General features: G+C 54.7%; 3 protein-coding genes and 1 long non-coding RNA gene across 5 annotated transcripts; 3 read left to right on the top strand and 1 right to left on the bottom strand.

The window, feature by feature from the left end:
- Window positions 1-1,653: 1,653 nt before the first annotated feature.
- LOC116420865 lies at window positions 1,654-14,712 on the bottom strand. The gene is made up of 3 exons (XM_031948965.1): window positions 14,088-14,712; window positions 12,294-13,237; window positions 1,654-2,446 (listed from the first exon to the last, which is right to left on the bottom strand). Exons 1-3 carry the CDS (start codon window positions 14,528-14,530, stop codon window positions 2,217-2,219), a joined length of 1,617 nt encoding a protein of 538 aa, XP_031804825.1. The 5' UTR covers window positions 14,531-14,712; the 3' UTR covers window positions 1,654-2,216.
- On the top strand, window positions 3,995-12,004 carry LOC111719645. Of its 2 annotated transcripts, none has more exons than XR_004231313.1 (5): window positions 3,995-4,349; window positions 4,616-4,945; window positions 6,640-6,731; window positions 7,036-7,204; window positions 10,292-12,004. It is a non-coding gene; the product is annotated as an uncharacterized LOC111719645 (long non-coding RNA). The 2 variants fall into 2 exon arrangements; XR_004231314.1 differs by having other exon boundaries at window positions 3,995-4,362.
- Window positions 14,713-17,361: 2,649 nt separating the features above from the next.
- On the top strand, window positions 17,362-33,881 carry LOC105749791. The gene is given in 18 exon segments (XM_031948977.1): window positions 17,362-17,664; window positions 17,749-17,776; window positions 18,020-18,168; window positions 18,378-18,500; window positions 18,607-18,727; window positions 19,006-19,148; window positions 19,380-19,467; window positions 19,903-20,030; window positions 20,518-20,542; window positions 20,545-20,698; window positions 21,149-21,597; window positions 25,893-25,986; window positions 26,614-26,938; window positions 27,298-27,530; window positions 28,985-29,182; window positions 30,741-31,007; window positions 31,766-31,971; window positions 32,583-33,881. Coding segments are annotated over 18 exon segments (3,381 nt in total). The 5' UTR covers window positions 17,362-17,433; the 3' UTR covers window positions 33,002-33,881.
- A 17,654-nt stretch (window positions 33,882-51,535) lies between these two features.
- On the top strand, window positions 51,536-55,160 carry GSC2 (goosecoid homeobox 2). Its single transcript, XM_031948966.1, has 3 exons — window positions 51,536-51,821; window positions 54,239-54,489; window positions 55,042-55,160. Exons 1-3 carry the CDS (start codon window positions 51,536-51,538, stop codon window positions 55,144-55,146), a joined length of 642 nt encoding a protein of 213 aa, XP_031804826.1. The 3' UTR covers window positions 55,147-55,160.
- Window positions 55,161-60,948: the final 5,788 nt, after the last annotated feature.

Below are 60,948 nucleotides of genomic sequence, written 5' to 3'. Positions count from 1 at the left end.
CCCTGCCTGGCTGCCTCCACTTGGCCTCCATAACCTCCCCCCACTCGGCCTCAGCCTCTCCGTGGCTGCCTCCAGGCCCACTGCAGCCGGGTGCGAGCCCCTCCCCCTCCGGCAGGGGAATGACATGGACACAAGGACAGGAGAGTCCTAGAACCAGGTCTCCCCCCCCCCCCCCCCCCCCCCAGCTGTGCTCCAAGATGGGCTCCTCTGGATGGAGGGACTTTCCCCACTCGGGGAGCTCAATCACAGGCTGCAGGACACTTCCCCCCCCCCCCCCCCCAGGGCGGCAGCTGCTTCCGGAGCCCAGGGCCGCACACAGTAGGTGCCTACTAAACATTCTCATCTCTTAGATGAGAACTCTCCTGGCTTGGGCTTGAGGCCCCTTTTCTAGTTCACCCGGAGACCCAAAAGCACAGCACTCTCCCATCATTCATGGTGGGATTCCTGGAGAGAACAATTTACTGCAGGAGGCCCCTGGGGGGGGGGGCAGGCTAGGGAACACCCCCCCCCCCCAGACCGTTTTCCTTCTTCCCTCCTGGAAGGGAGGGGGTCTTATACGGCAGAAGCAGGAGAGTCTGGGGGCAGGCAGGAGGCAGATGTCAAAGCCCTCCATTTATAGAGGGTTTGAGGGCGAAGGAAAACAGTCAATTTTTTAAAACTTGGTGGATGGCAGACTTGGGGAGGGGCCTTAGAACAGGGGATGTCAGGGCTGGGAGCGGGCTTAGAACAGGGGGGTCAGGGCTGGGAGGGGGCTTAGAACAGGGGGGTCAGGGCTGGGAGGGGGCTTAGAACAGGGGGGTCAGGGCTGGGAGGGGGCTTAGAACAGGGGGGTCAGGGCTGGGAGGGGTTCTAGAACAAGTCAGATCTCATGGCCTTCACCCCGTTTTCCACTGGAGGCGCCCAGGAACAAAGGGAAGGCGATCCCCAGGAGCCAGTCCCGGGCAATGGCCTCTGGGAGGTATTTCTGGAGCCGTTATCAGCAACTAGCACTTAAGCTGAATTTTCTCTGCCATTAATCAAGGGCCCCCCATGGGCTATGAAAGAACTTGTTGGGGGAGGATGGAGCCGGGCAGGGAGGGCAATTTTAACAGCTGATGCACTTTAAGCTTTGCAATTATTATTTGAGCCTGAGACCGCCTGGGAGGGAGATGCTATCACAAACAGGAAACTGAGGCAGACAGAAGGTGTCACGGTTGGTGTCTGTGGCAGGACCCCGGCTGTGGGGTGGGGGGTGAAATGGGGACCTTTTTCTTAGTGGCCAGTTGGGGTCTTCAGCCACAGGAGAGCGCGAGTCCCAGGCGAAGTGGGGCAGAGGCAGGGGCCCCACTGAGTCTCGGCCCGGTCCTGGGGGCCCTGATGCCGATGGGCTTTCCCCTCCCGGGGGGCTCAAGTCTCCTGGGCAGTTTTGTATGGGACAGACCAATCTCCTGGATGGCAGACAAGCTGAGCGTGCTGGGCCCCTTCTCCTCCCTGGCTCCCTTTCTCCGTCCCACGGGGGCTTGGGCTCCCAGGGTTCTCTGAGCCCTTTAGCCCTGCCAAGCTACCTTTCCTGTGTGCACACGAGGCACCCCGCAGAGGACCTGCCAAGGCTGCCCACCCACTGGTCCTCCCATGAAAACAGAGGCTGAATCAGAAGAGACGGGGAGGCAGGCGCAACGAGAAGGAAACCTGGGTGCTTTTACTCCTCTGACAGCAGAGAACAGAGAGGGCCCACAGGCAAAGGTTTCTGGCACAGGGATCCCGGACGGTCCCCTTGGATGGGGCCTGAGAAATAGATCCTTGTTGAATTGACCTTTGACCAGTGGAGGGGGTCTGTCCCGAAATTGGGGGGCAGAGTACTGGCTGGAAGCCTGGGTCTCCACCCTCCTCCCCACCCCCAGGACCTCTCGCTTCAGGTCCCTGATCCCACCCTGCCCAGGCAGAGCCCCAAGAGGCAAAGTCTGGGCTGGGAGCCTCTGACCCCCTTCCCGGCCCAACTCAAACGGGATCCTCAGGGCTTCTTTCCAGGGACAGGCCACAGGGAACCCAGCCCCCAGCCCCCCGCCCCCCCCCGAGTCAGGGCAAAACTGCTCAGTGACATCAGAGGAGCAAGAGGAGGTGGCTTGGCCTGGGGTGGGCCCAGCCAGGCACTGTGGAGGAAAAGACCCCTGGGCTTGGGCAGCCGGGAAGCTCTGGGATCTCCCCCCCAGCAGTTCAGGCTGTGGGCAGTGGGCAGCTCAGGTGCCCAGCTCCCGCCGCAGCTTGACGATCTCCAGGACCAGTTTCTCCTTTTCCAGGAGAATCTTCTCTTTCTGCAGTTGCAGCGTTTCCTTTTGCAGCTCCAGTATCTCCGTCTGGAGGCGACTCTGCTTGGCCACTTCCCCAGAATCCTTCTCTGGCAGCCCCTCCTCGCTGGGCCGGGGGCCGGGCAGCAAGTCCTCCTCCGCGGTCACCACCGAGGCGCTCACTGAGGGAGAACAATGGAAAAGGGGGAGGAGAGACAAGGAAGTCAAAGAGGAGGGGAGCCTGGCCGGCCTAACTGGGAGAGGAGAGCATGGGATATAAGGGGACATGGGAGAAGCAGCAGATCGGACCAGAGGATGCTGGGACCCTGGACTGCAAGATGGTGGGACCCTGGATGGGAAGACCACTTGGACCCTGGCCACATTTGCAGCCCAGCAGCAAGCACTAGAGCTGGAAGCAGAGGATCTGGGGTCAAGCGCCAGGTCCAGCACTTTCCTCTTGTCACTGGCAGGATGGTACAGTGGGAAAACCCCCTCTCCTTGGAGTCACAACATCTGGATTCAGATTCCCCGCCTCTCCCCCACACTGTGGAATGCTGGGGCTCGGTTCCCTTCTTCACAAAAGGGCAGCCCCGGACTCCACTGGCTCTCAGATGCTTTCCAGTGCTAAATCCGGGATCCCAGTGAGTCAGTGAGTCCCGGCAGGTGACAGGCTCAAGGTCACCAGTTCCCAGGCAGGCAAAAGGGACCAAACAAATGGCCCCAGAAGGGATGAGGCTGGAGGCTGTGGCTTGGGACACGCCCACCCTGGGCTCCATCTGTGGGCGGGGTCTGCTCTAAGTGCTTGTTCAATCAGGGAAAGCCACAGGCTGGGGGTGGCAGACAAAGGAGCTCTGTGGCTCCAGGGTGCCGCCGCCATCCCCTCCCTCCTCTCTTCAGACACTCAGAGATGGCTCCTAATTGGCATCGGGCCCAGGTCTCCCTCCCCTGCAAAGGGACCAGAGTTATCTGTCACTGCTCCGCGGAGGGCCGGCCCATGCCCGGGCCCTGTGGTTTCTGCCAGCCCTGCTTGGTGGGAGCCTTGCCCAGCTCTGCCCAGGCCCCCAACACAGTTTCTATGGCCCCAAGTGTCTGTGATCCCCCTGGGCTCCCTGGGAACGCTGGGAGTCAGAGAACCTCATTAGGCCTCAGAAGAGGCCTCTGAGGTCCCAATGTTCCATCTTTGGTGCCTCCGCCATGTTCACGGGCAAGTCCTCTAGAGGGGAAAGTCAGTCCTTTTGGAAGGAGAGCAGACCAACATCACTCAGAGGAGGAGGGGGGATGTCCCGGCTGGCTTGGCTCCCGGCCTCCCCGTCTCCATTCTGCTCACACTCGAGTCCATCCCCCACAGAGTGGGCAGGTAACTATCACCTCCCTGCTCAACAACCTCCCAGGCCCCACAGCTCCCCAAATTACTGGTCTTGCCCTTTAAGGTCCCTGGGATCAGCCTTCCCGTGGTGGCTTCTCCCCACCTGGGCCCTCTCCCTGGCACCCCCAGCACCTCGGACAGAGCCAGCCAGCACAGGGCACTCCGGGCTCCGCTTCCCGCTTCCACGCGATGTTCCACATAAATCGCATGGGCGTGGGGCGCTGGGCACAGGGTGCGGGGCACGGGGTGCGGGCAGGGACGGCTGATGCTTGTGGAGAGCGTGAACCAGAGTGGGCAGTCATGGGCTCTCCCTCAGCCTGTCCTTGGGGATCCACCAGGGTGACTCCTTCTAATGGCCCCAAATCATCCCTGCCCGGAGTCCAGCCCAGGCCACTATGTCGGCCCTGGCTTGTCCGGGATCTGCCCAGCACCCCCCTCCTCTGTGTTGTACCGTTCCTTCCCCCCTCCCCCTTGCCCCAGGCTGGGAGTGACTCCAAGTGGAGCAGGAATGCTGGGATCTCTGGGCAGGAAGCATCCACCGCCCTTCACAACTGCACGCGAATCTCCTTCCCGACAGGCGGCAAGGGGGCACCCGCCGCCTGGTGGAGGGAAACCAGCACCCGTGGGGAGGGGGCGCCTTCCCCTGGGGACGCGCTCATCGGTGGGGAAGGCTTCCCTGCACTTCCTACCCAACGCTACAAAATCTTCCAACTGACTGCGTGAGGTTTTCAGGTTTATCTCCCGATTCTGATCCTCCCTATACTCAGGCCCCTCCCAGCTCTGACACCCCTTGTTCTAAGCTCCCTCCCAGCCCTGACCTCCCCTGTTCTAAGGACTCTCAAACTGACAGCCTCTGTCCTGGGGGTCTCCCAACTTAGACAAGCTAAATTCTGCAGTAGCTGGAACGTTCTAGATCTTAAGATGCCTTTGAACTCTGACCTTTCAAGCTCTGCCGATCTCTGATTCTAATTCTTTTTTTTTAAAGGGCTCTCCCAAACCTGCCTCTGCTGGAAGTGCACAGCCACGCACTGGCCAGATTTCAGCGCGTCTGGAGGGGAGACGCCCCGTTTCTGGCCCCCCACCCCCGGCCCGCTCCACTGCACTTCAGCACCCCCCAAGTGATGAGCTCGCCGGCTTCACGTGCGCACACCCAAGGTTCCCGGCATGCACTGCGCCTGATTCTGCGGGGAAGAGGAGTCCTGATCTGTCTCCCCTCTCTTCTTCCTCCACCCCCCCCCACTTTCTGGTATCCATGTTGACACATCCTGCAACGGGCCTCTCTGTGGAATGGGGGCGAGGTTGGCGACCTGCAGAAGTAAGCAGCGAAGGCTGTGGGGTTCAGCCCCAGCCTCCTGACTCCCTGCCCCCTGCCTGCCAGCTGAGTGATCCTGAAGCTGCCCCGCCTCCCCCCGCCCCAGGACAGCTGCTAATTTGGCCTGGTACCTGGGGACCAGCCAGGCTAATCCCCCATCTTCCTAAACCGGGGCCCAGTGGGGGATGCTCGTTCCCTGGGCCACATTGGGCCGTGAGCAGCAGCAGCAGCAGGACTCCAGCCCAGGCCCGGGGCCTCTGCACACCCAGTACTCTCCCTCCCAGGTCCCTCGGCGGCTCCCCGCTCACTCGAGGCCTGTGTGTCCCCGGACTGTGCCCACCCTTCCTCTCCCTGCCTCCTCTGCAGGGGCCTCTTCCTCCCTGTTCTGGGGGAGGCCTGAGCCTGGCCTCCCTCACCTGCCTCCCCCTTTCTGCTGCTGATTCTGAATCTTTCTCCCAATCCCTCCCTCCTCACCACAGGTGCCTCAAGAGTCTCCCGGCCTTCAAACCTCGCACCCTGGAGCGGGGGCTGCCGGCCCGGCCCAGCAAGTGGAGGAGGGGCAAGGCTTTTCACAGTCCTCCTCGGCCACTCTGGCAACCTCTCCCAAGTCTGGGCGGGGCTGTGGGGGCCACCATAGCTGGCACAGCGGGGAGCGGGGCCAGAAGACCAGAGGCATGATGGGGTGGAGGGAGGATACCCAGACCCGATCCCAGCAAGCTGGCAGGGCAGCCGGGTGGGGGATGGAGTTGTTTCGGCTGGCTGGACGCCGGGTGGGAGACCTGAGGACCTCTCAGGAGAGCCTGACCTTTGGGGGACCTGCAATGGCACCCTGGGGAGGGAGGGGACAGGAGGAGGCCCCAGAACAGAACTCTGGGAAATACACTTGCCCTTGGGGGAAGGAAACACAAGAGGCAGGCAAAGGCAGAGGAGGAAAATCGGAACGTCTGTTATCAGGCAAGTAAGGGGCGACAGAGTTGGAGGCGGCTCACTGGGGATGGGCGTGGGGGGCCCTGCCAGCTCTGCCTCCCGGTACTTCTGCCCAGTTCCAGAGGCTGCCCCAGCTCTGCTTTTGGCCTGAGGTTAAAGGTTAATCCCAAACTACCTGGTGCTGAGTTCCCCAAAGGATGAATCTAGTTTTCCCTGACGGGGCGGCTGCTGTGCAAAGCAGGGAAGGCAAGAACAGGGTCTGAAACTGAACTCTGGTCTCTCTCACTGATTCCTCCCGCCCCATCCTCAAGTCCAAGCCCAGAGGTCAAGGTGCACCTCGCTGGGGGTGCCAGAGGCACTCACTGGCTTGTTGGGGTGGGAGGAAATCAAGCCCATGAGCCCGGGGCCTCCCTGCTGGGCCCCATGGGAGAGGAGCTGCAGCTGTGGGCGGTACCAGGCTGGGGTCACGGGCCAGCAGGAGGGTAGGGGAAGGAGCAGGGATTGGGCAAGATCTGTGGAGTCCTCCTCTGCCCCCTGGCCCGAGGCTCTCCGCCCTCCCAGGCAGAACCTCAGATTTCTTAACTTGGTGTTTGAAGGCAACTTTCTGCTTGTGGCTTTATGGCTCTGGCTAAGCCTTCCCCACAGGCCTGCGTTTTTCACCCACCAACGAGAAGCAGGGGCCCGAGGTCATGCAATCCTCCTCCTGCCTCCAAGCTTCTGCTCAGGCTTCCTTCCCCTTAATCCCCTTTCTCTTCCTTGGTGACCCCCAGCTCCCTCCCAGGCAAGGAAGAGCTGTCCGCAGTGCCGAGACCCAGGCCCTCCTGTGGACTTCCCAACACTTTTCTCAGTGACTTGGATGAAGGTACAGACGGCACGGCCACAGCCATAGGGAGGGAGACCGAGTCAGACCCCTAAGGTGCCTTCCTTGCCCGGGGGGGGGGGGGGGGGGAAGCTGAAATTCGGCAGAGGAATATCCAGCCTTGGTTGGGGACTGAACACTCGACTTCTTGAGAACAAAGTGGGAGTGGCCTGGTCACGGAGCAGATGGGAAAAAGGGAAAAAGGGACAGAGCACCCATACTGCACCTGCAGTGTGCCGGGCTTTGAGCTAAGCACTTGGAAAACTTTTGCGGATTTTATCTCATTTAAAACGTTCTGTCCTTCCAGCTGCACCACACCCTTATGTCTCTGGAGCCAAACTCCTGGAAAAGGCCTCTGGATCCTCTCACACTCAGGGACAGTTCCAGCTTCCGACATCACCGTTCCCCAAAGGGATCCCTTAGGTGCTACAGCCAGTAGCCTTTTCTCCACCCTCCTGCTCCCTGCCTCTGTGCAGGTAATGATGCGTCCCTCGCTCTCTCCTCCCTGAGCCTCTCTTCTGTCCGGGCGCTCGGGACGCTGGCTCTCCTGTTCTCCTCCATCTCTGACCGTTCCTCCTCTGCCCCTTTTGCTGTCCAGATGGTGCCTCTCAGCAGAAGGGTCCTTTAGGGCTCTGTCCATTTCCTTTCTCCCTCTGCTTTGGTGTCTCACCAGCTCCCACCGATTTAAATCTGCCTTTCGAGCCCTAATCTCTCTGCTGCCCTCCAATCTCACCTGCCTTTCACCCATCTCCCAGTGTATGTTTAGGAGACATCTTAACCCTTGCTCTCCGAGGACAAAATGAAGACGGGTGGAAGGCAATAGAGTTGGAGCAAGATAACTCTCTGGTCATGGCAAACACCCTTTTTTGACCACTAGGAGGTGACTCCCCACAAGGACACCACCAGATGGCCCATATTAAAATCAGAAAGATTATGCATATTCTTTACAGGCCAAGGCGGAGTCAGCTAAAACAAGACCTGGAGCTGGCCCTCCTCTGAGCATGAGCTTCTTATTGACAAATCCTGACTTAAAATGAAGAAAGTAGGAGAAACTATCAGATAACATTTCACCTGAATATGAAATGGAAACGATGACTGCATTATGAATACGTTTAAGGGAACAGATCCGGTAGCTAGAGGGCCCGAAGAACTATGAACAGGGGTTTGCAATATCATGCAGGCCACAGCAACAAAAAATATTCCAAGGAAAAAAGCAAGAAAGCAATCCGGACTTCTGTGAGGCTTTGCAAATGCCTAGGAAAGAGGGAAAGGGAAAGATAAATACAAGGGGATGTAGAATTCCAGAGAATACTAAGGAGAGATAAGGTTTCTTAAATAAACAATGCAAAGAAACAGGAAAAAAAAAAAAAAAAAAAACGATAGGAAAGCCAAGAGATCCTGCTCAGATACAAAAATATCTTATGCAAAAATGAGCGAGATAACAAGAGGAATTTAACAAAAGCAGAAGAGATTAAGTGGCAAGAAAAGAGAGAACCCTGATACCAGAAAGATCTTAACTTTCTTGATAACCAGATAACCAGGAAGGTGCGGTTCCTGATCTAGAAAGAGCCAGACACCCGGGAGAGAGAAGTCAAGTGCGCCTCAGGAAGCCCAGCACACAATCAAGCCGGTGGAGGCCATGGAATTCCAGCTGAGCCTTTTAAGGCTCTCAGAGACAAACAATGCTCTTAAAATGCTGCACTTCATACCCAGCAAATTTGGAAAACTCCATAGCAGCAGCTGGATTGGAAATGATCAGTTTAGGTCATGTCCTTAAAGAAGGTCAACGCCCAGAAGCCTTCAAATTACCCATCAATCGTGCTTATTTCCCACACTGGCAAAATCGTACTCAAGGTTCCGCAAGCTGGGTTCTGTGCGAATTTAGGGTTAGGGTTAGGGTCAGCAATCTGTGAACCAAGAATTACCAGCGCATTTAGGGTTTTAAAGAGGCAAAGGAACTAGAGACCAAACTGCCGACACTTGCTGGATAACTGAGGAAGCGAGGGAGTTTCCGAAATGCCTTTGATTGTGTGGATCACAATAAAATGGGGCAAGTCCTCCAACAGGGAGTACTAGACCATTACATTTGTCTCCAGAGGAGCCTGTACCCGGGCCAAAAAGCAGCAGTGAGAACTGAACATGGAACAACTGACTGGTTTAATACCGGAAAGGCGTACAACATGGCCACACGTCGTTACCTTATTTAACTTCTATGAAGCGAATGTCAGGTGACAGGCCTGGCTGTGTGAATCAAAAGCAGCAACGAAGGTTACTGGAGGAAAAAATCGCCAATCTCAGATGCACGGAGGATACTCTGATGATAGAAAATGAAGGTGTGGGTGAAAGACAGGGTGCAAAAGCTGCTTGAAGCTTAATCTCAAAAAACCCAAGATCTTGGCAACTGTCCCATCACTTCCTGGCAAACAGGAGCAGAGGAAATGGAAGCAGGGTCAGGTTTTGTGCTCTTGGGCTCGAGGATCACTGAAGACAGTGACTGTAGCCATGAAATCAAAGGCCGCTTCTCCTTGGGAAGAAAGCTCTGGATGGCGTGCTAAAAAGCAGGTACATCACTTGTCTGCAGAATCTGGGAAGTCAAAACTAGAATTTTTCCAGCAGCAACGTATGGCTGTGAGCATTGGGCTAGGAGACGGCAACGCTGAGCGCTGCAGAACCGAGGCTTTCAAACTGGTGCTGGAGGAAATGTCTGAGTCCCCTAGACAGCAAGGAGAGCAAATCGGTCCGTCCTCAAAGAAATCAATTCAGACTGTTCACTGGAAGGCCAAATGCCGGAGCCGAAACCCTTCGGCCACATGGTGAGAAGATGGGACTCACTGGAAAGGACCCTGATGTTGGGAAAGACTGAAGGCAAAAGGAGAAGGGGCGGCAGAGAATGAGGTGACAGGATCAGAGAAGAACACACAGGAGCTTGGCTGTCCAGGCCAAGACTCTGGAAGATGAGGGAGGACAGAAAGGCCTGGTGGGTTATGGTCCAGGAGGGTCAGACAGGATGGAGCAATAAGACGTCTGAACACAATTCGTCATCGTGCCCTTCCCTTTCACAGTTGAGGGCACCACTCCTCTCGGGTGAGGTCATCCTGAACTCCTCCCCCTTTCTGCCTGTCCAAGTCACCTCCATTCTATCTCCTAATCCTGTCCCCTTTTCTTCTCTGCCAGAGCCCATTCCCTCCACCAGGCCTCCTGGGGTGGCTGCTGGGGGCTCGGCTGCCTTAGTTCTCCCCCCATCCAGACCATCCTTTGGGCCCAGGTCTGATCACGTCACCCCATTGGCTCTGGGAGCAAAAACGAGATGCTCTGGTTGGTACTCGAAGGCCTCCTAAGCTAGTTCCTGTCTTCTTCTGCCTTGTTCCCCTACGTGTCCGCCTCCCAGCTGGTGCACACACAGGACCCTCCATCTGTGGGCTCTGAGCATTTCCTCTGGCCATCCCCCAAGCTGAAATGCTGATCTCTCTGGCTTCCTTTATGTCCCAACTGTAGTCCCACACACTTAAGTCCCCCCTTAATTCTGGCACCCTCCCTCAGCTAATGATCTCCTCTTTCTCCAGTCTGCAGCATGCCCGGTATACAGCAGCCTCCTCCATCAGATCACAAGCTCCCCGAGGCAGGAACTGGGCTCTTTTCGTATCCTTGGGAGCCAGGACAGCGCCTGACCTTAGTGGTGCTTAATAAATGCTGGCCAATGGACTGATCGTTCCATCTCGGAATGGAGCCCGGGCTGCAGGAAGAGGAGGTGATTGTCCTGCTGGGATCCTCAGCCTTCATCAAGTGCCCCTCAGTTTAAGAGAGGCACCGAGAAGCTGAGAGTCCAGAGGGGACGGCCAGGATGGTGGAGGGCCTGGGCTCTGTGTCATGGAAGGATCAGCTGAAGGAACTGGGCAGGTTTCCCCCAACAAAGACTCGGGGCAGGGCATGCACATGGAGCTCCAGTACCTGAAGGGACATGCTTTGGCTGTGGTAAAGCTCAAGGAAGCTGGCTGGAGAGAAACGCCCCCTCACAATCACAGCTGTGCCATATCGGGGCCTGACGTGCCAGGGAGGTGGTGGGTGCCACCGATTAATGTTACATGTAATGGCGGGGCCTCCTCCCTCTCACCAACAGTCCCCTCTGTCCAGGTCCCTTCCCTGATTCTGCAACACCGGCCCCTCAGGGGCCGCTAGGGATGGCCCGAGCCTGTCACGGGAGCAGCAGAGAGTGGACGGTGATTCCCGAGGGCACATGAACCAGGGTCGCCGATTTGGAGGCAGCAGAGAAGCTGAAGGAAGCCGGGGGCATCGCAGTGCCAGACTGAAGACTCCTCTTCCCAAGTTCAAATCCTGCCTTAGACACTCACCAGCTATGTGATGCTGGGCTAATCCCCAAACCCATTAGCAATTTCTGCCAAGAGAACCCCAAATGGGATCGTGAAGAGTCGGATGCAACTGAAAAATGACTGTCGGGAGAGAATAATCCAACCTTGAATCTGATCCTTTCCCAAACATCCTGACCTAAGACCTCCGGGAAGCTCCCGCCTGCCTGGGACAGCTCTGATCCTCAGGGAACTTTTCCTCTCGTCCCCTCCGCGTTCTGTCCCCCGGGGCCAAGGAGCACAAGGCCCGAGCTATCTGTAAAGTGCTGAGCACGGAGCCTGGTACACAGTGGTGCTATAAAAGCTTATTCCCTCCCCTTCCAATCCTTAGCCCATGGAGATCCCTTTTTTCTCTCTCCCGGCTTTGACACGTGAAGGGAGGGGAAGTAAGCATGGCTGACCTGCCTCCATCCAAGTCATTAACAAATGTGCGGGTCAGATGCCCAGCGCACCCCCTCCAAGAAAGGGCTCACTCTAGAGCACGGCCAAAGCTTTCACCGATGGCATCAGAATTAGAGCACATTCTTTTTGGTGAGAAAACTGAGGGTCAGAGTGGTCCCAGAGCCTGCTCTGGCTGGGTCACTGAGCTACACAGTGTCAACGCCAGGATTTTCTCAGACAGGGCCAGGATCACCGACAGGGAGACTGGCGAGAGCCATGGGGCCGGGGGGAGCTCACAGCACTTAGCAATGTGTCTGAACGTCACAGCTTCCCCCCAAATGTGGCCTGGGTCAAACCTGAGCCTGGACTCTATGAAGACTGGTTCTCTTGAGCAACGACCACCAAGAAGGGCAGGGTACGGACAAAAAGAATCTCTTTATTTGAAATGAGAGAGTTTCCTCAAGGAAATTTCTTTAGCCTCTCCTTTTCCCATCATCGCCACCCCCGACAGCCCATTTTTCAGACTGCTGATGGACAACTGGTAAGAAACGGGGAATTATTGTTTCCTGTCTAACTCTATGTTTCTTTCTATCAAACCAGTTTGGTGAGAAGTGGAAATGGCAACGATCCCAGAGGGAGAAGACCTGGGCTCTGACACCTTGTGGTGGGACCTCGGGCAATCACAGCCTCGGTTTCCTCATCTGTCAGACCAAGGGATAACCCTAAAGGACCCAAGAGCCGAGGGCCCTCCTCTCGGGGCCCCATTTCTAAGGGACCTCACTAGGCTTAAATAAGGCCAGAGAGGGCGCGGGATGCTCACCGTTGTCGGTCATGGCGGTGTGGATTCCTTCCGTGCTCAGAGGGTCCAAGCGGCCACTGGGCGTGACGGGGCTGGCGCTCACTGCCAAGCAGGGCCAGTCTAGCAAGGGGCTGACGGGGCATTTAATCTTATATGTCAGAGCCGGGTCCGGGGACGGGCTCGCGGGGACCGGCATCGTGCAGAGGTGGGGCAGGTCCCCGGGAGGGCCCTCGGGCGAGACGGCCCCGCCGGCCGCGGCGGGATGCACCTGGGCCACGGGCTCGCAGTGCAGGGGCAAGTCCTTCAGCGGGTCAAGCAGCCTCTTCTCACCGTAGTCGGAGGCATCTTCGGTCAGGGCGTCCTCCTTGAATCGGGCCTGGACGTCCACGGGGGACGGGAGGAGGCTCTTCCCCGAGACCTCGGGCCAAGAGTCCAGCTTCCTGCTGACCTCAATCTGACAGAGACCCTCCCTCTCCTGGCCGGGCTCCATGGCGGCGCCCTGGGGCCGGAGCACCAGGCCGGGGTCCAGAAAGCCTTCCACCTTGCAGGCGGGCTCGGAGGGGCTGGGGGGACCTTTAGTCCGAAAGCCGGGGCCCGCCGCGTACAGCGGCTCGGGGAGCTCGGAGCCCGTCTTGTTGAACAGGGCAAAGATGTTGTGGAAGAGGCGCTCCTGGGGGCGCCGCCGCAGCAGGGGGTGCTTGGCGGTGGCCAGCTCCTTGCGGGCGTCCAGGATCATGTTCTTCCACTTCTTGCGGACCTCTTCGGGCGTGCGCTGGACGAGGGGGTTCAGCGAGTTCACGGCCATCGTGATCTCCTCCCAGGCCCGCTGCCGGTCCGTCGTGTTGCGGTAGCGGCCAGTCTTGGGGATGAGGATGTCCTTGCGCAGGCTGAACTCTTCCAGGATCACAATCTTCTCTTCCTCGGAAAACTTAATTCTCTTTGGCTTGGCTGTCATCATGGTGACCCTGAAAAAAACCCAGCCCGTCATGCCCAAGCCCGCGCCGCCCCACGGATGGCCGCCCGGGGACCTCCCCTGGGGAACCTCGCAGCCCCAAGGCCCAGGACCGGCCCCCTCCCGGCCCGGCCCCCCCAGCTGGCCTGGCCATGTCCCGGCGGCTCCCACCCCCGTGCGCTCCCTGCCTCCCGGGCATCCTGGGGGGGGCCCTGCCCCCTCGGAGGGGTTGGGGTCCCCCGGGACCCGCAGACCGGGGCGGGGGGGGGGGCTCCCTGGAGGTCACACTCCCTGCCCCCTCGGAGGGGTTGGGGCCCGCAGACCGGGGGGCGGGGGGCTCCCTGGAGGTCACACTCCCTGCCCCCTCGGAGGGGTTGGAGTCCCCCGGGACCCGCAGACCGGGGGGTGGGGGGGGGTCCCTGGAGGTCACACTCCTGCCCCTCGGGAGGTTGGGCCCGGAACCGGGGGGGGGCCCTGGAGGTCACACTCCTGCCCCTCGGAGGGGTTGGGCCCTGCAGACCGGGGCAGGGGGCCCCTGGAGGTCACCCTCCCTGCTCTGAGACCTCCCTGACCGCCTCCCCCACCTCCCCCGGGACCTGTTCCTGGCCACGCCCCCGGGCGGGCGCCCCGATGTTCCAGCCTCTGGGAGGGGACCCCTCGCGGGGCACACGGGTCTCCCTTTGGGGTCGTGCGCCGGGCGGCGCTTCCTCTCCTCCCAGGCTGGGGAAGGGGGGGGCGGGGCGCCGGGCCCCAGACCCGAGTTCCAATCCGACCTCCGACCCGGGCGCGCTGCGGGACCCTGGGCAAGCCTGTTCGCGCCTCAGTTTCCCCATCTGTACAATGGGGGCCACAGCCGCACCTACCTCCCAGGGTGGCTGCGAGGGTCGCATAGACCAGGACGAGGCCGGCCGAGCCCTCCCTCGGGGTGCGGCGCCGGGCCTCCGTCGGTGGCCGGGCCGGGGCCCGCCGCGCACACGCGCGCGCCCTCCCAACCCGCCCGAGGCCGGGGCACCCGCCCCCACCAGTGGCCGCGGAGGCGGCTCCCAGCCGGTGTCCGGGCTGCGCGCGGCGATGACGTCACGGCGACGCCATCGCTCTGCGCCGACGACCTCCGGACACCGGGCGGGGCGGGCGCGGTTGCCCGGGGAACGGGGAGGCGTGACCGGAGGTCACGTGCTCCCGAGCGGCGACGGCGGCTCCCCGGAGCCAATCCTCTCATTCCCGCGGGCGCAGGAGGCGCCCCCGGCCTGTGGGCCACGCCTCCCCCTCCCCGTGACGCGCTCCCGGTCTGTCCGGTCCCCCGCATTTATTAAACCCTGACCGTGGGACACAAACTGTGTGAAGCCCCGGGGAAACCGAGGCGAAGGCGGGCCCCGCCCCCGGGGAGCCCCGTGTAACTGGGGGGGGGAGAGGGGGAGGGGGAGCGCCTGCCAATCAGCCCCGTCCGGAGCAGCCGTCAGGGAAGGGCCGGAGCCGAGAGATGGGGGAGGAGGCGGGGAGGGCTCAGCACCAGCCAGAGCCTTCGCGTCTGACCCCGGAGGCGACAGGGCCACGTCTGTGCTTCGGGAAGATCAGTTTGACGTGGCCGGGGGTGGGGGGGGGGGCTTGGATCGGACCGGGGACGGAGCCAGGGGCAGGGAGGACCGAGCACAAAGCTATCGCCCAGAGTCAGGAGTGAACAGAGCTTTATGTCACAGCCACAGACACATGCAAATGTGTGCCCAGCGCAAACCCACACCCGCCCGGATGGGGAATGTTTCGAGTTCGCGGGACTCGGAGATAGGCCGACCCCGCGCTGTGAGCTCGGAGACGAAGGAAAAGTTAGGGCGGGCTCCGGTTTGGCCCTTTGGGATGTCTGCGGGACATCCGAGCCGGGGCAGGCAATCAGGGCTCCCCGACTGGAAAAATCAGCCCGGGAGTATCCAGTTTGGAGATCCCGCCGGACAGGGAGGTCGCCAGTCTGAGGAGTCTACGGTAGCGTCGGGCGGAAGGGAGAAGCGGCGGAACGGCCGGGAGCACTGTGTATTTCCTTCTCTGTGTATACACCGTCCCCCGTCCCGGTAGAAGGGAAGCTTTCTTTTCGAGCTGAATCCCCAGCCCCTTGCAGCGTGTCTTCCAGAGCAAGGGCTTCGTACATGGGGGGTGGACCGAATCCTATGCGCTAGCCAAAAATAAAACGGGCCGTGCCCCTGCCCCTTCTCCGTTTGCCTCCCGTTCTCCCGGGCTCTTTCTGCTGCCGTCAGCATTTATTAAGTGCCTGGGGTATGCCAGGGAGTGTGAGTAAGTGCACTAAACACCACGAAAGAGGAAACGGTCTCCAGGCACGGAGCACCGTCCAACGGCAAACAACTACGTGCAAACAAGGTGTAGCCGGTCGGCAGGAGGAGGAGCCCTCCCGGAGCCTCGGCCTCCTCCCGGGGTCCCTGTCCCTCCTTCCCCGGCACCGGGACCCGCTGGGCGCAGGCTTCTTCGAAGCCCGGTGACTCTTTCTGGGGCCCTCGGTCTCATCCCGGTGTCTCCACTAGTGGGCGGTTCGGATCCGGTCCCAGGCGGCCTCGGGCAGCCCGCCCTCCCCCTCCCGGCGGTCCAGCTCCTCCCTCTCCCTCCTCCCTTCCAGCAGCCTCGGCTCCCCGCCCCTCCCCGGGTCGCAGCCCTCCGAGCCGCTGGGGGCGCTGTCCGGGATCGCGGACACGTCCAGGCGCCGGCGGGGGGGGAAGGCCGCGCTCGGTGGCCCGGAAGCCGGCGCGGAGCCGGGAGTGCGTGCCGGAGGCTCGCTCCCCGCCGATCACGGACCCGCCGGAGACCTCTCCACAGCCAGGGGCCGCCGCCGCCGCCGCCTCCATGGGCGCCGAACACCAGACCCGCCTCTGCCTGGCCAGCTGCGGCCCCGCCACGCCGCCCGCCCTGCTAGAACTGCTGCGCATGCTCCAACGATTCTCCGGGTGAGCCGGGCCCCGCCCCCGAGCCGTGGCTTCTCTCCCTCTGGAATAGATCCCTCCCTCAACCTGCCCGCCCTTCGGCGAGGCCCCGCCCACCTCCTTCCCTGCCCCCTGCCGGAGCCAGCCTGCCCCAGGGGCGCCGGACTCCTAGGGGATGGAGCCAACTTCCAGCTCTGACTTCTGGGCTCGTCTGGCTTTGGGGTTCGGGCCCTGGCTCTGGCTGCCTGTTTCCGCAAACCTGTCGCTGTCTCTCCTGAGTCCTCGGGCCCATATCCCTGCTATCGAAACAATTTTCACCGACTGGGAAAGCGCCCTCCCTCCCTTGTCGCTTTCTCTGTGGCCCGCCCAGGCGCCTTGTCCTCCCCCCCGTGCGCCCCACCTCAACCCCCCAGGGAGGGAGAGCCCGGGTCCCCGCCCCCAGGTCACCAGCTTGGGGGCGCAGGGATTGGGGGCGGGCTGGACCCGGGGGGGGGCCCTCCCCCCCCCGCGGGAGTCACTGACCGGCCCTTCCCACCCGGGCCTGGGCCGCCGGGCCCAGGAGCAGAGCCTGGCCCCGGCCGCGAGACTCTTGCCCGCCCTGAGCCGCGCCTGGGCCCAGCTGGCGGCCCCCGAGGCCCTGCCCTTCCTGCGCTGCCTCCTGAGCTGCCAGCTTGAGGCCACGGGCAGCCTGGGGGCCTTCCGCAAGCTGGAGGGGGTGCCCGCCCCCGCCCCTTCCCCCTGCCCCTGGCTGGGGAGCCCTTCCCCTTCCTTCCCACCCCCTCCTGCCTGGCCCCTTGCCCCGCCGGCACCTGAGGGGAGGGAGGGGCCCGCCCCCGGGACCTCAGTGTCATATCGGGGGGACTACCCAGTTTCCCAAGGGGTTTGGGGGGAGGGAAGGGGCGAGGAGGCCCAGTGAACCCTTTTTCCCTGGGGGAGAGCCAGATGGGGAGACCTGAGACAGGAGGAGGGGAAGGAAGGGGGGAGGGAGGAAAAAAAGGGAGGCAGAGAAGCGAGGGAAGGAAGAAGGAAGGAAAGAAAGGAGGGAAGAAGGAAGGAGGAGAGGGAAGGAAAGAAAGGAGGGAGGAAGAAAAGGATGAAGGAAGGGAAGGGGAAGAGAATAAGGAAGGGAAAGAGGGATGGAGGAGGGAAGGAGGGAGGGAAGGAGAAGGAAGGAAAGAAGAAAGGAGGGAGGAAGAGAGGGAGGGACAGAGGAAGGGGCGAAAGAAGGGAGGAAGGAAGGAAAGAAGGAAGAAGGGTTGGCCCCGGTTGGAAAGCTGCTCACAGGGAGCCCATGTCATGGCAGCGACACGGGGGCCTCCAGCATTGGGGCTTTCGGGGTCTGGAGGCCAGTCGAGGACCCACAGATTGTGGAGCCCCCCAGCTCGAGGCCTCGCCCCCTTTGGTTGCATCTCGCCCCCTTTGCCCTTTCCTGCAGATTTTGGCCACGTTGGCTGCGGGCAGGGAGAGCCTGGTGTCCCAGGAAGTGGCCAGGATGCTGGGCCATCTGACCCACGGCCAGCAGGTGAGGGGGGCTGGGAGTGGGGGGGGGCAGTGACGGGCTGGGCCCTCTGTGGGCACTGACGCCTGCCCCGCCCTTCCCTTCTAGGCCTTAACTCTGGGAGAGCTTCGCACAGGTCAGTCTCCCCCCCCACCCCCGGGGCCTCTCAGGGCCCGCACCATTCTGAGATTGGTCCCATCCCCAGGGATGGGGCCAGAGAATGGGCAGAGGCCAGGCCTTTGTCCTGGGAACCGGGGCCACAGACACCTTCCGAGCCTGGAGCTGGGAGGCCTGGGCGGGAGGTCTGGCGGCCATACTTGGAGGGGCTCCTTGGGGCCGGGGGTCATTCCCGCCTGACCCCGGGGGCCCCTCTGCCCAGTGTGTCTGTTCCTGGAGGAGAGCGGCCTGGCGCGAGAACACTGGAGACACGCCCTGGGCAGCCTGCTGGGCAGCGCGGCCTCCACCCTGGCCTCCGTGCTGCAGGACCCCGCCACCGGGGCCGGGGAACGGGCCTGCCACGCAGTGAAGGTGCGCCCCCCTTTCTCCCTGGAAGCCCCCCCAGGGAAGCTGGGCCCTAGCGGTCACAGCCAAGAGCCCCAAGAGTCCGCTGCCTGATGGTGGCCCCCAGTGGGCTCCCCCCAGAGCCCCAAAGCCCTCCCAGCTCCCGGAGGCCCAGGGGAGGGGGGTGGGGCCGACTGGCAGTCACACGGGGGGATGGGCCCGATCTCTGCCCACAGCTGGTCCTCCAGCTTTTCCAAAGCATGCCCGAGGAGGTGGGGGCCCTGACCTGGAGGCCGGCAGGTGAAGTGGAGCCCCTGGCGAGCATCCTTCAGTCCCTGGTGCAAGTGATCCTGGGAAAGGTGAGGAGGCTTTTCAGAGGCTGAGAGCCAGCCTGTGGCCCAGGGAGCGGGGCCTGCTGACCACCCCCAGGGAGCCCGCTCCTACCTCAGCTCCTTCCTTCTGCAGGTGGCCCACAAGGACGCCCGGCTTCTGGCTGGCACAGCCCTGGGCATGCTGGCGAATGCGGCCCCCACGCCAGAGGCAGGGGCTGAGGCCGTGTCTGAGCTGCTGCGGCTGCTCAGCCCAGGTGAGGCTGCAAGAGACAAGCCGGAGGCCGGCCCTTCCCAGGCCCGAGCCGGGCAGTGTCCCTGCGTTCGTGCGGCCCCTCGGCCGGACTCCTGGGGCAGCCCTCGGGGCTCTCACTCAGGGCATGGGAGCCTCCTCAGGAAGTTGAGGGCGTCGCTAGCGAGTGGGCCCGGACCCGAACCTCAGGGAGCCGCGTTCTGGTCGGGACCTCAGCCCAGAGGAGCAGGGAGCGGTCAGAGAAGGGAGGAGGCTCCTCTGAGCAGATTGGTTTGTCCTTAGACCCTGGGGAGCAGAGGCTTGGGGGGCTCCGGGTGGCTGTGCCCCCCATGAACCCCGATGGGCTGGAGGACCTGGTGCTGAGCCGAGGCCTTCTGACCTCCTGCAGGAAGGACATCCTGACCTTCAGGCCCCCTGGGGGGAAGGTGAGTCCCGGCCTGGACTTGGGGGGCCTGGAGGAGGCCCTGGTGGCAAGGGTGCCCTGGACCGAGGAACAGGAGGCAGAGGGGCCGAGGGGCCCCACTCGGCCCATCACGTCCTCACATCAGCTCAGGGACTTGCCAGGCGCCTGCCCTGCCAAAGGGCCCCTTCCTCTGCTCCTGAGCCTTGGGGCCATGCTGGCCACTTTCTTCATGGCGTCCCCCCCAAATCCCCAGGCCTGTCTGCTGCTGGGGGCCCTGATACCCCCCGTTGGCCCAGGCTGGAGTGAGAAGAACATGGACTACCGTGCCTTCCTCCTGCAGGGTGAGGACTCTTGGGGCCAGTGGGAATGGATGATAGGGGCAGGGCCTGCTGGGGCTGGGGGCCTGCTGGGGCTGGGGCCGGGGGCCGGGGGCCTGCTGTTGTGGAGGCCCAGGACCTGTTGGAGCCGGAGGCCTGAGGCAGGAGGAGAATTTCTGGGCCTGGGTTGGGGTTGGGGAGCGGAGGTTCTGGGGCTAGGTTTGCTCTGGGGAGAAACCAGAGTCCCCACACAGCAACAGTCTTGGCCTTGGGTGGGAGGGGAGGAGCCACAGGCGGCCCTGATACTGGACAGTGGTCCTGGCCGGGTGAGGGCCGGGCCCTGGGAAGTGGAATGAAGCTTCTGCCCTGGGGGCCTCACCGGAAGGCCTTGGGCACACAGGGGGTCTCAGACAGACCCCCAGGGCCAGGGGCCTGACAATGTCCACTGCCCCTTCCCAGCTTTTCTGCTGTGGCTGCGACGGCTGCACGAAAGCACCCCCGGCGTCTGGACGGGGCGACTCCTGAGTGGGACCTCCCAGGGGGCCCTGCGGCTGACTCAGTTCATCTGGAGCAACACCGAGAGCCCGGTAGGAGACTCCCCCAGGCCAGGCTGGGCCGCCCCTCTCCTCCCTGTGTCGGAGGCCCTTGTCCAGAGCGGGCAGCGAGGCCTCGGAGAGGGGCCCGGGAGATGGAGCCGGGGACATGGCCCTGGGCACCCTGCGGGGGCTGGTCTGACACCGGGATGGCGGAAACACTGCGGCTTGGGCCCCCAAACTCCTGCTCATATCTCTGGCTGGGAGCTCGGGGACAGCCCCGGGTCTGTAAGGGGGTGGGGGGAGTGATGAGAACTCAGCAGTCCCAGGCGCAAGCCCCGAGTCCCAGAGCAGTCAGAGGTGTCTCCAGTGGCAGCAGCGCGGCTGAGTAGAGGGAGGTAGAGAGAGGAGAAGAAGCCCGCATGGGGGCAGGGCAGAGCTCATGGGGAGGGGCAGGAAGGAGGCACCCCTCTCCCTGGTGCCTTGTGGGGAGGAGGAGGAGGCAGCCCTTTCCCTGGCACACGGGGCTTGTGCCCCCCAGCTGGAAGGTTTGTCCAGGCACCTGCGCCCCGCCTCTTCCTGAGCCATGGGAAGGGAGGTGAGCACCTCGGGGACGGAGCAGAGCGGCCCCTCTACGAGGAGCTCCTGGAGAGGGTCCGGGCCCTGCCCTGGCAGACCAAGGCCCGCTACCCCGCCCTCTGCGCCTTGCTTCCCTTCCTGGGCTGGAAGGGTGAGGCCCCCGGGCCTGTGAACAGTGGGGGGAGAGGGGAGGAAGGGCCCCCGAGCCAGGTTTTGACTGCTGCTACGGGCAGCGGAGGGCGGGGGTGGGGAGCCCTAGTCCTGGTGGGCAACATTTCAGCACCATGGCCAGGGCCGAGCAGGGGCCTTGTGACCTTCCTGGGCCAGATTGAAGGCGGAGGATGCTGGAGCTCACTGCTAGTGCTTGGGAGACGGGGCCAAGGCCACTGACCCAGGGCACACTGGGGCTTCAGGAAGGGGGAGCAGGGCTTTCCCAGCCCTGGGTGGTTCTCAACCACAGCTCACATGGCCCATGGCCAGCGGGGCCCCGACGACCAGGCAGAGGGCACGGTGCCCCTTTCCTGGGCTTCCGGGGTGGGCCTGTGGTGGGAGGGGGTAGCCTGGCATGCGGGCGCCGTGGCCGACGTGGCCTTGTCCCTCCAGGTCCTGGCTGCGCTCCCTGAGCTCCCGCGGCAGCTCCTGCTCTGTCTCTCCACCAATCCCCTCAGCCCCCCGGCGGTGGACGCCTACCGCTGCTTCCTGCAAGCCCAGCGGGGGGAGTGGGCGGTCCCAGGGGCCGGGGCCGGCGAGGAGGCCCTGGCTGAGCGGTGGGCCCGGCACTGGCTGCTCCCCGTGGCGGAGGCCCTGCAGTCCCCCGTGGCAGCCCTGCAGGGCCGGGCAGCCAGCTCCCTGCTCCCCCACACCCTGCAGCTCTTCCCGGCCTCCGCCGGCCTCCTGGAGGAGGCTTTCGGGCCCGGGGGGCCGGGGGGGGGGCCTGCAAAGCTCCGGGAAACTGGGCCAGGCCCCTGGGTGGAGCTCCCCGCTAAAGTGGCCACGTGCCTGGCGGGGGACGGCCGGGGCGGGCGGCGGGGGGAGCCTCCTGGTGGGGGGCCGGCCGCCCGGGCCCCGGCCCCAAGGCCCGGGCCCCCCCAGGCTCCCTGGCTCCCAACACCCTGGCCTCCTTCCCGGCCTCTGAGGGGCTGAGCGGCCCCCGGCCGGGCTCCCGGGACAGGCCCTGGGCGGCCCCAGTGGGGAAAGCAGCCTCGGCCCGCCCCGGGGCCCCCTGCCATGGGGAGCCCGGGGGCCCACCCCTGGGGCTGGGCCTTCCGGGCGGGGAGGACGGCTTAGGCCCTGGGACTTTAGGGTGGGGCCCTTTGAGGGGTGGGGGTGGAGGTTGGGTGGGGCGGGCCGGTGTGGGTCCGGGGTGGGGGTTGGGGCCTTAAGGGGAGGGGGTTTGGGGAGTTTGGGTGGGGGGTTTGCTTGGGCCCAGTTTTGACCGAGGGGTGGTTGGGTTCCCAGTGGGCCCGGTTTGGTTTTGGGAGAAGGATTTGGGCGGGCTTGGGAGAGAAGTGGGGGGAAGAAGGGGGTTTCCCCGTGGTTTTATTTGGAGGCCCCCTGTGTGTTTCCCGCTGGCCCCGGGTTTAGAAGGATGGGGTGGGGTGGGCCCGGAGGGGGGGAAAAGGGGTTCTGGGGTTTTCGGAGTTTTGGGTGATGCCCTTTTGGAGGGGGGGGTGCGGAGGGGGGTTGGGAATGGGGTTTTGGCTTTGGGGTGGAAGAATTTGAAGTTTGGGGTTGAGGAGGTTTTGTGGGGGGGCTGGGAGGGGATTTGGCCCACCCCTGGTTGGGGTGGGACCCACCCCAGGTAGGATTATGAGTTAGGGGGGGGGGGGTTTCAGATTTGTAGGTTGGCAAAATTTCCCGGTAGATTTTGCCAAATTTGGATGGGGTGGGGAAGGGGGGAGTGGAATGAAGTTTGGCTTGGGGCTTTCCACAACGAGAAACTTGGGGAGGTTCCCGGATTGGATGGGGGGTTTGAGACGGGAGGAGTGATGTTGGGGAGGGGGGTTTACCCCCACAAAAAGGAATGGGGTTGAGGGGGTTTAAGGGGGTAGATGGAGTTGAGGGGGGGACCTGTTTTAGATTGGGAGCCAGGCCCCCCATTTTGGGGGAGGCGAGGGGGGGGTGTTGTTTTTGGGGAAAGGGGGGGGGTAATGTTTTTGAGGGAGGCCCTTTTTGTTTGCTAAGGGGGGTGGGGGGTTTGACGGGTTTCCTTTCTTTCTTTCCCCTTTGGGCGGAGGTTTTGGGTTTTTCATTACGTTTTTGTGTTTTTGGGGAGGGGTGGGGTGGGTTTTGAAAAGGGATTTTTTTTTTTCTGTTTCTGTTGGGGTTTTGGTTTTTTTAGGGGAAGGACTTTTAAAAAAGTCTTGGTTTAAAAGGGAGGGGGGCCCGTTTTTCTTTTGTTTTATTTTCTGGGTTTGGGGAAGAGGTTTTTCTTGTGATGAAATTGTTGGGTTTTGGTTTGGTTAATTTATTTTAAATTGGGTTTTTGTTTTTGTTTTTCTTTTGGGTTTTTTTTTTTGGTGTTTTTTGCTTCCATTTTTGTTTTGTTTTCTTTAGGGATTTTTTTTGTTTTTTTTTATGAGTTTTTTTTGGTTTTTATGTTTTGTTTTTCTTTCTTTTCTTTTTTTGTTGGTGTTTTTCCCTTTTGTTTCTTTACTTTCTTTGGATTGTGGTTTTTCTTTGTTTTTCCCGGGTTTTTCGTTTTTCTTTTTTCTTTGTTGTTTTGCGTTTGTTCTTTGATGATTGATGAGTTGTTTTTCGGACGTGTTTTTGCTGTTTGGAGGTTTTGAAGGTGTTTGGGGGGATTTGGGGTTTTGGGGGGTGTTTTGGCTGGTTGGTTTTTCTTGGGTTTGGGTTTTTGAGGGAATTGGAGGGGTTTTCTTTTGCTTTAGGTTTTCCCTGGGAGGTTTTGATGGGGTTTAGGGAGCTTGTGGTTCTTTACCCCGCTTGCTTTGGGCTTTCCTGGCGGAGGGGTCGGCTAAATGGAGGGTAAAGTGCCGGGCCTGGGAGAGGAGGGGGGAGGTAGAGGCCCCTTGTTCGAGGAGTAGGGAGATCTCACCGGGGATTTCAAAGGGGTGAGTATGGCTGGGGGGGGGGACACTTTGGAAGGGGGAGATTTCGGTTTGGGGGGGGGGACTGGAGGGAGGGTTTGGGGGAGGGGTTGGAGGGGGTGGTGGGACGGGAAAGGAATTGGGAGTATGTGGGGGGGAGGGGCTGATTCTTTGGTTTGGCAGGAAAAGGAGAAGTGAGGGGGGTTGGTTTGGTTGGGTGGGAGCGGAAGGGGAGGGGTTGGGGTGCAGGGGTAGAGGTGGGGGTTTGGCGTTTTTGTGGGGTGTGGGGGTGGGGGTTGGGGTTTTTCAGGAAGAGGTTTTGGGTTTTTTATTTTTCTGTGGGGTTTTGTTTGTTTGGCTTGGGCCGGGAGGGAGGGGAATTGCTTGGGGTTTCTGGACTTTTTTTGACGGGGGGGATTTTTTTGCTTGGGGTTTTGGGGCGGGTTGCTGGGCCCCCGGGGGTGGGCGGGGGGTTTTGGAGAAGATTTTTCGTGGGGCGTTGCCTGTGTTTTGGAGGGTTTGGAATTGTTGGGAGGGGTGTTTTAGGGCGATTGGGTGAGGGACGGTTGGGGGGTTTTGGAAGGGAGGGGGTTGGGGGAGGCTTTTGTGGCTTGTGTTTTGGTTTTTCTGTGTGGGGGGGTTTTTTTAGTTTTGCTTTTTTGGTTTTGTTTTGTTTTTTTCTTGTTTTCCTTTTTCAAAGGGAGTTTTGGAGGTGTGGGGTTTTCAGGGTTTTTGGGGTTTTGTTGGGGGGGTTTTGGGAGTGGGCGGGGGTAGGTTTGGGGGGGGGAGGAGGGTAGGGAGGGGCTTGGGGTTTAGTTTTGGGGGGGGGGGGGGGCAGCAGTTTGCTGTTTTGGGGTTTGGAGTGTTGAGGGGTTCTGAAAGCCTGGAGCGGGCGGGGGGATTTCATCAGTGAAAGGGGGGCGGGACTTTTGGGAGTGTGTGGGAGGTTAAGGGAGAGGTTTTGCTTTGGTTTGGGGATGGGACTGGTGGGGGGACTTGGGAGTTTTTCTGTTGGGGAGGGTTTTGCAGAGGTTTGGGTGAGTTGGGTTGTTTTGGGAGATTTTTCTTTGTTTGGGGGGTTTGAAGGGTTTTTAGGAGTTTAGGTTTTTTTCTTGGTTTGTTTTAAGGGAGTTTTCTGTTGGGGTTGGAGGTTTGATTTTGGTTTTAGGGTTTTTTGTGAGGGGGATTTTGGGGTTTTCACCCCCCTTTTTTTTATGGAAGTTTTTGTTTGATGTGGAGGGGTTGGGTTTTTGTGGGTTTGATTTTTGTTTTCGCAGGGGTTTTTGGGGGAGGGGTGGAGGGTTGGGAGGGGTTGGGGGGGGATGGCTTTTCCCGTAGGTTTTGTTTGGGGTGTTTTGGTGTGGGGCGTTTGGGGGGTTTTGGGGGGGGTGGTGTTTGGGGGCTGGGTTGGGGTTATGAGGAAGAAAGGGTGGTGGGGTTTGGTTTTGGGCGGGGGGGGGGCTGGGGCGAGTGGGTTTGGGGGAGGGTTTTAGGGCCCTTTTTAGAGTTGAGGAGAGGGAAAGGGGCAAAGGGTGGAGGCCAAACTTTTTCCCTTGAGGGTTTTTTCTGTTTTTATCCCCGGGATGGGGGGGAGGCCCCCCGCCTACGCCCCTTTGAGTGGTGGGTTGCAGGCAGGAGGCCTGAGAGGGCGTGGGGTTGGGAGCCGGGGCTTGGCGGGGAGGGACTTGCCAGGAAGGGAGGGAGGCCAGGGAGGGCGAGAGAGGCCGGGGCCTGTTGGGGGAGGGGGGGCCCATGGGGATACAAAAAGTCCAGTTTTGGGGGAGGTTAACCCGCCCTGGCATGCTGCAGTTGCCACTTCCCTGCTTTCCTGGTTCGTTTTTACCTGGGCCCAGAGTTGTCCCAACTGGACTGGTTTCCTGAAAATTTTTACTTGCATTAGTTTTGTGGAAAAAAGGTCCCAATCTCTCAGAGAAGGAGGGAGAAAGCAGTTGCCACCGGGGGGGAGAACCTGGGACCCCTCTGGTCCCTTGCTCTTTGGAGGCCCCGCCCGCCCCCCGGGCTGATTTTGTGCCGGGGACTAGAGATGGGGAGGGGCGAGGTGCCCAGGCCAGGGGAGCCAGGGAGGCCCAAGCTCACCGCCTGGTGTGTCTGAGGGGGCCCCAATCTAGGGAGCCCGGCCGGTTTGGGGGTGGCCCTGCCCAGGCCTTTGGGAACTACGGTTGGGGGTTGTTTGTGTTGTGGCGGGTTCCGGAGTGTTTTTTGCCTCCGGGCGGTTTACGACGCTGGTGATGGTTGCCCGGCCCTGGTGCTTTGTGCCTTCTGGCAGAATGGGGACGCCCGTCGCCTGCTGAGGGACTGTGGAGCCGCCTCAAACCGGGGGGCGGGGTGTGCAGGCCCATGTTGGCCCAGGACGGGCGCCCGTGAGCTTCCTTGTGCCGCCCTTTCCCCGGTAGCTGGACAGGGCCTGGACTTTGGGGGGGTTGGGAAGAGGTGTTGGGTGGGGGGAGGAGGCCATGTGGTGAGCCTGTGTGTTTTGCGGAGCCGGGCCCCTTGGTTGAGGTATTGAAAGGGGAGGTATGTTTTGGTTGAGTCCCAGGCTGCCTGTATCCCCGCCATTGCTTTTCTCCCTGCTGGCCAGTGGGGGCCTTCCTGGAGCGGGTCGAGGCCGCCGGGTCAGGAGTGGCCCCTGGGCCGGGACACAGGGGGGGCCGGGCGTGGGCCCGGGCCGGGGAGGGGGGGGGCTGGTCCGGCTCCCTTTGTGCTTTGGCCAGTCAGAGGATGTCTGGGAGGGGCACCCCCTCCCCCCCCCCCAGCCTCCGTCTTCAGAAGCTTTGACTCAGATTCACATCCTGGTGCCATGAGGCCGGGGGAAGGGGCACCACCCGGAGCCGGGGCCCAGGGCAGGTCCACCACCAAGTGCCCACCACCAGGAGGCAGCAGCACGGGGGCAGGGGAGCAGGGAAGCCCTGGTTCAGAACAAGGGGAGCGCCGTTAATGCCCCCCCTTTACAGAGAGGGAGACTGAGGCTGGGAGGGGCGGGCCCCCAGAGGCAGCTCCTTGGGACCCTACGGGCTTTCCCGCCTTTCCGGCCGCCCCAGGGACGGCTCCCTGCCCGCGGGGCCGGCGGGTGCTCTGGCCATGCCGCTGACAGCTGGGCTTGGTTCTCAGGTGGGCGCCAGCACGCTGCGCCAGGAGTGCGCCCGCTTCCTCTGCAGGGAGGCGGGGAGGCTGGCCGATCCCGCCCGGGCCCGGGCCCTGGGCTCCCTGCTGCGAGGCACGGACACGGAAGTGCATCGGGCCACCCTGGCCTGGGTGCTGGAAGAGGGGGGGCTCCGCGAGCCCGTGGCCGGCGTCCTCCGGGCCCTGCTGCTGGTAAGCCCCTGCCCCGGCCTCCGCCCTCCCTGGCCTCTGCCCCCCCCCCAGCCTCCCCCAGCCAATGCTCATCCCCCAGCCTCTGCCCTCCCCGGCCTCTGCCCCCCCCCCCCCCGGCCTTCCCCAGCCGACGCTCATCCCCCAGCCTTTGCCCTCCCTGGCCTCTATGCCCCTGTTGGCCAAATACGTTTCCGCCCGGTTTGGGCCACTCAGCCCTGTGGAGGGGGAGGGGCAGGGAAGGAGCAGCCCCAGCCCGCCCTCGGCCCAGGCCCATGCGAGTGCTCCCGAGGGGGTCCCGGGGCTGCTGGGGCATTGCGAGGTGGGCCAGCCTCCGAGCCCGATGGGGCCTTCTCCCTTAGGACACCCTGTGGCCGCTGCTGCGGGACGGGGGGGGCCACCCGGAAGGCCTGAAGTTGCACCTGGAGGCCTTGGCGCACCTGCACCAGGCACCCTCTGCCCGCGTCCACCCGCTCTCGCCAGCCCCGCCCCCAGCCTCCAGGGACCAGCTGCTCTCACTGGTGGAGAAGGCGGGCACCAGCCCCACCCTCCTGGGCCAGGCACTGCGCGCCCTCAGCTTGCTCTTGGCATTGGGGTAGGGTCTCCCCTCCCCTCCCCCATTCTCCTCAGCTCTGCCGGGGGTGGGCACTCAGTGGCCTTGGGGTCAAAGGAGCTGAGTCACATCTCACCTGCCCCGTATAACCCAGATGACCTTTTTTTCCTGTACCTCAGTTTGCTTATCTGTAAATGGGGTGAAGTGACCTCTTGGGTCACTTCCAGGCTGTGACCTGTGCCCCTGCCCCCCAGACCTTGCCCCTTCAACCATTGCCTTCAGATCCCCCCATAAATTAAGTGGGTCAGTTGAGGCGTGTGAAGGCTCCCTGGGCCCCTGGGGGTCATGTCTCTGTCTGCACCCCCTCCCCCCTGGGCATTTGTCCGTAATGGGTTTTGTGAGCCTCAGGGTGGTCCCCGCAGTGTCGGGGTCTCCGGGCAGAGGCCACCGCTCGTTCCCTCGTCAGGGTGCCGGGGAGGGCCTCCCCACTCAGGGAGAGCCCGGCATCTCTGCCATCTCCGGGAGCTTGGAGCGAGGGTGAGGGCCCCCAGCACAGGAGAGGCACCTTTATTAGGCACCTCCTGCATGCATGCTGCCAAGCCCCGAGGGTGCACAAAGGGTTTGTGGACGCCCCCCGACCCCGCCCTGGGCCCGGCAGCCGGACTCGCTGGCGTTTCTGTGGCATTTCATGGTTTTACAAAGTGCTTTTCCCGTATGTCCCGGCCCCCAGCAGTCTGGGAGGCAGGAGCTGTTCCTGTGCCCATTTTTCAGAGGAAGCCACAGAGGCCAGCACTGGTGTCCAGAGGGGCCTGAGGTGGGATCCATCGTCGTCCGGATGAGTGGCAGGAGGGGCCCTGGGGGCACTGGGGCAGGCCACTGCCCGTCCTCGGGACCTCTGGGACCGGCCATGGGGCCCTTCGGGGGAGGGGGTGGCGGGAGGGGCTCGGGGACAGGAGGGCCCTGGTCGAGAGAATCCACGTGGCCCTGGGCCCAGGCGGCCCCCCCCGAGGGCCCGCTCTCCCTCCGGGACCAGAGGTTCCGGACCGGGAGCTCCCCCACCCTGGAGATCACGGGCACGGGCGAAGAGCGGGAACACAGCGCAGACTGCAGTGCTTGGGGCGGGGAGCAGGCTCTCTCATTTAAGCCCCCCGTAAGTGGGGGGGAGAAGGCTCACGACCCTGCTGGAGACAGGGAGAAACGGAGAGTCTGAGTGGGCCGGGAGCCGTCTGCACCCATTGGGCTGGGCTCTGCTCGTGCTGCTGACGCCCTCCACCCTCATGCCTTTCTGTATCCAGGATGACCTTTCCTTTCCATCGTAACCTCTTTTTGTTCCCCCTTCCTTATCAGCAGGTCAGGACTCAAATACAGACCCCACAACTCCCCCCCGGCCCTTTCTGCTTTCCTACTCGGGGCTGGTGGGGTGGCCCGGGCCGGGGTCTCTGGACTTTGCTCCCGGCACGATGCCATCCCCCCTTCTGTCTTTGTGCCCACCCCAGGCCCGAGGACCTTCCTGCCCTGGGCCGCTGGAGCCTGGTTCTCCAGCGCTGGAGTGAGCCCCGTGCCTGTGAGGAGCTGAGACTGGCGGCAGCGCAATCCCTGTGCCTAGCCGGGGTCCCGGTGGTGGTCGGAGCCCACGCAGCCTCTGGGCCCTCCCCGGCAACTTCCGGGCCCTCCCCGGCAGCCCTGGCTCTCCGGTAAGCTGACTCGGTGGGCCCAGCCCCCAGGAGGGCGTGTGTTGGGGGACCCCAGAGAGGTGTCTCCCGGCAGGTTGCTTAGTCTGGGCCCCAGAGGGAAGAACCAGGCGCACTGGAGGGAAGGTCGCCTAGGGCAATTGGAGGAACGCTCCAGGGGGAGTCCCGGCCTGGGTTCGAGTCCCGGCTCGGCTTCGTCTCTCTGGGTCTCCTTGCCTCTTCTGTGAAACGAGGGGCTGGAACTCCAGGGCACAGAGACGCAGACTGGGGGCTGATGTGAGGGGACTCTCCGCCCAGATTGGAAGGGAGCATCTCTAAAGGGCACGGCCTCCCCCTTGGAGGTTGGTCACCTCAGAGGCTCCTCAGCTGCCAGCAAAGAAGCGCCGTGTGTCCCTGCCTCCTGGGGCTTCCCCGGCCCCCTCAGCCTTTAAGCGGGCAACAGCAGGAGCCTCCAGAAGGGGGGGGGGGTCAGCCCCAAAGAAAGAGCTTCCAGAAATCAGACAGCATTTGATGGTGGAGTGAGCTCCCCGTCACTGAGAGTGGCCACGTCCGGACTGAACGGTTCTGCCTGGGGAGGAGAGTGTAGGAGGCTGGGCTGGGTGAGAGCCAGCTCCAGTGGGGCCTCTCATCGCGAGGCCTGAGGCTGCTGTGCCCCACTAGGCCCGAGGCTTTCTGCTTGTGGGGAAAGAGTCCGCAACGGGAGGCCCAGAGGCAGGAACAGAGTGCCCAGCACCGGCCCGGCCGGGGCGAGAGGAGGAGAGCCCGGCACCCTCACGGAAGGCTTTGGGGAGGAGGGGAAGATGCAGGTCGGGCCAGCTCTGGGGAAGTCCTGATTCGGGCCAAGTCCTCACTTTCTCACATTAGCCCGTCCCGTCCATGAGCATCGGATAGTCTTCCAGGTGTTTAGAGCTGACTTTAAGGAGCCTTATGTTCTCATGGAGAAGAAGACTTCTTGGGGGGAGAGGTGGTCAGGGTGGGGCCTTTGGGGGAGGGGAGCACAGAGCAGCCAAGGCCATAGACCTGCCCTCTCTGAGGGTGACGGGACTGGTGATGTGACTGATTCTCAGAGGGAGAAGCGGCAGGGGCATGGGCCTGGCGAGGCTGTCGTGGTGGTGGTGGGGCTCCAGTGGGCCTGGCAAGGATATGGGGGGGTGCCAGTGGGCCTGGTGACTCAGGATGGCTGGCGAGGGGTCATGGGAACTAGGTTTGTGTTTTGCTGGTTGTGTGGTCACGAACGCTCCTTGGGCCTCAGTCTTTTAATCTGTAAGATGGAAATCCGTGGCTCTTATTGCTAGAACTGGAAGGAACCCCGGGCCGTCTGGTCCCCCCACCACTTGTCAGATGTGGGAGTCCCCTTTCCTCTGCAATAACAAAGGCCCATTTGAGCTCTAGTGCAGACCAGGGGCCGGGGGAAGCGCTGCTCTCATGGGTTGCCCGAGGGAGAGGCTGGTGCCTTTGGCAGTGTCTCGGTCACACCTGCCCCCCCTTCTCCTCCATAGCTCGGCTGACACCCCCTGGCCTGGACGTGCCTCGGTTTCCCTGACTGTGCCTCTCCCCTCAGGCTTCTGAACGCTGGCATTTTCCTGCTGCAGGATGAGGACCAGGCAGTGAGACTGGAAGCAGCCATGTTCGCCAGTCTGCTGGCCCAGCAGGTGAGAGCCTGGCCCTGGGAGGCTGGCACAACGCTGCAGGCCAACCAGGGGCTGCTCCTGGTACTACAGGTTATTGAGACACACTTTGGGGCCTGTGAGGACACCTGGCCGCTTCTGATGCTCCATCTTCCCCAGTATGATCTGGAGTGTCTCCTGGAGGAGATGGGCGCTAATCGGTAAGGGTCTGGCTCTCCCCCATGTACCCAGTGCCCCTCAGAGCAGTTTGCTGGGGGCAGGGGGAGCTCTCCTCAAAGAAAGTCAGCCACTAAAAGGGGGCTAGCCTGGGTCAGCTGTTAAGGGGTCTAGCCTGGGTCAGCTGCTAAAAGTGGGCTGGTCTGGGTCAGCTGTTAGAAGGGGGCTAGCCTGGGTCAGCTGCTAGGATGGGCCTAACCTGGGTCAACTGTTGAAGGGGGCTGACCTGGGTCAACTGCTAAAAGTGGGCTGGTCTGGTTCAGCTGCTAGAGGGGGGCTAGCCTGGGTCAGCTGCTAGAAGGAGGCTAGCTTGGTTCAACTGCTGGAAGTGGGCTAGCCTGGGTCAGCCACTAGGGATAGGGCTAGCCTGGGTCAGCTGCTAGAAGTGGGCTAGCCTGGGTCAGCCACTAGGGATAGGGCTAGCCTGGGTCAGCTGCTAGAAGTGGGCTAGTCTGGGTCAGCCACTAGTATGAGGCTGGACTGGGCCAGGGTTTGTAGATTCTGACAAGCCTGCCCCGGAACCTTGTGCAAGGGCCAGCCAGCTCAGGAAGCCTCACTTACTGACTGGAGGAGAGGGCCTGCTAAAGCCCCGAGCCGCACGTAGCCGGGAGCTGTTCCTTCTGCCTGGCCCGCGACCTCCCCGGTGTGGGACCCTGCACCCCTGGCAGCCACGCCGCGTGAGCGGGACTGGCCGCGCTCAGGGCCGGGACAGGGCAGGGCTAATGCGACCGCCCCTTCCTAGGCCCCCCAGCCTCTATGAGGAGGACGGAGCTAACTTCTTCGCGGAGCCGGCCGTGTTCGCCCAGCTTCTACTCCCCTTCTTGCTCCGGCTGTTGGACAGAGTGGGGGATGCGGCGCCCCTGAGGGCCCGGGCCCGGCAGTGGGCAGAGGCTCGAGCCCCCGGCGTCCTCCGGAGCCTCCAGCACTGCTGCCTCTGGTGGAGTCAAGGTGGGTGCCAGGGGATCAGCCCGGGGGGGCCAGAAAAGTTCTCGCCTCCAGGGAGGGTCCAGCCTGGGCCCGGCTGAGTGGGAGTAGCAGGTGTTCGGGACCGTCCTGCACAAGGTCCTGGATTAGGGGCCGGGGACACAGGCAGGGCCGAGGAGCTCGGGTCTTTAGGAATGAATTTAACGTGTGTGTGTGCACATGTGGGGGGGCATGTGCACATGTTGGGGGGGGTATGCCTGCACAGGTATGTATGTGTGTTGTGTATAGGTGTGCGTGCACACGTGTGAGTGTTATGCATGTGGCACATGTGTGTATGGATTGTGTTGTGTGTCTGTGGGGGGAGGGATACATGTGTGCCGTGTGTGCTGTGCTTGCCTGTGTAGACACGTGTTGCAGCGTGTGTGCTGGGTTTGCATGTGTGATGTGCCCGTGTGTAGAGGGGGCTGCGAGGGACGCTCCCGCCTGAGGGGCCTGACAAGCTGGGGGGCAGCAGGGTGTGCACACATGTGCACACACCCTCCCCCCCACGCACATGCCAGACCCCCGCCCTCCTCTCAGACCCGAGGCCGGGCCCTGGGCTGCCTGTCACCGCCTCTGTCTCCCGTGTGTTTCAGGTGACGCCGGCGCTCTGCTGCTGAAGGCCCTGGGCTGCCCCAAGCTTCACACGGCCCTGGCCGTGCTGCTGGTGGAGGCTGAGCTTGTGATCCGGGCCCTGGAGACTGGGGGGGCCGGAGGCGCCGGGGAGGCCGTGGAGGCCATGGAGCCCGGAGCCAGCAGCTCCTCTCGGGAGCTGAGGCAGGCCTGGACGCGGGCCCGGGCCCTGCTCGCTCAGCACGGCATGGCCCCTCAGCTGAGGGACCCGGGCTGGCCGAGAGGCCACGTGCTCCTGTCGATGGCACCAGGGGATCCCCAAGGAGCAGAGGGGCTGTGTCTGGGGGGGGCCCCGGGGGAGGTGGGGGGCTCAAAGGGCATGACCGACAGAGCCTCTGGGGCCCTCTCCCCCACCTGCTTCGACGTCCTTCCCTCTCTGTAGCCACCAGGACAGACTGATCAGGTGGTCGGGGTTCTGGAGGTCACAGGATGTTAGTGTAAGGGGGGACCTCGGGAGCTGGCTGATCCAACCCCTCATTTTAAGAGGGGCAGAGGCTGGCCCAAAGACCGCGCAGTGAGCGACTGAGCGTCATCGTTATTGGTGACCCATCCATGCTCAGTAAACGTTAATTAAGCACCTACTATGTGCTACTACCTCACAACCACTCCGGGAGGTCTGCCAGCTGGCTGGGCTGCTCTGATCGTTCCTACTCTGCAGATGGGGAAGTTGAGGCTCAGGAGGGTGCAGGCGTCTGCCCACAATCACACACCTTATCTGTATTAGTCAGGTTGTGTCTTCACCTGAAAACCAGCGTTCCCTCCCTTACGTCATGCACTTCCTCCTCCAGAGATGGGGGTGACCCCGGGGGCTCCCCAGCCCCGACACGGCAGGGGCCTGTGCTGTCCATGCGTGGAAGGGAGGGGCTGGGCGAGCTGGCCTCCAAGCACCCCAGGTTCATCGTCGCCAGCTGAGGCGGAGCCCGCGGAGACCCCCGTCCCCCTCCCCACCCTCAAGTCTGACTTGAACAAGAAAGAAATGCCCAAACATTTAAAGAAAAAATATATTTTATAATATGCTAACAGCGTGTAATTATTCGCCGGTCTACAATGGATTTCTTTCCATCCTAAGTAATCTAATGTCATGGTGGAGAGAGGGAGCGATCTAATTTCTCGGAGCCCAGGCAAGTGGTGCTGGATGAAGGATGTCAGCAAGCATGTATTAAGTGCCTGCTGTGTGCCAGGCCCCGTGCCAGGGGCTGGAGAAGGTTATCTGCAATGGGAGAGATGATAGGACATGCAAAGGTAGTGTCAAATACAAGTCTAAACAAAGTCATTAAATGGGAGGGGGGGAGGGAGGAGGGGGGCCAGTGTAGGTTTCCTGCAGAAGAAGGTGCTTAAGCTGCGTCCTGATGGATTTTCTGAAGAAAGAGAGAGGAGGGAGGGCCTTTCGGGCACAGGGCAATAGCTGTGCAAATGTATGTAGACTGGAGATGAGGAGGAAGGCTTTCTGGCCCAGATGCCCGGCTACTTCTGCTTGGCTGGCTTGCCTACCCGCCTGAGGTACCATATCATGATTGGCAGTTGGTGGGATGGCCACGGGAATGACCTCCCCAGATGGAGGCTGGAGACTGTGGGTTCTGTGGGAAGCAAGTTTGAGGACTCTCGGGCGCAGGGGCCTGAGCCGTTTTCCTCAGCGTCTGAGGGGAGATGGTGAATAGGGGATAATAAAAGGGTATAAACCCTTTAAGTTTTAAAAATCCTTTTAAAGTTCTTGCAAGGTATAGGGAATGGATGAAGCCAGCCTAAGGCAGCAAGTCATCTGAAGAGAGAAGGAAGGCAGCCTGGAGACTAAAATTTAATAGCTGCTGAAAATAAAACAAAACAAAGAAAATGAGTAAACAAAGGAGAAAGAACCCAACCATAGATAACTACTATTGAGAGAGAAGATAATGCAGCTAAAAATTTTGCAATAAGAAACAACAAATGGTCATAAGAACAAAAAAAGAGTTGTTGCAAGAACTTAAAGAAGAATTTTAAAAAATAAGAGAGATCAAGGAAAAATTAGGGAAAAAATAAGAGCAACCTAAGAAAATTATGAAAAGTCAAACAACTTAAAATAGAGAAACAAAAACTTAAAGGAGAAAATGGGCAAAAGGAAGCTAATAGTGTTCTAAGACACCACAAAATAATAAAACAAAACCAAACGAATGAAAGAATAGAAGAGAATGTGAATCTTATCGGAAACAAGTGGCTTGGAAAACAGATCAAGGAGAAATAAGAATATTTGTACTGAAAAGTATGATCAAAAAAAAAAAAAAAGATGATACAATATTACAAGAAATTATCAAGGAAAATTGCCCTGAATGTCTAGAACAAGAATGTAAAGTAAAAATAGAAAAATTCACTGATTACCTTCTGAAGGAGATCCCAGGAGGAAAACTTACAGAACTATTATAGCAATTTTCAGAGCTTCCTGGTTAAAAAGAAAATATTAGAAACAAGAAGAAAAAAGCAATTTAAATACCTTAGGAGCTACGACAAGGTTTACCTAAGACTTACACACTACTATGCTGAAGAACCATGGATCTTGGAATGCTATACTTTGTTTAAAAAAAAAAAAAAAGCTGAGATCATGAGCAAAGATAACTGAACCCAGCAAAGTTAAATATAATCCTGATTTTTTTCTTTTAAAAAATGGATATTTAACAAATAGAATGACTTTCGGATATTTTTGACAAAAACAGCAGAACTTAAGGAAAACATAACATCCAGGAGCAATATAAGGTAAACATTAAAGACCCTTTATGTAAGGGTCAAGGGTCAAGATCAAACTGTATACTTATCTATGAAAATCTTGCCTGAACTTTTATGACATCATCATTATTTGGGTAGTTGAAAGAAAGATTTGAGGTGAGCTGAGTATGATGAGGTAATTCTTAAATTCTTAAAAAAAAAACTGGAAGGAAAAATAGAAAGAAGTAATTATACAAATGAGGCTAAAAGGAAAAACTGATAAAGATGAAGCTAGTAGGAGGGAGACCAAGTAATCCTAAAATCTTTTTTTAAAAAAATTTTAAAATTTTAATAGCCTTTTATTTACAGGTTATATGTACGGGTAACTTTACAGCACTGACAACTGCCAAACCTCTTGTTCCAATTTTTCCCCTCTTTCCCCCCACCCCCTCCCCCAGATGGCAGGATGACCAGTAGATGTTAAATATATTAAAATATAAATTAGATACACAATAAGTATACATGACCAAACCGTTATTTTGCTGTACAAATAGAATCAGACTGAAATATTGTACAATTAGCTTGTGAAGGAAATCAAAAATGCAGGAAATCAAAATACACAAAAATACTTATTGTGTATCTAATTTATATTTTAATATATTTAACATCTACTGGTCATCTTGCCATCTGGGGGAGGGGGTGGGGGAAAGGGGAAAAATTGGAACAAGAGGTTTGGCAATTGTCAATGCTGTAAAGTTAACCGTACATATAACCTGTAAATAAAAGGCTATTAAATTAAAAAAAAAAAAAGAACTGATTTGGTTCATCTCATTGCTGAGGTCCATCAGAATTGGTCATCATATAGTATTGTTGTTGAAGTATATAATGATCTCCTGGCCCTGCTCATTTCACTCAGCATCAGTTCGAGTAAGTCTCTCCAGGTCTTTCTGAAATCATCCTGTTGATCATTTCTTACCAAATAATAATATTCCATAATATTCATATACCACAATTTATTCAGCCATTCTTCAATTGATGGGCATCCACTCAGTTTCCAGTTTCTGGCCACTACAAAGAGGGCTGCCACAAACATTCATGTTATTCTCATCAAGAATGGGACAACATGTATATCTAGAATTTTTTCCTAAATTCAGAAAGAAACAAGAGGGCAAGGGATCAGCGCAGAGAATAAGGGAGGGACTCTTAGAGGGGTGGATAGATTAAGGAATAGGATGGCAAGGTAGCAGAGCAGATAAAGTAATGCAAGAGTGCAAGAAGGAATAGAAATAGGGTGAGAAGGATAGTGAGGAAAAGCAGGAAGGAGGAAAATACACAACAAATAATTAGAATGCAGAGTTGTATAGCATATTAAAATTTGAATTCAACAATATGTTGCTTTGAGGAAACAATAAATATGAGAGATAAACACAAAAATAAAATAAAGGGCAAGAATAGAATTTAATCTGTAAAAAAAGCAGGAGTAGTAATCATGATTTCAGACAGAATCAAAGCTAGAATAGATTTCATCAAAAGAGAAAAATTAGGAAAACTACGATGTCAGCAATATTATTCAATATTGTTTTAAATTAAAATTAAAAATAATGTTTTAAAGATAACTAGATAGTATAAAATACCTAAACATATACCTGCCAAAAGGGACATGAGAACTATATATAGATTTTTTATAAACACTTTTTATAAAAATAGAATTTAAGTAATTAAAGTAATATTTATTATTCATGGGAAGATAAAGCCAATATAATGTAAAGTGAAAAGTTTACCTAAGTAATCTATTTAATTTCATCTCAATTAAATTACTCCAAAGGTCTCTCATATGTAACTTTCCTAAAATTCTATTTACCTTCTTAACTTCTTTCTTGTTTATTTTGTGATTCGAGTTATCTAGTTCTCATAGAGCGAGGTTGAGATCCCCCACTAGAATAGTTTTGTTGTCTGTTTCCCTTTGCAGGACTTTTAACTTCTCTAGGAATTTGCATGCTATATTACTTGGTGCATGTATGTTTAGTATTGATATTGTTTCATTATCTATAGTACCCTTTAGCAAAATGTAATTTCTTTCCTTATCTCTTTTAATTAGATCTATTTTTGTTTTTGCTTGATCAGAGATCAGGATTGTTGCCCCTGTTTGTTTTGTTTTGTTTTACTTCAGCCTTTTCTGCCTCAGCCTTTTACCTTTACTCTTTATGTATCATTTTGTTTGTATTTAAAATATATTTCTTGAAAACAATATATTGTGGAATTCTGGTTTTAATCCAGTCTGCTGTCTGCTTCTGTTTTATGGGAGAATTCATCCCATTCATATTCACAGTTAAAATTACTAACTTTGTATTTTCCACTATCTTATTTTCCATTATAATTTTCTTTTTCCATTCTCCCTTTCCCTCCTTACCAGTATTTTGCTTGTGATCACCACCTCCCACAAACAGTCCTCCCCTTTTACAGCCATTCCCCCTTTCTTATCCCTTCCCCCTTCTACTTCAGTTCTCCCCTCTCTTAGCCTCTTCCTTTCCTTTCCCCTCCTACTTCCCTATAAGGTGAGACAAGTTTCTATATCAAACTAAAAATGTCTTATATTCTCTCTTTGAGCCAATCCAGTGAGATTAAAGTTCAAACAATGCTCATTCCCCTCCCTTCTTTCCCTCAACTGCAATAAGTCTTTTTTGCCTCTTCATGTGATATGATTTACCTCATTTTACACCCCCCCTTTCTTCTTCTTCCAGTACAATCCCTTTTCTACCCCTAATTTCTTTTTTATATCATTACAATAAAGTCAAATTATACTACATCCTCTAAGTATACCTCTAACAAAGATAAAGTTCTCAAGAGTTAAACATGTCATCTTTCCATATAAAATTGTATTTTTTCCCTTCCCTTTTATCCTTTTTATGCTTCTCTTGTGTTCTGTATTTGAAGATCAAATTTACTGTTCAGCTCTGGTCTTTTCATCAAAAATAATTGAAAATCCTTATTTCATTGAATGTTTCTCCTGAAACCTAATGCTTAGTTTTGCTGGGTAGCTGATTCTGGGCGGCAGTACAAGCTCCTTTGCCCTCCAGAATATTGTATTCCATGCCCTTCAATCCTTTAAAGTGGAAGCTGATCCTGGGTAATCCTGATTGTGGCTCCTAGATGTTCCAATTGTTTCTTTCTGGCTGCTTGCAGTATTTTCTCCTTGATCTGCTAATTCTGGAATTTAGCTACAATTTAATTAAATTACTAAAAAATTATCTTCCTGAGTTAGAAAAAGATAATAAGAAATTTCATTTAGAAGAACAAAAAATCAAGAAGGGGGGAAAAAAAGGAAGCAGATCCAGTAGTATTAAACCTTGCACTAGATTATAAAGTGAGAACATTGAAGTTTAAAATGGATAATTTTTAATTTCTTTAAATTAAAATTTTCTCGTATAAACAAAACTTATGTAATCAAAACTAGAAAGAATGGAGAAAATTGGGGAAAACACTTTCATAGACAGTTTCTCAGATGGAATGTGATTGGGTTGGAATATTGTTGTGGTGTAGAAAATGATGATCTGGTTGATTTGGAAAAACAGGAAAAAACTTGGGCTAATGAAGGAAGATGCTCTCCACTTTCAGAGAAACCTTAATAGGAGGAAATAAGCCTAGTACAATTTTACATATATGTGTGTGTGTGTGTGTGTGTGTGTATAATACACACACATATTTGTGTCTGTGTGTGTTTATAGATATCTATGTATGTTTGAGTGGATTGTTGAGCTTTGTTCTTAAAGAGCACCAAAATGACTTCACTATGTTAGAGTTGAGTTTCAGTGTATACAGCTGTGGCTGATCAGACCAGTAAGAGCTCGTACACTAATAACCCCTATGAACATTTGGGGAGGATTCTCTAACTTGGTGCATCTTGTGTTTCTTCTGAGCTAATTCAATTCTGCTTTGCTCATAGAGCAAGGCACCTTCTCTGAGGAGGGCACACCGTGCTGGGCGGTCCTGTGCCAGCATGTCCCGTGTTGTAAAATCAGCTTTAAAGTTCTCTCTAAAGAGAGACCTTGAGAATGTCCTTGTATTGCTCTTTCTGACCACCTTGTTAGCGCTTGCCATGTGTGAGTTCTCCATAAAATAAGCTTTTTGTCAATTGTACATTTGGCATTCGAACAACATGGCCAGCCCTCTGGAGTTGTACTCTCTGCAAGAGAGTTAAATGCTATTGGCTACTTTCGTGTGGTAAAGCATCAGGAGCTGATTCAATTACAACTGAAATCCATATATGTGTGTGCACATTAAATAATTTTTAAATTATTTAATTTATTTTAATATATAAAATAATTAAAATAATTTAATAAATAAAATTAATTTGTTTAAAACAACTAAACAAATTAAGATTTATTTTATGTTTATACATCATATGCATACATACATATACACATATAGATAGATAGATAGATAGATAGAGGGATAGCTCAATCTTTGTACTTAATTGTAGCCTTCTTTAGGGTGGGATGGGGGAAGAGAAAATAAACTACAAGTGCATAGCAGATAACAAAAGAAAAACTATGGGGAAGCAAAGAAAAGCCGGGCAGCCCTTGGAAACAATATGTCGCATTTATGACATGGAAATTTATTGCTTTATATTGAATCCTCCCTTAAGGTCTGCTGTATACACAGCAATGACTTTTTTTCTTTTCTCATTTTGTATGGAAGTTCAAAATAAACTTTTAAGAATTAAAAAAAAAAGTCCAAGGGGATTTGGAGCTCATTCTTACAATAAAGCATTGCCCTTGCACTTGACATTTCAACTTCTTCAGTACAAGATGGTAGAGGTGTGATTATATAGCAAGTTGTCTGAAAAAGATGCCAGGGTCTTGGTGGACCACAACATGAGTCAATGCAATAATACATTGGCTAAAAGGTGCCCTGAGAGACCTGCTGTCCAGAATGAGGGAGGGCACGGGCCCTCAGCCCTCAGCCAGCAACATGGGAAGGGCCAAGCTTGGTTCTGAGGGTCCCATTTTAGGAAGGACATTCAGAGGAAGGAGGTTGGGATTCATCATCATCAGGAGGCAATTCTTTAGTACTTTAAGATCTGATCCTTATAACAACTATGGGAATGAGATGCTTGCCCCCATTTTCCAAACAGAAAAACTGAGGCAAATGGAAGTTAAGGGTCTGGGGTCACACGGTAAGTGTTTGAGTCACACAAGAACCATCGACTTCATCCTTTTATACCCCCATCCCACTAATGTCATGAGGACTCGGTGATCCCCTGAATCTCCTGACAACCCTAACCTGCACCCCTTTTATCTGACCTGGGAAACTCCTAAAATAATCCCCCCCTTCATTCACTTGGAGATCTTGGCCCATTACTCACCTGGAAATCAGTTCCTCAATTCATCCAATGTCGCTCCCTAGCCCTGAGCCGCAGAAAGCTAAATAAAATTGGACCCTGTACCTAACATGCCTTCTAGTCAGGAGCTGCTGGGACGGCTTAGGGAAAGGAAACCCATTGCTCTGGCCCCCCTTGGAGGCCGTGGCCTGGGGACCCCCAGCGCTGGGAGGGTGTCTCACCCCTCAGGACCGCCCCGGCGGGGAGTGGAACCACGTCAGTCACCGGACTGCCAGGGATGCAGAGGCTCCGGGCCCTGCAAGTCCAGTCCCGGGGACGCAGCTGATGCGGGCAAGGGGCCGGCTCCGGACGGTCTGGATGCTTTGCCCACAACGAGGGACTCTGATATGGAAACCTGGGGCTGGATGGCAGATGGAAGAGGCTGCAGAGCACTGACTGCTGGGACTCAGAGGTGTGGAAGGGACAGCGTTAGGGGACAAGGAAGCTGGGCCATTTGTAGGCACAGTGAGGACACTGGGGAAGAAAGGGGGGGCTGGTGGGGAAAGGCAAGGGGATTGGGAACAGGAGGAGGCTGGGACGGCAAGAGTGAGGGGCAGGGAAGCCGAGAGGCTGCTGGCAATAAGGGGACGGACCTAGGACAGCACAGAGGAAGAGGTCTGCTGTTGGGAGGTCGGTAGGGACAGGGGGAAGGGACAGACAAGGTGGGAGACTGTGGGGGGCAGTGGGAGGGGGACAGGCAGGGTGGGAGATTGGGGGGCAGGGGGGGGACAAGGAGACAGCAGAACCATGGACCCAAGGGGGGCAGGGAGACTAGGGCTGGCCTGGGGCCTCATCCCCAAAGACAGGATTTTTCCAAACCTATAAATTCACTTTTGACAAATGAACGGCCAAAGCAGATTAACCCTGGCGTTAAGCCTCTCTAATGGCTTTTGAATCCCTCTCCCCAAAAGGCCCGAGCCGGCCCCCGGCTGGCTGTGGACATTGTTCTGGGCCCGGCCTCCCCTTCCTGGATTTCGCTCCCTTTCTCCGAGCTGCCGAGATGCTATCTGGCCGGAGGCTCAGCCAGCAGCGGCCGTAATCCCCCCATTTCCCTCTCTGCTCCCAGGCCCGAGATGTGGGGCTGATTGGCGCCCAGGCCCGGCTCCCGGAGAGTCCCTTTGTCACATCTGGGCCCTAAATCCCCTAATTCTGTGATAAAAGAAGCATTACTGAGCCATTTTCTCCAGTGAAAGGGAGCCCGCAATGAAAGAAAGCAATCCCAGAGCGGCTAATAGCCACGTGGGCCAGGAGGGGAGAGGGGGCCGTGGGGGCAGAGACACGGGGGGGGGGCAGGGCCGCCGCCAGGGAGGTCGAGGCACAGAGACGGACCCCGAGACAGAGACAAGGAGAGATGTGCAGGAGGATGGGGAAAGAGAAGAGGCGGGCAGAGACCGAGGCAGGCAGGTGAGAGAGACACAGAGATAGAGACAGAGAGAGAGAGAGGGAGACAGAGAGAGAGACAGACTCAGAGAGAGACAGGGACAGAGACAGACAGACAGACAGAAAGAGGGAAACAGACAGAGACAGCAATAGAAACAAAGACAGAGAGACAGACACAGAAAGAGAAAGAGACAAAGACAGACAGACAGAAACATAGAGACAGAGATAGAAAGAGACAGACAGAAAGAGACACACAGAGAGAAACAGAGTTAGAGACACATTGTTAAGGGTAAAATGGGACCAAAGCAAGGGGAGGAGGCAAACACGGTGGGAATGAGAGATGGAGAGACCCAGCGATGGAACGGGAGACAAAGGGATGCTGGGGGAGGCCGAGACATTGGCAGGAAGGAGTCCCGGGGCAGGTGAAGAGGGGTGGAGCACCGGAGACATGGCTTCAATAGGGAAAGGACCAGGAGGGAGCCTGGGGGCCCAGAGCCTGTCAGGAGGGCCTCAGGGGAGGCCATCTTGGCTCCCCCAGGGGAGGACACAACTGGGTTAATCCCTCTGGTCTCTTGGGGCTTCTGGACTCAGGCCCCTTATTCAGGAAGTGTTGATTCTTCTGGAGAAGGAAGAGCAGGGGCCTTAAGGAGGGAAGGGCAGAGCCCCGGGGGAGCAGGGGGGGCCTATGGGGCTTCCGACGTCCTGGGGCTGGGGCGGCCCCTGCTGGGAACGAGCCAGGAGGACGCGAACAGAGCTGAGCTCTGTTCTGGGACTGGAAGAGGGGGGAGGGCTCCCCAGGGCTCTTGGGGAACGGCGCAGGGGGCAAGGGACGAGGCTGTGGGGGAGTCCGTCAGCAGGGCCAGCGTTCGGCCTCCCTCTGCCTCCATGGGGTAGCTCAGCTGTGGGAGAACCTTCAGGGCCCGGGCGGGGGGCAGGGGAGCTGCCCCTCGCCCTTGGGAGAAGGCGGCCAGAGTGTGGAACAAACTCCCATCACCCGGCTCACATAAATCGAGGAGATTTCTCTGGGTAAAAGCAGAACATTAGGGAGACGCCCTTTCTCGCAAGATCCTGGTCCAATTCCTCTCTGCTTTTACCCGGAGAAATCTCCTCGATTTATCTGATTGACGTGAGCCGGGGCTTTGTCCCACACAAGTCGGGCCTCCAAGACTTTGCTCGGCTAACGCTGAATTAAATCTAATCGATGAAATTGAGTAGGGATGAATGTCAAGCCTTACACTCCGATTCAAAAAACCAGCCTCAGGGGTACTGAGTGGTTAGAGAGCAGCCGGTCTGGAAACTCTCTGGGAGTTCTAGGAAACTGCAAACTCCACCACACAAATGGGCTCCATGAAGGGAGAGCTCACCAAGCTCGGGACGCTTGGGGTTGCATCAGACCGAGTGCCAGGGCCAAGAGGCAAGGGAACCGCTACCCTTGGTCACCATCAGACTCACCGGAGGGACTGTGTTCGTTTCTGGGTGTGACGATTCACGGATTGCTTTGTCCTTTAGGGTTCTAGATATAACTGGTGGATCTGGCCCAGACTTGATCCACGGTGGCTTTGGAGGAAGAACTCCGGGCTGATTTTATAGCAGCAGGAAAAGCCTGAGAAGTTGGGACTCAAGCTCTTGTGCCAATAGTCGGGATTTTTGAATTTCTCGAAGGCTAGTTTACCATGCTCATTTACTTCTTAGCACAGTGCCTGGCACCTAGTAGGACTCAATAGATATTGATTGATTCTGTATATTGTAGACTTAATCTGCTCCACTGATCAACCGAATTGTTTTGATGATTACACTTTTCATTCAGTTTTGTTTGATTCTCCACGATCCCATTTGGGGGGTTTGTGTCAAAGACACTGGCGTGGTTTGTCCTTACTTCTCTTACTCATTTTATAGGTGAGGAAACTGAGGCAAACAATGATTTGCCCAAGGTCACTCAACTTAAAGTGTCTGAGGTGAGATTTGAACTCAGGAACTGTTGGCCCAGTGCTCTATGCCGCCCTGTTAAATACAATTTTGTAGTTGGTATACTTTAAGATCTGGTCCTACCAACTCTCCTCTCTTCCCACACTTTGAATTGGTATTTTTGACCTTTTATTCCTTCAGACAAATTTCATTATCTTTTCTACTTATGTAAAATAATTCTTTGAATAAATAAATTCATTTAGGTAGCATTATCTTTAAAAAAAATTTTTTTACTCTTCCTTCCCACGAGCAATTGATATTTTTCCAGTTGTTTAGATCTGACTTTGTGTGAAAAAATGTTTTTTAATTGTGTTCATAAAGTATCTGTGTGTGTATTGTCTGCAGTTCTTTTTTTTTTTTAACTGATGTTAAGTGACTTGCTCAGGGTCACACAACTAAGAAGTATTAAATGTCTGAGGCCAGATTTGAACTCAGGTCCTCCTGACTTCAGGGCTAATAATGCTCTATTCACTACACCACCTAGCTTCTCCTACCTTAAGATTTTCAAAGCTCTTTATATTACGGTATCTCACAACCCTGTAGAGTAGGGGCTATTATTGTGCCCATTTTACAGATGAGGGTACTGAGGCTGAGAGGGATTAAGTGATATACTATTGGAGTCCAGCTCCAATGAAAACTGAGAGTGTGGGTACCCAAGGCCAGGCGGAAGATGTACTTTGCAGTCTCTGTTTATTAATCTCAGGACCAGCTTAATATATCTTTTATGCTGACATCGTTTAATATGCACATTTCATACTTTGACATTTCAGTGTCTACCCCAACTATCAAGATCGAGATACTTATCAAAACAGAACTATAACTACCCCACCTATGATGCTCAACATCAATAGAATTTTAAATAGCTGCAATGTTTCTATTTATTCATTCATTCATTTATTCATTTATCTATCTATTTATCCATTTATTTGTTTATTTATTAGTTTATTTGTTTGTTTATTTAGCAGTACCAAGGTGCAGAGTAGTAAATAGCAGAAATTATCATCCTAACGTATTTATCTCCGTATGTACTTAGTTCATTGTTAGGGGGTAAAAAGTATATTTAAAATGCCTTGTTTCAATGGCCTGCATTCTCCCTCAAGATTATCCTGCTTTTTACCCAGTATGTCTTTACAATTATTAGGGTGAGGGTAAGCCAATGTGGGCACGGACCTGCTGGCGCTCTACGTCTGTGGAGACGGTGAGCCGCTGTGGGCATGGACCTGCTGGGCTTCTATGACGTACTGAGAATCACAGCTGATTTTGGAGGTGAGATTCAAACTCAGTGCTTTGCTTCTGTAATGCCGGAGAAACTGAGGCGAGACAGAGATTAGGTTTTTAATATTTTATTTGAGGAGAATTTAGACTAGCCGGTCAGGCAGGACTCTTGTCCAAAAGATGGCTGACCCCTCGCTGGCTGAACTGGACTCATGTCTCAAAGGATCCAGCAGCGAGCAATTAAATACAGAGGTTTTTATAGGGCTCCAGCTATCAGGGAAACAAAGGCAAGGGGGGGCAGTGGGCACATCAGACAAGGGACCATGATGTCTGCTCCCCCACAGCTCGGAACAAGGGTTTTCTAGCTAGGAGAAAACCAATTCCAGCGAGACGGGATTGGGCAAAGTAAGGTCATCCCAGAGGTTGAAAGGAGGGCCGGGATTCAGAGGGAGAGCTAGTTCAGCATTCTCTCATTCACTGACCCATTGACAAATGAGGAGTCATCACCCGTTCTCACAGGCAGCACTAGCCAGTGAAAAGCCAGCTGGTTCTGGGGTCAAATACGCTGCTTACTACCTTGGGAAGTATGGCCCAGGGGAAAGTGTACAGCAGACAGAGGTCCCGAGTTTGAATCCTGCCTCTGTGTGTCTTGGACAAGAGCAACTTTCTTGAGGGCCAGTTTCTTTATCAGTCATATGGTGGAGGCAGGCTAGATGGCTTCTGGGGCCTCTTCCAACTTGAAAACTAGCACTTATGAATGGGTCCCTTACCTGCTCTGGGCCTCAGTGAAACAAGGGGCTGGCTGGGTGAGCGCTAAGATCTCCTTTTAGTTCTTAATTGATGACCCTCTAACCCAGGGGTCCTCAAACTATGGCCTGTGGGCCAGATGTAGCAGCTGAGGATGTTTATCCCCCTCCCCCAGGGTTATGAAGTTTTTTTATTTAAAGGCCCACAAAACAAAGTTTTTGTTTTTACTATAGTCCGGCCTCCAACAGTCTGAGGGACAGTGAACTGGCCCCCTATTGAAAAAGTTTGAGGACCCCTGCGGTCTAACCAAATTTCCAGGCAGTTCATCTCACTTTTTGGTGGTTCTTTTGCATCTGCCTCTCCCTCTCAATGACTGGATGTTCACCATTTGTGCTTCCTTCCTCCCTCCCTCAAAAACAGACAGGGTGGTGGAGGTGGGTGCGATATGCTCCCCAGCTCATCCTTAGCGGCAGATTACCCTGAAGGTAGGAAAGACAGCTGGGAGGGTCCCCAAAGATGGCACTGTTTTGTCACACTGGGTGAGAGTGAGTGGCAGAGGATCAGACTGGGGCCCTCCTCATGCCTCTGCCTCTGCCCCGGCTTCTCTTTCCCAGAATGCCCCCTTTCTGTTTAACTGGAGCCAACCAGGTGGCCCAGGGGACCCTTAGTGGGATGGGGCTGGCATCAGGAAGCCCTCAGTCTGGAACCAGCATCAGGCACTCACTAGCTTCTGACTCTGTGTGTTCTTGGCTTGTTTTCACTTCTGTGAAATGGGGATAATAAAAGCATCTCCCTCTTGGAGTCATTATGAAAATTAACCAAGTTAATGCTTGTAAAACAGACAAACCTCAAGGAGCTAAATGCATCCTGGCTGTTAGTGTTTTCTCCAGTTGCCCTGTGGCTCGTCCCAAGGCTCTCTCTGGCTCTGGCCCCTTTCCTTCTGCTTTCTCTCTAATCCTTCTGTCCTGAACCTCAGTCTCTTTGTTCTCTCACTGCATCTCTCACCGGCTATTTATCTGTCTCTATTTCTATTTCTCACTTTGTCTCTCTGTTTATTTCCATCTCCGTCTCTCTCACCGTCTATTTCTCTTTATCGCTGTCTCTTTCATCATCTGTTTTGCTCTGGCTCTGGTTCTCTCACGGTCTAGTTCTCTCCCTCTGGCTCTCTAGTATCTATTCTCTCTGGCTCTCTCTCTCTCTCTCTCTCTCTCTCTGGTTCTCTCTCTCTCTCTCTCTCTCTCTCTCTCTCTCTCTCCTATTTTTCTTTGTCTCTTTAACTGTCTATTCACTGTCTTTTTGTCTATCTCCTATTTATTTCTCGTTATCTCTGTCTCTTTCACCATCTTTTTATCCCTGGCTCTGGCTCTCTCATCATTTATTTTTCCCTCTGTCTCTCTCCTCTCTCTTCTTTCTGGCTCTGTCTCTCTTGTCTATTTCTCTTTATCTCTGTCCCTTTCACCGCTTATTTCTCTTCCTTTGTCTTCCTCCTTTCTATTCTCTTTGTTTCTATCTCTGGGCTATTTCTCTCTTTGTCTCTCACCTATCCATTTCTCTCTCTTTCACTCAGCATCTATTTTCCTCTCTGGCTCTGTCTCTCTCAATAATTCTCTGTCTCTCTGTCTCCATCTCTCTCATCTATTTCTTTGTCTCTGTCTCTTTCACTATTTCTCTCTTTGTCTCTCGTGTCCATTTCTCTCTGTCTCTCTCACTATTTCTCTCTGCCTGTCTATCTCTCTCATCTATTTCTCTTTGTCTCTGTCTCTTTCACTGTCTATTTCTCTCTTTGTCTCTCTCCTATCCATTTCTCTCTGTCTCTCTCACTATCTATTTCTTTGTCTCTTATTATCCATTTTTCTTTCTGGCTCTGGTTCTCTCACTATTTCTCTTTGTCTCTCTCTCTCTTATTTCTCTTTGTCTTTCTCACTCTCTATTTTTCCCTCTGTCTTTGTCTATTTTGTCTATTTTTCTCTGTCTCTGTCTCTCTCTCACACACATTCACCATCTATTTTCCTCTTTGGCTCTGTCTCACTATTTCTCTGTCTCTGTGTCTCTATCTCTCTCATCTATTTCTCTTTGTCTTTGCCTCTTTCACTGTCTATTTCTCTCTTTGTCTCTCTCCTATCCATTTCTCTCTGTCTCTCTCACTATTTCTCTGTCTCTCTCTCTCACTATCTATTTTTCTCTCTGTCTCTGGTTTTCTCCTATTTTTTCTTTGTTTCTCTCTCTCTCTCTCTCTTATTTCTCTTCATCTTTCTCACCCTCTATTTTTCCCTCTGTCTCTTTCCTATTCTCTCTGACTCTGTCTCTCTTGTCTATTTCTCTCTGTCTCTGCCTCTGTCCCTCTTACACTCACCATCTATTTCTCTTTGCCTCTGTCTCTTTCATTATTTCTTTCTTTGTCTCTCTCTTATCCATTTCTCTCTGTCTCTCTCACTATTTCTCTGCCTCTGTCTCTCTCTTACTATTTTTCTCTGTCTCTGTCTCTCTCACTATCTATTTCTCTCTTTCTCTCTATTTCTCTCTATCTCTCTCTCACACTCACCATCTATTTCTCTGTCTCTTGTCTTTCACTATTTCTCTCTGTCTCCATCTTGTTCATCTATTTCTCTTTGCCTCTCTTTCATTATTTCTCTTTGTGTCTCTCCTATCCATTACTCTCTCTCACTCATTTCTCTCGTCGCTGTCTCTCTCATTCACCATCTATTTCTGTCTCTTGTCTCACTATTTCTCTCTGGCTGTCTCCATCTCTCTCATCTATTTGCCTTTGTCTCTGTCTCTTTCACTGTCTATTTCTCTCTCTGTCTCTCTCACTATTTTTCTCTGTCTCTCTGTCTCCATATCTCTCATCTGTTTCTCTATTTTCACGGTCTATTTCTCTCTTTATCTCTCTCCTATCCATTTCTCTCTGTCTCTGTCTCTTTCACTTTCTATTTCTCTGTCTCTTTCACTATTTCTCTGTCTCTTTCACTATCCATTTCTCTCTGTCTCTGTCTCTTTCACTTTCTATTTCTCTGTCTCTTTCATTATCTATTTCTCTCTGTCTCTATCTCTTTACTATCTATTTCTCTCTGTCTCTTTCACTATCTATTTCTCTCTGTCTCTTTCACTATATATTTCTCTGTCTCTTTCACTATTTCTCTCTGTCTCTGTCTGTCTCTTTCACTATCTATTTCTCTGTCTCTTTCATTATCTATTTCTCTCTGTCTCTGTCTCTTTCACTATCTCTTTCTCTCTGTCTCTTTCACTATCTATTTCTCTGTCTCTTTCACTATTTCTCTGTCTCTGTCTCTTTCACTATCTATTTCTCTGTCTCTTTCATTATCTATTTCTCTCTGTCTCTGTCTCTTTCACTATCTCTTTCTCTCTGTCTCTTTCACTATTTCTCTGTCTCTGTCTCTTTCACTATCTATTTCTCTGTCTCTTTCATTATCTATTTCTCTCTGTCTCTGTCTCTTTCACTATCTCTTTCTCTCTGTCTCTTTCACTATCTATTTCTCTCTCTTTCACTATCTATTTCTCTCTGTCTCTTTCACTATCTATTTCTCTGTCTCTTTCACTATTTCTCTCTGTCTCTGTCTCTATCACTATCTATTTCTCTGTCTCTTTCACTATTTCTCTGTCTCTGTCTCTTTCACTATTTCTCTGTCTCTTTCACTATTTCTCTGTCTCTGTCTCTTTCACTATTTCTCTGTCTCTTTCACTATTTCTCTCTGTCTCTTTCACTATCCATTTCTCTCTGTCTCTTTCACTATCTCTTTCTCTCTGCCTCTGTCTCTTTCACTATTTCTCTGTCTCTGTCTCTTTCACTATCCATTTCTCTCTGTCTCTTTCACTATCTCTTTCTCTCTGCCTCTGTCTCTTTCACTATTTCTCTGTCTCTGTCTCTTTCACTATCCATTTCTCTCTGTCTCTTTCACTATCTCTTTCTCTCTGCCTCTGTCTCTTTCACTATTTCTCTGTCTCTGTCTCTTTCACTATCTATTTCTCTTTGTCTCTGTTTCTGTCTCATCTATTTTCCTCTCTGGCTCTGTCTCACTATTTCTCTCTGCCTGTCTCTATCTCTCTCTCCTATTTCTCTCTGTCTCTGTCTCTTTCACTATTTCTCTCTGTCTCTGTCTCTTTCACTATCTATTTCTCTGTCTCTTTCACTATTTCTCTCTGTCTCTGTCTGTCTCTTTCACTATCTATTTCTCTGTCTCTTTCACTATTTCTCTGTCTCTTTCACTCTCTTTCTCTCTCTCTGTCTCTTTCACTATTTCTCTGTCTCTTTCACTATCTATTTCTCTTTGTCTCTGTTTCTCTCTGTCTCATCTATTTTCCTCTCTGGCTCTGTCTCACTATTTCTCTCTGCCTGTCTCTATTTCTCTCATCTATTTCTCTTTGTCTCTGTCTCTTTCACTGTCTATTTCTCTCTTTATCTCTCTCCTATTTCTCTCTGTCTCTGTCTCTTTCACTATCTCTTTCTCTCTGTCTCTTTCACTATCTATTTCTCTGTCTCTGTCTCTTTCACTCTCTTTTTCTCTCTCTGTCTCTTTCACTATTTCTCTGTCTCTTTCACTATCTATTTCTCTGTCTCTTTCACTATCTATTTCTTTCTGTCTCTGTCTCTTTCACTATCTATTTTTCTGTTTCTTTCATTATCTATTTCTCTCTGTCTCTGTTTCTCTCTCTCTCAGCTATTTTCCTCTCTGGCTCTGTCTCACTATTTCTCTGTCTCTGTGTCTCTATCTCTCTCATCTATTTCTCTTTGTCTCTGTCTCTTTCACTGTCTATTTCTCTCTTTATCTCTCTCCTATTTCTCTCTGTCTCTCTCTGTCTCTCTCTCTCTGTCTCTCTCTCTCTCTCTCTCTCACCATCTATTTCTCTCTCTGGTTCCGTCTCTTCCATCTTTCTCACTCAATCTCTTGCCCTATTTTCGTCTCTACGAGTCTCCCCACCATGTCTGGCCTGGAGTCTTTTTCTCCATCTGTCCCGAATGCCATCTAACGTGACAATTCCCCATTGGCAGGGAGCCCTCCCCTGTCCCCAGGGGATAATGGCCAGAGTTTTTTAAGGCGCTAATCCTCTGGGCCCATTTCTGGTCTGGGAACTGTTCTGCCGCCGATGCCCCGGACCCAGGCTGCTCACAATGGCACCAAACACCACCTCCAATCTCCACTCGAGATGGAGAGGCGAGATTTCCTCCTGGACTCATTTCGGGAGGATTAGCTAAATCTTAGATCCACGTTAACCCCACACAAAGCTATGAAGATTAGGGAGAATTTCTTTTATTCACAGGGGTCTTAGAGTTTTCTTTCCAAAGGGATTATACATCTCTCTCCCTCGACATATATATTTATATAAAGAGATAGATAGATATTTAAGACAGCCCCAGGCAGCAAGCTGGGAGCTTAGGAGAGAAATACCTATCGATGTCTGCAGTCTCCATACCACGAGACTCGCTGGGCCAGGACCATAACTGACTCACGGCTGAAGGGCAGCTCTCTGGTCTGCTGGGCTGGGAGCCGGCCGTCGGCCCCAGTCTCCTCGGGCTTTGGGAGCCGGGTGGCGCGGGGCATGGCGCTGGCTGGCAGGGCTGTGCCGAGCCGGGGGAACCTCGGACGGCCGTGTCCATTCAGCATTGACCACATCCTGTCCAGTCCTCCCCCGCCGGCCTTGCCCCACTTTGGCCCGCAGACCCAGGTCAAGAGTCCTGAGCCGCCCAGGGGGTCCCAGTCTCCCGGAACCCATCCCGAGGACCCGGAGGAGCTGGAGGAGCCAGGACCAGCAGCCTGTGGCGTCTGCTGCTGCTGTGCCCACCACGCCGGCCCCCATCATCTGCAAGAGCCTGCCGTCTGGCTGGGTGAGTGTGCTTCTCACAGAGACTCAGGCCCCAGAGGAGGGTCTGTGCTCATGGCCGCTTCAGAGGGGGCTCAGGGGCCTGGGATTCGAATCCTGGCCGAGCTCTGGCCAAGTCCTGTCCCCTCTTAGTCTTCTCCTCTGGCAAGTGCGAGATTTGCTAAGGTCACTGCTAAGGTCTCTCAGCCCTGATGTTCTAGGACCCGCTATCATTGTGAGCTTTGGAGGGACCCTGGCCAACTGGTCTTCCTGGAGCAGGAGGCAGAGGGCTGGATAAAGGGATTAGCACAGCATCTAACGACCCAGGAAATGTCAGGGCTGGAGGGGCTTAGAACAGGGGGTGTCAGGGCTGGGAGGGAGCTTAGAACAGGGAGTGTCAGAGATGGGAGGGGGCCTAGAACAGGGGGTGTCCTTAGGACAGGCCCCTGAACATCTAGCCCAACCTCTCATTTTGCAAGGCCGGAGGCTGAGATGCAGCCTCCCTACTAACCCCACTGTCCTGCTGTGGGACTTTGCCCTTCCAAGGCTGCCTCTGGGCAGAATGAAGATGGAGAGTGAGAGCAGGGGCCCCGCTGCCCCGGCAGTTCCTCCATCTCCCCCCTCCTTCCATTTCTAGCAGCCCTGGGAGCTCTCCAGGAGCCAAGCGAGAAGAGGGCCCGGCTCCGGACAAGACCCAGTCCCCTCTGGCCCCCCTTCTCCCGGACAGTAGCACTAACTCCCAGCTTTCTAGGGCATTGAAGATTTGAAAATTACTTTTGTCTCCACAACCCAGACAGGCCGGCGTCTAAGCATAATCGCCCATTTCATAGATGGGGAAACTGAAGTCCAGACTGGGGAAGGGACTTGCTCATGGTCACGTGACCAACACCTGCCCTTGGAGTTTCCTCCTCCGTCTTCGGGGCTCAGGGAGGGACCTTCCCCCCCACCCCGGGATGCTGCCCATGGCCAGCAGGCTTGAGGAGGGTCAAGTGGGCGCCCCAGCCACTCCTCTCCAATCCCTTTCGTGTCCTGTTTGTTCAAAGGGTTTGTATGTTGTCTCCCTATTAGACTGGGGCTCCTCAAAGGAGGGGAATGGCTTTGGCCTCTTGTTGTATGACCAGAGCTGAGCAGAGTGCCCGGCACACAGTAGGTGCTTCATAAATGCTCGTGGCCAGACTCACCGACTCTCCTTTCCCCCAGTTTTTCACTTTTGTTCTCTTCTGTCTACCCCCTGCCCTGGGTCCCCAAGGAGGTGATTCCTCTTCCTCTGGGCCTTTGCCTCTGGCACTGCTGGCCCCTCTGTTTCCCTGTCAAGGGATCAGGGTTTCTGTTTGTCTTCCCCTCTCTCTCTTTTCCCTCTCCAATATCTCCTCTGTCTCATTCTATGTCTCTCTCCCCTTCTCTCTTCCTCCTCTCCTTCCCTCTATCTTCTATTCATCTCTCTCCCCTCCTCTCTCATTCTTTTTCTCTTTCTGTCTCTCCATCTCTTTCCCTCACTTTTTCTTCTTTCTTTCTCTTCCTCTCAGCCTGTTTGTCTTTCTCTGTTTCTTCCTGTCTCTCTCTTTTTCTCTGTCTCTCCATTTTCTTTCCCTCTCCTTCCCTCCCTATTTCTCTGTCTGTCTCTTTTCTCTCTCTCATTCTCTCTTTCTCTTTCCATTTCTCTCATCTCTTTACCTCCATCCTTCTCTCTTTCTCTCATTTTTCTCTATATCTCACCATCTCTCTCTCTGTCTATCTCTATTTCTCCATCTTTTCCTCCCTTTCTCCTTCTTTAGGTCTCTCTGCCGCTTTCTTTCTCATTCTCTCTTTCCATATCTCTCCGTCTTTCTCATTCCTCCCTCTGTCTCTGTGACTCTGTTTCTCTCTCTCCATCTCTCCTTCCCTTCCTTTCTTTTCATCCCTCTCTTCCTTTTCTCTCTGTCCCTCTGTCTCTGACTCTGTCTCTCTCTTACCCTCTCTCCATCTCTCCTTTCCTCTCTTTTCCTCCCTCTCTTCCCTTTCTCTCTGTCCCTCCCTCTGTCTGTCTCTCTCTTTCCCTCTCTCCATCTCTCCCTACTTTCCTCTCTTTTCCTCCCTCTCTTCCCTTTCTCTCTGTGTCTCTGTCTCCCCCTTTCTCTCTCTGTGTCTCTTTCTCTTTCTCAGAAAAGCTCCACAGAGAGGGCCAGAAAATCTGAGTTCAAATCCCAGCTCAGCCACTTAGACCTGCATGACCTTGGGAAGTAAGCCAACTTCTCTGGACCTCAGTTTCCTCCTCTGTAGCAGAAGAGGGTTGGATTTGATGCCCTCTGAGGGCCTTTTCAGCCCTGGATGTGGAACTCTATGTTCCCCTGTGCCTGACCAGCTGGCCCTGGTTCTGGGCTGGACATGGGCCCCATGTTCTGGCCCCCTTGGAGCTGTGGGTCAGGGGTTCTGGGTAACTTCCTGTCTGTGTTCCTCTCCCAGATTCCAGGTTTCCTTGGCCACTGAGGCTGCTTCCTGCTACGGGCCGTGTGTGCAAGGGGCCCCGGGGCCCCCCAGCTGGGACCCTGCCCCCATTTCAGCCCCTGCAAAGAAGAACCCGGAGGCACCGAACCATCTTCAGCGAGGAGCAGTTGCAGGCCCTGGAGGCCTTGTTCTTGCAGAACCAGTACCCGGATGTGGTGGCGCGAGAGCATCTGGCAAACCGCATCCACCTCAAGGAGGAGCGAGTGGAGGTAGGAGCTTGGGGAGAGAGAGAGGGGAGGAGGGAGAGCAGGGAACCTGCGAGGGCCCAGGAAGGCACCGGACCCTGTGGGCCTCCCCCGCCTCAGCCTCTGCACCCCACCCCCCAGTACCGAGCCCCCAGACTCCTCATTCCTGTCCCGCTTTGATTTCTGCCCAGCCTGCCCCTCCCTCCTTCATCCCTCCCCCTTCCCTTCTTCCCCTTGCTCTCTAGGGCCCCTCCCAGGCCTGTGATGTGTGTCCCGAGGGCCTCCAGCCTGGATGTTCTGTGCTCTTGGGTCCCTCCCGGATGCCGTTTCACGTTATAAATCTTGTCCCCATGCTGACATTCTCCGTGGCGGCCCCCGCTGCTCCAGCCATGTCCGTCTCTTTCCAGAAGTCCTCTTGGGAAGTCCCCGGGGAACTTGGCAAGGAGATCCCCCTGTCCCCCTGGACCCTTTTCCCCAACCATTAAAGGAAGGTGGGGAAATCAAGGCAGGAGTGGAGGACAGCATGGAGGAGGCACCCACGGCTCTTCCTGTCTCTCTCCCCCTCCCCTTCCACAGGTCTGGTTCAAAAACCGTCGGGCCAAATGGAGGCATCAGAAGCGGGCGTCGGCCTCGGCCCTCATCCTGCAGAGCGCTAAGAAGGCCCCCAAGGAGAGCTGCTGAGGGGGACGGCGGGGAAGAAAAGACCGGGGGCTTGGGTGGGAGAGTTGATAAAGGAAAGCGATCTGCCCCTTATAATCCCCTCAGTGCCGGCCCTGATCCCACCTTCTTCCCTGAGACCCCGAGGTACCGGGCCTTCCACCCTGAGGATCAAGAAAGGCCATTTTACCTGGTTCCGGGGCCTTGGGCTAAGTAGGTGAGGCTACTGAGAGAGGGCCCAGACCAGACCCCCATTCCCTGTAAGTCAGTCAGGAGCGTAGGTAGAATCTCCGAGTTTGAAAAAGCTTGGATCCCGTTTTGTCCAAGGTCTGAGGTGCCAGGACTTTGCTTGTCAACCCCCACCCCCAAACCCACCTGTCTAGGATCCCTTACAATCCCCTGGGACTGAAACTTCCCGTCACATCCCAAAGACCATCCTGACCTCTCTTGGCTGCTAGGAAAGGGCCTTGCCCATTGTGGGCCCTTTTCTTGGGCTGACAGGAGTGTCAGCCCTGGGGCTCTGGAACCCACGTTTATGTTTTTCCCAAGCTTGAGGGACTGCCTGGATCCTGAGGGGAAATATGGGGTTAGTCCCTACTCTCTGTTGTCCTGAGCTGTCACTTCCTTCCTTCCCTCCTTCCCTCCTTCCTTCCTTCCTTCCTTCCTTCCTTCCTTCCTTCCTTCCTCCTTCCTTCCTTCCTTCTTTCCTTCCCTCCTTCTTTCCTCCCTCCTCCTCCTTCCTTCCTTCCTTCTTCCTTCCTTCCTTCTTTCCTTCCTTCCTTCCTTCCTTCCTTCCTTCCTTCCTTCTTCTTTCCTTCCCTCCTTCTTTCCTCCCTCCTCCTTCCTTCCTTCCTTCCTTCCTTCCTTCCTTCCTTCCTTCCTTCCTTCCTTCCTTCCTTCCTTCCTTCTTTTTTCTTTTTTCTCTCTCTTTCTTTCTTTCTTTCTTTCTTCCTTTCTTCTTTTTTCTTTCTTTCCTTCTTTTTTCTTTCTTTTTCTCTTTCTTTTTCTTTCTTTCTTTCTTTCTTTCTCTTTCTTTCTTTCTTTTTCTTTCTTTCTTTCTTTCTTCTTTCCTTCTTTTTCTTTCTTTCCTTCTTTTTTCTTTCTTTCTTTCTCTTTCTTTTTCTCTTTCTTTCTTTCTCTTTCTTTCTTTTTCTTTCTTTCTTTCTTCTTTCCTTCTTTTTCTTTCTTTCCTTCTTTTTTTTCTTTCTTTCTTTCTTTCTCTTTCTTTCTTTCTTTCTTTCTTTCTTTCTTTCTTTCTTTCTTTCTTTCTTTCTTTCTTTCTTTCTTTCTTTCTTTCTTCTTCCCTCCTTTCATTTCCCTCCCTCCCTCCCTTCCTTCCTTCCTTCCTTCCTTCCCCAAAATGCCAGAGCCTGAGTCCTGCTGTATGTGGGTTTTTGGCAGCCCAGAGCACCAGTTCATAAAGTCTATAAATCTGTGGACCTCTGACTGTTAAAGCCAGAATGTGGGTACTTTGGAAGAATTGGAGGAAGGCGTCAGTGGGGTCCGGCCTGGCTGGGAGGGCTTCCTATCTAAGATGAGATTACTCACATGGACTTAAGGTGTCCACATCACCCTACGGCCCTCCCTTCAGTCTTGCTCCCTCCCCCCGTGTCTCCCAGGAGGAAGGTTTGAGGCCAGGTTACCCCTTAGCTTCAGTGCTTCCCTAAGACCTGGCTGAAAAATCCCAAATCTCCCACTCCCCTTTTAAGTCCCACACAGTCTGTCGCTAAGGCCCTGCAGCCCCCTGGTAAACTCCAGTGCCCAGTCTGTTCAAGCCCCCGGGACTCTCACCCTCTTCCAGATACGTGTGTGACCTTTGGTTAATCAGAATTTTGTGAGACCCCGTCTGTCACTTACTATCAGTGTGACCTTGAACACAACCTTTCTCCTCTAGCCGTTGGCTTCAGTTTTTTTTTTTCCTTAAAATTGTGGAGGATAAATTGTGGATTTATTAAATTGTGTTTGCACAGCATTCTCTTCACCGATATATCTCCCTCTCCCTGGCCCAGAGAGCCACCTCTTATTTAAAAAAAGAAGAAAAAAAATCTGTTCAGCAAAATTAATTTCCACATCGAAAAAGTCTGTTATAAGCAACATCTCACGGCTGTAACTGCGCACGTTTGCCAACACACAAGGACCTTCTCCCCGTTCTCCCCTGAAGACAAGCTTAGTTATACTTTCTGCCTGGCACATAGTAGGCGCTTAATAAATGTTTATTGACTGACCTACTAAATTCAGTTTCAGTTGTTTCTTGTTTGTCCCACTTACACAGGCGCAGACATTAGGTAGGTTCTGCTTATTCTGGGCCGCAGACATCCCCCATGTGTTTCTGCATTTGTTGCCTGAATTGTCTCTTACTGGACAGCAAAATTCCATTAAATGTCAGAGTTTTCATAAAAAAGTGCTTACAGCAATAGCTGGCACATGCCAGGCCCTCTCTAAATGCCTCTTCCCTCCCCTTCCCTCCCTTCCCTTGCCTTTATCCCCTTCCCCTCCCTTTACTTTACCCGTCTTCCCTTCCCTTCCATTGCCTTCTTTCTATTCCCATGATATCCACTTGTTTAGCCATTTCCCAGTGGATGGGGATCCATCATCCCCAGAGAGCTTCGAGGTAGATGTAGACCAATAATTTATATATATATATATATGCAGCTGTGAGGTGGCTTTAGATCCTACATGAAAAATTCCTGCAGGACCAAAGGGCCCGGCTTCCAATCTTGCCTCAGATGCTTAGAGTCTGGGCAGCCTTGGAAAGGTCAGCTAAGTTCTGTGGGCCTCAGTTTCCCCGTCTATAAAATGAAGAGATTGGATTTGAGGCCCTCTGAGCTCCCTTCTAGCTCCTGGGACAAGAGGCAGCAACTCATGGGCATGACAGGGTCCCTCTGAGAGGACGGGGTATTTGCTGGCCTTTCAGTACTATGGTGAAGGTTCAAAGCCTGGTCCCAGTATTCGCCTGGGAAGCCACCCAGGCCACGGTGCTTAACTCCCCCGAGTCTCTCACCTGCGAAGGGGCTGCTAAGGCTTTTACAAACCCTTCTCTCCCAGAGTGGGCGCGATGAGGGTCCTTTGGGAAGCTTAAAGCCTTCTGGAAAGAGCAGAGCTCCATCAGGGAAGCCGAGTTCTCCTTCCTGGACTCTCGGTCCTCGCCCCTCAGAGCCCGAGGTCTCACCCAGGACGTGAGGCCAGAGAAGGGACACAACTTCCCCATAGCCAAAGGCCAGAGCTTGGGGGCAGCCCCAAGGACCAAAGCTCCTTCCCCTACCTTCCCCTACATTCCTTCCCCTACCCTATACTCCTCCTCAGTTAAATAGGGAGATGAGACGGGTACTGAGACAAGGTAAAACAAGGTATAAAACGATTTAATGTGTGAGAAGTCCAACAGAGGGTCAATGGGAGGGAGCAGGGGAGGATGGTGGTGGAGCTGGGCCTTGGAGTAAGTCTCTGGGCCTCCCCTACCTGGGTCCTGCCTGGCTGGGACTGGACAAGGCCTCATTCCAGGCACTTTCTTCTCAGTCAGCTCCTGCCCTTCTCATCTTCAGACCATCATGAACAATTTCTTATTATCCTGTGGAATAAGAGAAAGAGAGATGGATGTAGGGTCAGAGGGCCTGGGTTCAAACACTGCCTCTGTCACTGACTTCCTGTGGGAATCTGGCAAGTCCTTCCCTCACACTGGGTCTCAGTTTCCTCCTTTGTGAAATAAGGGGCCTTCGTATCTCCAAACCTAGCCCAGGGCTTTGCACAAAATACCAGATATTCCCTTAAGTGGCTGGGGAGAAATGGAAATAAAGAGGGTCCCTGATCATTGCCCAGGAGGACACCTGTGGGTTACCAACATAATGGTCGGGTGATGGGCTCTGCCTGGTGAGGAGCAGGGAGAAAGTCGGGAAACTCGGGAAGATGCAGAGGAGGCAAAGATTCCCTGCTCAGACCAACAAGCAGCGGCTCTCAGCTCATCCCCATCACCAGCCCTAGTCCCCAACAAGCCATGGGGGACACTTCCCTCCTCGGGGTGGACAGGAGCAGGGGAGGTGCCTCTGCGGGTAGGTACTTTGTGAGCTGGTGCTGCTCGCCCCTTTACCTGGTTTACAGGAGAACTGGCCCTGTATATCAGGAATATCAGGAAATGATGGTGACAGAAAAAGCTGGAGTCATTAAAAAAAAACCCAAACCAGCTGGAAGTTTATCAAGAAAAGCTTTTTTCTGCATCTAATGAGATTATCATACGACTTCTGTTGGTTTTGTTGTGGATATGGTTGCTTATAGCAAGTTTCCTGATATTGAGCCAGTCCTGCACTCCCGGTATAAGGCCCCCTTGGCCAGAGCGTATTGTTCTGCTCTATCAATCAAAAGCCAATCAAATACATGGGACTTGTTCTCAAAGATCCCTTCTGGTCCATCATCCTCTCTGGGCTGAGTCCAGCAGGGATTTCTACAGTGTCCCAAAAGTCTTGGGCACTGCAATGCTTCAAATGCCAAAAAGTCTTGGGATCAGTGGAAAACTGACCACTTTCTCTAGATTTGAACAGTCTGTAACCTCACTTGTGCAGGAAGGGCCCACTTCTCACTTGTTCCCCTCGGTATGCTTCTGTCTCTGGTCTTGCCCCACTATGGTTGCCCTTGGCTGCCTCCAGTTGGAGCAGGAGCTCCTCCCTACTCCACTTGAGCTTCCATTCACCATCACATCCAGAATCTCATAGTTCCTTGGGGAGGCCCCCAGGAGCAAACTTCTTCAGATGAACTCTGATTTTTCTTGCAACTCCTCTCCTTGTGATCTTTTATCTTTCATGTTTCTGCTCCCCTTTTAAAGACCAAGTCAGAGTACGCTTTGAATCCATCAATCAATCATTCTTGGTATTGCGTTAAGGGGACAAGGGCAGTGGTCAGGACCAGGGTTGTTCACATCTTACCAAAGAGCTAACTTTGGCAAGAGATGATTTCCTTATTAAGGAGACTTAGAAGGGCCATACGAGTCTCTTCCTGCACGCTCCCTTGGCTTTCTTTCTTCAATGGAATGAATAATGATTTTCCATATTTAATATTCAAATATTCACTTTGAACAGAATAGCAAAGAAAATTATAGAAAAACTGTGATGACAGCCTCCCCCTCAGCACTTGTTCTAAGAGATCTCTTCTGTTTCCTTTTATTTGTTTAACGACCCATCCGATCCGTGCTCTACACTCCAACATATTAAATACTCAGTAAGAGCCCCTGGTGAATGTTACCCCGCCTACTTTTCCTACAGAGATCCTTTAGGATTTGAAGATTAGTTCTGTGTTGGAATCCTAGTGTTAACTCTTAGGGCCAGAGAGCACTCTGGGAGAAACCCATAATCCCATTCTCTCAGAGGAGGAGTTAACCTTTGGGAGATCGTGTATATATAGAGGAAGCTCTTAGAGCTTCAAAGAAGATGTGAATTCAGATATCTCATACTAAACCCTGAAATCTCCCAAATGTGTGAACTCCAATGAGTACATAAATACTTCCTGCTTTTAAGAGCTCTCTAAAGGTGTGAACACAAGCATTATTGTCTATCAATATTAGCGACTTATCACCTTGTAAGGATTTGTTCTAAGGTGTGAACTAATAAACACTGTATCAATTCCATTGAGTTAACACCGTGATTCCCATATCTCCCTTGAGTTTTCACCTTGTTTCAAGTTGAGTTGACACTAGAATTCCAACAGTTCTGGAGAATTAAGGGCTAAGCTTGTAATTTAGGTAATGAACTGTCTTATTGGTCTTTTGTTCTTTTCCATTTGTTAAACCTGAATTTCCTGAATGAGCCTCCTCCAAACTCTTGGTGAGCTAATGGGTAGCTGGGT

Source organism: Sarcophilus harrisii, chromosome 1, assembly GCF_902635505.1.
Source record: "Sarcophilus harrisii chromosome 1, mSarHar1.11, whole genome shotgun sequence".
NCBI classification, from domain to species: Eukaryota; Metazoa; Chordata; class Mammalia; order Dasyuromorphia; family Dasyuridae; genus Sarcophilus; species Sarcophilus harrisii.
The sequence above is the reverse complement of the archived record's forward strand: the minus strand, read 5'-3'. Positions and strand labels throughout refer to the sequence as shown.

Excerpts from the sequence above, each read along its gene's own strand:
- LOC116420865 (XM_031948965.1), bottom strand. The coding sequence starts at position 14,530 with ATGCGGGGGACCGGACAGACCGGGAGCGCGTCACGGGGAGGGGGAGGC. Across the intron at positions 13,238-14,087 it reads CCTCGCAGCCACCCTGGGAG|GGTCACCATGATGACAGCCA; the intron begins GTAGGTGCGGCT and ends GGTTTTTTTCAG. Across the intron at positions 2,447-12,293 it reads CACCGCCATGACCGACAACG|TGAGCGCCTCGGTGGTGACC; the intron begins GTGAGCATCCCG and ends GTTCTCCCTCAG.
- GSC2 (XM_031948966.1), top strand. The coding sequence starts at position 51,536 with ATGGCGCTGGCTGGCAGGGCTGTGCCGAGCCGGGGGAACCTCGGACGG. Across the intron at positions 51,822-54,238 it reads AGAGCCTGCCGTCTGGCTGG|ATTCCAGGTTTCCTTGGCCA; the intron begins GTGAGTGTGCTT and ends TTCCTCTCCCAG. Across the intron at positions 54,490-55,041 it reads TCAAGGAGGAGCGAGTGGAG|GTCTGGTTCAAAAACCGTCG; the intron begins GTAGGAGCTTGG and ends CCCCTTCCACAG.